The sequence below is a fragment of the Brachycentrus maculatus genome, unplaced genomic scaffold (genome assembly GCF_059751285.1).
Source record: "Brachycentrus maculatus isolate JH-2025_06_01 unplaced genomic scaffold, ASM5975128v1 h1tg000908l, whole genome shotgun sequence".
In the NCBI taxonomy this organism is placed as follows: domain Eukaryota; kingdom Metazoa; phylum Arthropoda; class Insecta; order Trichoptera; family Brachycentridae; genus Brachycentrus; species Brachycentrus maculatus.
Genome location: NW_028281633.1, coordinates 83922 through 156010, shown reverse-complemented (window position 1 = coordinate 156010; position 72089 = coordinate 83922). Strand labels below are relative to the sequence as shown.

The following is a 72089-nucleotide window of genomic DNA, read 5'->3' as shown; positions in this document are numbered from 1 at the left end:
ATATTTGTACATTCCGGTTTCTTTTGACTGAAGGACTTAATTACCTAGAATTATATTGTTTTACCAATCAGTATTTGATTATAACATATAAAGTATTATGCATGAAAATAAAGATAATTTTCGCGATGAATTTGAGCATTTGAATTTTTTACTACATTTATGTATTTATTTATTATAAGAAGTAATGCTGAAAATTGGAAAACCTGTACAATGTACAAGTATTCCAATTTTCAGCACAGTGTTCAGTGGATTTTATGCATCCTTCGGTTCATTATTTTTTTGAGTGGTTGTTGGAACACGATAAGAAAACATCTTCAGATAAAATTCGAAGCAGAATCAATTAAGCGAAATGAGCACAATCGTTAAAACTTATCAATCTTTCAACATTTCCGCTTAATTAATTGCTTAAAGTGAGACTTGTCCGTGTTCCATAATTCTCCTTGAAATATTCCAATCGACAAAGCTCCCGTTGAGAGGCTCTCCGAAGCCTAAATATTGCCTGAAGAAATTTCCTTCCACTGCAAAGATTTTCCTCCGCCGACTTCAATTTAATTAAAACGTCTTGGAGTTTAATAATCTTAACATAAAAACAGCTTTATGTTTATGATTAGTTATTTAACTCTTCTCGCTATGCAATTAGGAAAGTTTTGTTTATTTCTATTGAACAACATTCGTGTTTACCTTGGATTAGCCAAGTACTTCTTCCGAAAACCAGAGGAAAACTGGGAAAGTTGTTATTAAAGAACCCGAGGGAAAACGCCGAGTAAAGGTATTATTAAAAAATACATTAATTTACTCAGTGAAAGTGTTTCATACGTGGTGTTATATTTTTTAAAATGTCTCAACTTGGTATGAAACATGTATGTACATAAAAAGGAAGTCTGAGCATCCCAGGGCTAACGACCTGGTATTTGACTGGCTTAAGCGATATTATTTTTTGACATCTCAACAAAGATGAAGAAGAATATGGAAGTCTGGGCATTTACGGGCTTACGACCGTCATAGGCTGGGTTAGGTGTCACTTTGAACACGAGTAACATTCACCAATTCTGCCCATGATTGACAACCACATTATTCAAACTCTTGGAACCTCTATACGAGTATATATGATCCAATTTCGAAATATTGTGCTTGAATCACGAGAATTTCACCAGAGACATGTATTACTGAAATGAAAATAAGCTTTTTATTGGGCAGAAACTCATTCATTTGTATGTGAAATCCAAATCCTGGATTATTATCACATACATGAGAAACGCCAGAAAATATCATTTTAATTTTATTATTTTAGCTAACAATTTGAATTAATTTATTTACAACAAAGGATGTATGGATGTGAATGAGGCGAGGAGTGTATATCAGGATAGAAGAGTGTGGGGTTCCATCCTTTCTGCCTACTTCTGCGGAGACACGGCGTGATGGTAGTAGTAGCTGTAGTAGTGAGTATGACCAAATACTTGTTCAAAAATCTGAATTATCTCCAATTATTGTCATTAATTTTCATATTCTCCTATAATTGGAGAAAATCCAGATTTGTGATCACGTGAATTGTTTGAACACACTCAAAATTTTGGGTAAAGCGATTACTTTATACACTTGTGTAACGTTCACCATTCTGCCCATTATTGTACATCCATATTGCATTAATTATTCAAACTTGTATTTATGCAATGATCTTAGATCCTACCGCTTACTGGTAAGGTTTTCGATTCATTCATGAATTATGGCCGATTGTTACGTCATCAATGTGTCCAGCTTCCCGAAATTATTAAATTTATCACTACAACACTGTTAGGTACGTATTCAATATGTGGATGATATGTGTATGAAATCACGGCGGAGTGAATAATGGAAACTTACAACAAAACTTTTAATTGACTTCCTTCGTATCGTTAATATGGCTTTTTGTTGCCACCAGGGGAATTGCTGAGGAAGGAAGGTGATAACGAACGAAACACGTCTAGAACAAGAGGACGATAAATGTGTGTACATATATCGCTCACTCCTTTCAACAACGTAATATATAAAAAACCGTCAATTTTCAGTTTTTCATGTTTTCGCAATGCCCAGAAAATGTACTATATCCTAGCAAAAGCGGCATATTTTTAACTTAATATTTACCTGCTACTGGGCAGAAAGTGTTGTTTTTGCATTTTAAAGAAAAGGTATTCTTTTTTTTTTATAAACTAAATATTGTTCAAATGGAGAAAAAAAAATTCAAGATTTTGTATTGACAAACATGTTTCTGTTCGAAATAAATGTATGTTTTTCAAGAAACAAGAGTTCTTGAAAGATAATGTATTGAATTTTTATGAAAATAGATATTTAAAAAAATCTTATTCTAATAAATACTAAAAGAATGTGCGTGGAAGACACGTTTGGCTTACTGGTCGCTTACTGAATTGTATGTTTGCGAGTACCCCCTTAAAACAAGAACACAAAGAGAGCTAGAAAAAAAATCATCTATACCTAAGCGTAGTTGTTGAGTCAAACTTGTTGACATAAAAAACTGTTTTTAAACAACATTTAGACAAAGTTTTATCAACAAAAACTAGGCTTGTCAGGTCTTAAAAAACATGTTTATTATTGTTATTACGAGAGAATCTTTGATATAAACTTTTCAAATTGAATTCATGTTGATAGAATTCTTTCGGGGACTCTTGATGATAATATCTGAGCTCTAAACTTTGAAATTGGCTTTTGTCTTTTGTAGTAAGATAAGACTTTAATACTCAAGAAACGAGTTTTACCGAGAAAAACAGATTGCGTGAATCAAAGGGTCAAAACTATGTGTATATGCGAGTATTCTTGAAAATATAATAAATATAACCAACTAAACAATACAATACAAACAATTCAACGATTTTATATTGTACTTACTAGATCAAACATTATCATTTCCGCAGTGTAATGGTAATTTTTTTTTCAATATTATACAATTTCTGTTAGCCTAAGCGGCTCATTATTAGAAATAGGTATCAAATTACGGTAGAGGGATTCGAACCGAGAAACTCTGACTTAAGAGAAGAGTCCGCGACACTAACCACGGGACCACCCGACGCATTGATTACAATCAAATCTTGATTCCTTATTCAAGGCAGGATTACCGAAAACAAGCGCGTAGATATCAAACACCAACATCACTTCACCGCGAGTGTCTGAAGACAATAAATATAATTTTACTTTTAATCTTAATACTGTGTTCATATTTAAAAAAAAAATAAAAAAAAAATTCAAACCTTTTTTTTATAACGGACTTCACCTCCCCCTAATTAGTCCATTATATCGAGGTTTTACTATAATGTTCATTGAAATTGAAATACAAGTTAAAATCCGCTTGAATTTATTAACAAATTGACTATTCACATTAACAAGGTCCATTCGACTCTTCACTTATATATTAAGGTTTTTTCGATGGAAACTTTATACAATATAAATACATTATCTAAAGGTAGTGATAAGAAAAAAAACGTGCTTTTGTTCAGCGTACGGATTTTTGGAAAATTACTTCTAACATCTATATTTACAATAGCTCGGGGCGATGTGTTTTTAAAAGGGTGCGGGCTAGAGGTATCAAAAACCATATTCATCTGCTTGTGTCGAGATTTACATTTATGTTATAGGTAGGCTTATTTACTGTGATCTATTGCGCAGTCAGCTTTATTTATTTCTAATGCTTGAATATATGTTTATTTTATTTTAAACAAGCAGTACCTACTCGGCCACAAGTTGACGAAGTTCAGTCTGGTTAAATAGAATATAAAGACAAGTGATAAAAAATCATATTTTTCTTAAATGTTTGATTTTTTGGTATGAGTATGTGAGTAAAATGGAACAATCCAGACTCTCCTAAATTACACTGCACGGCCAACCTCAAGGTAGACGACTCCCAGGCAGACCACTAAAGAAATGGATTAACAGCTGGAAATCAACATTGCAAGAGTGTAATCTTTCTTAAAAATAGGACAAAAGGCCTACACTAGGAAGAAGAAGAAGCTTTACAATTACAGACTGAGTACAATATTTTAGAAGCTGTCCAGAAGCTAGCTGCTTGTCATGACCAGTGTTAAGTACTACGTGTGTTACTATAACGTTCAATTGACGGAGCTGCCTTTACGATGAAAAAGCTGTTACTGAAACAATATTTTTTTACCTGTCACAGAAAAAAAATACTTATTAGAACTATTTTCATTATAATAACCGTATGGAGAAAAATTATATGCATAAAGAATCGTTTACATGTCACAGGTTAAAACACCTGACGCAGGTTTATAAAAAAAACATGCTCATATTTGAATGCTACGTTGTGTCGAAATTTCAAAGCATTTAGTGAATAACTATGGAGGATTTAAGATTTTGATAACATTGATAAATAAATTCATATGAATTTTTTAAACGAATAATATATATTATTTTTTTACATCTCATCAAAGATGAAGAAGAATATGGAAGTCTGGGCATTTATGGAGCTGACGACCGTCATAGGTTGGTTTAAGTGATCACTTTACACACGTGTAACATTCACCAATTCTACCCATTATTGACAACCACACTACTCAAATTCTTGGAAGTTCTATATATATGAATCAATTTTGAAACATTGTTCTTGAATCACTAGAGCTTCACTAGAGACATTTATTGGTGATTTAAAAACATGTAAAGCTTCTTTACATCTCACCAATAGATGTCTCTATTGAAGTTCTAGTGATTCAAGAACAAGGTTTCTAAATTGTTTCATATATATAGAACTTCCAAGAATTTGAGTAGTGTGGTTGTCAATAATGGGTAGAATTGCTGAATGTTACACGTGTGTAAGGTGATCCCTTAAACCAGCCTATGACGGGCGTCAGCCCCGTAAATGCCCAGACTTTCATATTCTTCTTCATCTTTGATGAGATGTCAATAAATAATATGAAAATAACTGCTATAATTGGAGATACTCCAGATTTTGTGAACAAGTATTTGGACACACTCAAAATGTTGTGAATAATTTTGCTATATAAGGATTTGGATCTCTAGACTTACGTTCGTATAGTTAATGTTTAAATTAATTGACTCAATTCGATGCAATAATTCGAGGTCTATTAGATATGCCTTTGAGGTGAGGCCTATGAGGTGAGGATAAAAGTCAAAGAACTTCAAATTATGGTATCAAGTAGGTTCGAAAATTGCCCCCATAGCATTTCTAACACGTACACACGTTCACACGTACATACGCACACACGTACATATTATATTAAGTCAAACGATCTTTAGATTAAATAAAAAAAGGCGTATAGGTTCAGAATCTACGTTCAATTTCAGAGGAAATAAATGGTTTAGAGTTTTCGGATTTTTTAATGAGTTTATCGAGTTTTGGCAAGAAATATGTTACCCGACGCACAGGACGCTTAGCCGACTATAAACTCACTTACTTTGCTGACTTACCTAATATAAAATTCAAAAGTTACAGTTATATTAAAAATACTTTATACAGGTTATTCAGATATGTAATGTTGTATAATATATTCTGTATAAAAATAAGGATGATTAATTTTTCATATTTTACATAAAAAGTGTCATTAGAAATAGTTTTTAGAATAAATATTAAAGATTTGTCAGAAAAATGGAAAAAAATAGTATAATTCTTCTTCTAACCCTTATCCGTACCCAATGGTGCATAGGGCACTGCATCATAATGACGCAGTTTTATCTTAATCGTTACTTACATGAAGATGAGGCGATCACTCGTGCGCTTCAGGGACCAGTGCAGGATAATATTAAATAAAAGTTAGAGTGTAATATCACTAATATTTATTGATACCCCCACCCCTCTGGGAATCGAACTCGGGACCTCGAGCACGATAATTTAACAGGTTAACCATTACTATTATGTAAAACAGTAGAAAATGAATATTTTTCTATGCTCGCTAATTCCTTAAAAAAATATTGAAGCTACAAATCAATAATAACGATTTTATTTATGATAGGGCAGGGTTATAATAGTACCTTTACAAAACTAAAGTACTTATGGTTTGTTAAGCTATTGTCAAACGTTATTATAACGATAATTGTTTTTATGGTAGTTTCTAGAGTTTTCATAGCTATTCGCAGATCTAAAGAAGGGTTTGAATGTAATACACGTGCATTAATCTCGGCACGAAACTAATTAAATCGTTATGATTGTGTATAGTGGAGCTGCTAAAGATTCATCTATGCCAGTGGTTCTGAACCTTTTTGAAGTCAAGGAGCACTTTTAATCATAAAGAAAATTTGCGATATACCAAAACTTAAGATTAAAAAAATATACAACGATAACTTGAATACAAAAACACAAGTTAAAAGTAATATTAATAAAACAAATATTCCTAAAATTCATGAAACTTTTTGCGGCGATAATGATTTAATGGCGATAATTATTTGATATGTATTTAATGTGGCTGAGTTTGCCGGCTTTTACAAATTTCAGCGATACAAGGTCCAATATTTGATATGGTTACTTGTCATTTCATCATCCAATTTACTAAGCCTTCCGCGTTTCTTCGTTTTAATATTAGTTAATGTCGAGAAACCTAGCTCACACATAAATGAGGTTGAAAACTGTAATAAAATTTACAGAACCCTTGTACGGCAAGAGCCGCAAGTAAAAAACGGTAGTTTTTTGATAAACGAGTTTATATTTAACTTAAAATGATGCTTTTGGCCAAAACATGTATCAATTAATACAATGATTAAAGAAAACACTTGTTTTTTATACGCAAAATTGTATTTATTGATATTTTATTTATTGTTTCGGCATTAACTTTGTGGTAAGACATGTTACAATGATTAAAGAAAACACTTGTTTTTTACCACTTGAGTTTTATTATAGACTACATGTTTCAGAAGTTAAACTTCCATCATTCAGGTCTGTATAATAACTAAAATATAAAATATAAAATTGTTCTACAAATAAGGAGAGGGGAAAGTAAAGGGAAAGGGTTAGTCAAGGGACGGAGTTTGAAAACAAAGGAAAAATGGAAAGCAACGGTGAAGAATTTTGAAACAATATATTATTTAATAAATTATTATTAGAATTTAGGTTTTTTTGGATTCTATAAATTTTCAAGATAATTCATAATTTGGCCTTTATATGGAACTATGTGTAATAATTTGTAATAATTTGTTTTCAAACTCCGCCCCTTGACTAAACCTTTCCCTTTACTTTCTCCTCTCCTTATTTATAGAACAATTTTATATTTTATATTTTAGTTATTATACAGACCTGAATGATGGAAGTTTAACTTCTGAAACATGTAGTCTATAATAAAACTCAAGTGGTAAAAAACAAGTGTTTTCTTTAATCATTGTAACATGTCTTACCACAAAGTTAATGCCGAAACAATAAATAAAATATCAATAAATACAATTTTGCGGCTATTTGGATGATAAATATCTCGTTATAGGAAAAAGATGCAGCAATATCTGTGATTGCATATGATAGAAGCCAGTCATAAGAATGCTTAGAGCCATGTTAAGCCAAACAGTCATAACTTGAGTTACGGCTAGTTGCCTCTACACATAAGTGAGTCTTGAAAAAAAATTCAAAATTCATCAAATCATTCTTCAAATAATCAAAATTTCGCGGACCACTTGCAACAAGCTACGGAGCACCGGTTAAGAACCACTGATCTATGCTTCAGTGGATCTCCCAAATTTTTAGATGAACGCCGTCGAGCAGTTAATTTTCTGTAGGAATGTGCAAATTACCCGGGTTATTACATGTTCCTGGTTGCCAGGAGCCGCATCATTAGCTATAACGAGGAAAATAAGCATATTTGGGAGGAAGACTACCAGACGCTTCGAATGCTTTCAGTTCGCGCAAACAAAGCCAGATTTACGTAGTGCAAATTAAACTTTTCCCAACTAACCGAACCCCACTTAATCGGACAATGTGTCAGGGACGATATACACTCGGACAAAATTAACCGAATATCTGGTCAAAGCTTTGATAAAACTAACCGGATCTAATGGACCACAGGACACAATAATAAACTGTCCAAAAGTAAATCGCTTTATTATTTCATAACAATAATCTCGACAAACGCGCTGAAGAAGGTTACAAAGGATATAATAAGTTTTGACAGATTTCTTTATGCCTTAAATAATAAACTATGATGTTTTATATTTGAAGGTGAAAGAGGGCAGTGTACAAAGGGGAGACAGCTTTGTCAGGCTATCTCTCTTTTGTAGAGAGAAGGTCTTTGATGTTTATTTGATAAGTTTATTACGGACGTGAAAAAAAAACTGGGTTTTTACCTTGAAAAATAACAATTTTTGCAACGTATTTTAAAAGCCGTAAAGCAGTGTTTTAAAAACAGTCGAGAATATCGTTGTCATACAGGACCAAGTGAATTGTTTTACAAAAACGTGATCATTGACTATTTGATATCTTATTAGCTTAATATTGCCCTAAAAAAATCCCAAAGGATTTAAAACTTGGAAGTATAATATATTGACTTGTTAAAAATGACTAACTGCATTGGTTTATGTATTGATTATAAATCAAACACAGATTTTTTGAGTGTACTAAGTTGTATTTTATTAACAAAAACACATAAGAAATTATATTGTGACAATTGTTTCGCCTTGTTAGGGCATTATCAAACGAATGCATTCGTTTGATAATGCCCTAACAAGGCGAAACAATTGTCACAATATAATTTTTAATGTGTTTTTGTTAATAAAATACAACTTAGTAGACTCAAAAAATCTGTGTTTGATTTAAAATAATACGTAAATTAAAATGGAGTTCTACAAATTAAACGCCAAATCAATAAATAAACTGCATTGGTGTTTATTTTCTTGCCAAGCAATAGTGACTTAAATGGCCCTCCTGAACATTTTACGTTTTGGTAGTTGGTCACTTTCTCCTGTACGACTACGATATGGTTGTTCAAAAGGCTTACAACATTTTGAGTGTGTACAAATACTTGATCTAAATCTGGATTATCTGCAATGACTTGAAAAATAGCAATTTTTGCAACGTATTTTAAAAACCGTAAAGCAGTCGAAAATATGGTTGTTCAAAAGGCTTACATCATTTTGAATATGTACAAATACTTCTTCTTAATCTGAATTATCTGCAATGTCATGAAAAATAATAATTTTTACAACGTATTTAAAAAGCCGTAAAGCAGCGTTTTAAAAACAGTCGAGAATATAGTTGTTCAAAAGGCTTACAACATTTTGAGTGTGTACAAATACTTGTTCTAAATCTGGATTATCTGCAATCAGGAGTTATTACATAATTTTTTTTAACATCTCAACATAGATGAAGAAGAACAAAATATTAAGAGATGTCAAAAAAACAATATAATAACTCCTAATTGAATAATAATAATAATAATCTAGATTTGTGAACAAGTATTTGGAGACTCAAAATGTTGTAAATAAATTAACTGGTCAAATAATAAGGTTAAAAAATTAAAGGATATTTTCTAGCGTTTCTCGAATATGTTAATATAATTAAGGATTTGGCCTCACATACAAATGAAAGAGTTTCTGCATAGTAAAAAAGCTTCACTCATCTCAAAATGGATGTCTGTACTGAAATTCTAGTTTATTCAAGCATTGTGTCTCGGATTTGAACAATATGTATATGTACTTAGAAATTCCTAGAATTTGAGAAGTATGGTTGACAATCATGGGTTGAATTGGTGAATGTTACACATGTGTAAAGTAATCACTCAAACCAGCCTATGACGGTTGTAAGCCCTGTAAATGCCCAGACTACCATATTCATCTTCATCCATGTTCAGAGTTCAAAAGGTTGATAATTATTCTGTCATATCCACGATGAATCATGAATCTAAATAGATTTTTCTTGTGTATTTTACCAAAATCTAAATGTTTTTGCTATTAAGGAATACTGAGATTTTAAGCGCACAACTTTTCTCTAAGGTTTCTCTCAGGATAAAATGTTGAACGTCTCATTAAAACTAATCAGTATGTCAAACCTCACTTTGTATTTAGAAACTTTAGTATCTCGATCAACAAAATTTACGTAACGTATGCTAAATTTGGAGAATTTATTCTATTCAAAATTATCTAACTAACCATTAAGCCGCCTCCCCTCAGGGGTAGGCAGAGAAAATAGAAAACCACACCAATTGTCTTAGCAACCAATCTTTGCCTTTTCCACATTCATGCATACCCGCCGATTATTCCGATTCCTGACCTGGCCCCTTTCAAATATTCAAAATACCTAAATCATGCCAAGTTTTTTTTTCGATATTCCTCTAATTCTCTTACTAACCAAATTCATCTCACATTTTTTTCATTCAATCACGTGTCCAAACCATTTCCACACACCTTTCTTAATTTTGTCGATTATGCTTATCTCAGCTTTGTATTCTTTCTTTATTTCACCATTCAAACATTTTTCATACATCGTTTTGCCGCTCATTCATCTGTGGGATCGCATTTCGACTGCATTCAGTCTACTTTCATCTTTCTTTTGACAACTTCATTCATATACATTAAGGAATAAATGGTTAAACTATTTTTGAAGGTGAATATAGTTGGGAAATGGACCAGAGGATGACTGAGAAAAACTTGGCATGATTAGGTATGTCAAATACTTGAATGCTGCCAGGTTAGGAGTCGAAATAATCTGTGAGTATATATGAGTAGATGCATGAATGTCGATAAGGTAAAAAAATATTTGGTGAGTGGTGTGGCTTTCTATCCTCTTTACTTACCCCCGCAGGGAAACGATAAGATTGTTAGTTCGTTACAATAAGAATCTTCAAAGCTTGTCGGTATTTTATGTTATGGTGCGTAATACGTTTAGAACATTTTTTTACAAGTATTAAAAAAGGGTTATTTTCGTTAGGTATTAGATAAAAGGGAAAAAACGTACTATTAGCAGGATCTACCTGGAGTATTATTAGGTTAAAGTAAATAATTGCTACGCATTCCCAGAAATATTTCTGAGATACGGGAGCTTTCGTGGAATGATTTAAAAGTCGAAATCCATGTAGGTATCTCCATATTTAATATTCGCTAAGCTTTTAAAGCTCTTCATCTTTTATCCAGATTTATTTTCAGGCTATGACGAATATAAGAAATGCGAGAGCTTTTAAACGAATAAAAGGGTTTGTCAAAAAACTTTGTAATGTTTTCACTCTGACGTTTTGATGAAAGATATATCGCGAACGGTGAAAAGGATTTTTTTTTATGATTTGAATTGCGTCATTTGAATTGAACCATTTTAAAGAGAAACTAGGAAATGTAAAACAAAGATGAGAGGGACATATTTATAATTGATTTATATGATCCAGTATTATATCGCCGCGGCAATTAAAAGATATAAAAAATATTAAATTCAATACTACAACACAGCGTTATTTAACCATTTACATAGCTTGATATTAAAATAACAATTTATATTTTCACCAGTTGATGAGAATATATGTTGTTTTTTTAAACAAGAAGTGTATACTCAAACATGTCCTAATTACAGAGGTATTTAATTTAATTATTTGCTTTATCATGTTATTTCACAAGTCAAGCCAAACCAATAAATTATGTTTCCTGGAAAAACATTTATTATATTTTACATGCATATTTATATATATATATATATATATATATATATATATATATATATATATATATATATATATATATATATATATATATATATATATATATATATATATATATATATATATATATATATATATATACATATATACATATATATATATATATATATATATATATATATATATATATATATATATATATATACATATATATATACATATATATATATATATATATATATATATATATATATATATATATATATATATATATATATATATATATATATATATATATATATATATATATATATATATATATATATATATATATATATATATATATATATATATATATATATATATATATATATATATATATATATATATATATATATATATATAAATATATATATATATATATATATATATATATATATATATATATATATATATGTATAAATACTATATATTTAAAAAATAGTTTTTACGAAGTGATCTGAAAGGTTTACTTTGTATGGTTAATTTCTATAATTTGAAATTAAATTAAAAGCTGCATTATTTTTATTTTGAATTTCATTTTGTCTGCTTATCATTTGTCATTCACTTTGTGTGAGATTGTATAATACCACTTCTTAAGTGAACAATTAATGATAAAGATATTGTTAAAAGAAATACATTTTTAAACATCGAAACAAACAAATACAAAATCCACAATAAATTCGACTTTTTAAACGCAGTCCGCTTGACATTTAAATAAATAAATAAAAATTCTAAATATTTGACCTCTATTCTCGAGCGATTTCAGGTATGCTTCCGTCAATAAAGGAAACCAATTTGAAATGTCGAAGGCGAAATATCTTCCTTGAAACCCGAGGGACCTGACACCTTCACAATCCTGACAGAAGGAGAGGGGATCCTTTAAAATAGGATAATAAAAGCACAGCTTGGTTTTCAACACAAACCCAGAGAAAAGATAAGATAATTAAAATATATTCATTCCAACGATCAATGGATTTTTATTTGTCATGTCATTTACAATTTATTTTAGAAAATTAAGAAAAACATAAAAATTGTAATTCTGATAAAACGTTAATTCATCATAAGTTTTTTCAAAATACGCCACCATTATTGTCTGGTAACTTTTACAAAAAGTCCCTTACCTTAACTCTCCCCCTCCCCTTTATTTATTACCCTATTAACTTCTATATATATATATATATATATATATATATATATATATATATATATATATATATATATATATATATATATATATATATATATATATATATATATATATATATATATATATATATATATATATATATATATATATATATATATATATATATATATATATATATATGTATATATATATATATATATATATATAAATATTATTATTTTTCGGCACCTTCTCACTTTACTTGTATTTCATTCATAAACACAGACATGACATGATTATTTTATTATGATTAAACACTTGAATAAACCACTTTATCGAGTTTTATTTTTATTTACGACTAGTTTCGAAAACGACAGTTGTTTTCATCTTCTGGTACAAATTAAAACTAATACCAAATTAATTTTCAATTTTAATTTGTACCAGAAGATGAAAACAACGGTCGTTTTCGAAACTAGTCGTTAATAAAACTAAAACTCAATAAAGTGGTATATTCAAGTATTTAATTTTAATTCAATAAATAATATAAAAATTTGAGTGTGTTTGAGTCAAATTTATTATGATTTGTAATTCAATACTGTGTATTTTACATCCGTTAGGTTACAGCCACCTAACTCATCACCATTCTAAATGTCACTTTTTCAAGTTATTGCTTAGCCTTTGTTATCATTTTGTAAAAGGCGTGAAACTTTTATAAATGGGCGGTTTGATGATAAATATATTTAATCCACAACATGCTTTCCACAAAAGAGGCGATTTTTCTGCCAAACAGGAGTGAGGTAAAGAATGACAACAGATCCGAGATAGCGGGCTTTCCATTCTGCACTCATTGTTCCCCTTCCCCGTCTCAGAGGGTCCTTCCTCTTGGTCCTTCCTTTGGAGATTTCCACACTTGACGTGCTAGGCTTAGAAAATATAAAAGGTTTTCCGCTCTAAACCCTTCTTATTCGTTCCCACGAAGAAAGGGTTCAACCCGGTGGAAATGCGATCGTGACGAGGCTACAATGTTATTTTTTACCTTCTTAGCACTACATTTCTCAACTTTTTAAATAAATTTTACTTACGCATTCTTTCATGGACCATCTTTTGAAGTTTATTATTATCAACTTATAAATATATGCTAAATTTAGTTCAAACTGTAAGTAATCAGTTTTATTATAAAAAACCTTCAAATAAAATTGGTGTCTATATTTATCTTCTAGCCAGCTCCAAAATTATTCATTTTCAACTATTCGTGTTTCTGTGATTATAATTATGCTTGAAAATAACCATAAATAAACACACAGTAGAAAATTATCCAAACGTTGATTCTCTAGAATAGATATATAGAGGAGGGCTTATCACCTTTCCTTCGTGTGTTAACGATCAAGATAAAACTGCGTTTATATGATACAGTGCCTTATGCACCATCGAGTAGGGATAAGGGTTTTAATAGCAAAAAAAAGAAATTTATGGAGTAAAATAAGTCCAAGAAGCATTGATTTGATCGCTAAGGAGGAGAATGAGAATATTGCTACTAAACATTCTTAAGCCATACATTGCTCTTTTTAAGGAGATTTGAAAGCTTATCTATATAAATATAAAAAAAAACAAAATTTCAAAATCTAAGACCTTGTTAAATTTTTCACCAATTGCAATGAAGAGATTGGTAAGTATGAGAATGACAATATTGCTCTCATATATTTCGAAGCTACATACCATTAATAGGAAGGTTAATGAAGGTTAGAAGCTACATACCATTAATAAGGAGATGGTCTGGGTATCGAAATGGATCTTTCTCGAAAATTATCTAGAGGAAGACCAAGAAATTCATGAGTATAGCAGAAAGATAGCATGATCTTAAAGCATGGCCTAGGTGACGTTGTCCAGGACAGAAGGACCTACAACCTGAGGACGAGGAGAGCTGACCCCAGCAGTCTACAAGAACGATAAGCTGGGATGTAGCCAAAAAGAAGATTTTGATGCTATACACTGCTTTTTAAGAGATTTGAAAGTTTATCTTTATACATATATAAAAAAAAATAAAAACATTTTTTATTTGTTTAAAATGTTAGATCTTGTTTTAAGTTTGAGTTTTCCACCGATTGCTTTACAATTTTGACACAACGTTCCATTCGAATAAGTGCGTGTTCATATGTTTATAAATAGTTATAACCTACAAAAGGTGTTTTAACCTATATCGGGTATAATTTTTTTAATAATACAAACGTTAAATTCGGCAATAATCGTAGGAAATAGTATCCTCTGAATTCTGAATTCAAGCCAAGAAATGAAAATTCATGTACTTAAAAAAAATCCTATCACAACAAATAATTCTGAGAATTTGAAAATCATATTTTACCTTAAAAAACTGTAAGATGTATACTACTTGTGGAAATTTCTCTGAAGGCTTTGATTAAAATAGCTTTTGAATTACATTACAAAATATTTGAGATGTAAATAATTTTAAAGAGCAATAAACCCGGATAAAAATTATGGAGGGTGGGTATTAGAGGAAAATCAAATAAGGGAAAAGTATTTCAGAAAAATTAAAATTCTGCTTTAAATACCCCCATTTATTTGTGAAAACGATCACAAGAATAGACGGAGTTTTAAAAAATACTTGAGAACAAACATAAACATGGAATTGTGGCAAGTTAAAAGTGGTTTTTTTTCTTGTAGCCCGTGGCATTTTTATTTATATAATATTATATAAGACTTTCCTTGAATGGATATTTATAATTTTAGAAACAGTTTTACGATATTGTGGAGTTTATTTCAGCAGTCATTTGTGACTTTGAAGACGGTGTGATTCTTCAATCCTCGTCTAAATCATCTTACTTCACATTGTGGAACAGAAACGCAAAGAGCCACTACGCGTATTTACTGTTAAATAGAGTAAATACCTCGGTATACGGCTCAGCTTTTTGAACTCACACCAGAAAGAACGAATATGAATTAAACATTAATCGATTATATTAAATAATTAATATTTTGCATAATTTTGAATTAAATACACAAAAAACAACATTTTGAATGTCTCCAAATACTTGTTCGCAAATCTGGATTATCTTCAATTATAGGAATTATTTTTTTTAATTGATTCAAGTGCTGTTTCTATTATATTATTTAAATAATATACTCGTACATAGATTTTCCAATAATTTAAATAGTGTGGTTGTCAATCATGGATAGGATTGGTGAATATTACACGTGTGTAAAGTGATCACTTAAACCAGGTGACTGTCGTAAGCCCCGTAAATGCCCAGACTTCCATATTTTTCTTCATCTATGTTAAGATGTTAAAAAACAATATTTAAAAAAGTAATTACTAATATAAAAGCAATTTTTTTCATCCTTTTTGTTAGTTGGACCTGATAAAGGTCATTAGGTTTAACACTTGTGTACTATAAGTGTATTCAAATACCAATATTTTTGCTTCTTCTCAAAGCATTTTAAAAATGAAAATTGTGTGGTCGTTTCAGATTGCGAGTCGAATTACTAACAAAAAACGGTGCTGCATATACCAATGTTTCTCGTTTGTAAATAGTACGTGTATCAAATCGGACTTGTCATAAAGCGTATACCGAAACACCATCTAAGTATCATTTCTTGGATTTAAAATATACAATTACTCTCCTATAATGCTTTACAGATGTCACTCATATGGTATTTTTGATGAAATTGTAGATGAAAAATTGTGTTACGTTTTTTTTATTTCGAAAATAATCAAAAACATCTTTTTATCCCATCATCTCAAAATGAGAAGTTGTTGATCCTTACATAGGTATTAAATTCATTAATATCAAAAAGAAAATCATATTCCTGACAACGTTTGGAGCTCACGTTACTCACGTCGTACGTTATTTTTATAGCTTACATCGCAGTATAATGTTGGAACATTTGTGTACTAAGTAGTAAACAGAGCTGATGAACTCATTATTCAAAAGTAATTATACCATTATATCAAAGGTAAGATACGAGATATTAATAAAATCATCACAAAAGAGGAATGTAATGTAATCAAGAAATGAAATGATATTTTATAAGGATTCCTCTCTAAATACTGCTAAAACTAATATAATATAGGTATCTTATTTGAGCCAGATTCATATAAATGATTCATTTAAGTACCAAAGTTTACTTAATTGCTCTTTATAGGATAAGAGATAAGACTTCAAGATTTATTTTATAAAGAAAAAGAGATATTCTGGCATTCGCGATTTTTTTAGCATTTATTTTGATAGCGAAAATACTGACATAGTCTTCGTCTTTTTACTCATTTCTTTAGCTTGTGGTCTTCTAGGATGTCAGGTGTCAGGTGAGAAATTCCTCCTACCAGTCCTAGGCCAAATTGAAGGCACCATTTAGTGATGACCAGATTAATTTTATGACTTTTATGTCATAGGTGTCTCAACTTGATATGAAAGATCCATCATTCCTCTTTATATGAAATAAGATAGAAGTCTGAGCATCCCAGGGCTTACGACCTGGCATTTAGCTGGCTTAAGCGTATACATGCGTAACTTTCATCCATATTGCGTTAATTCTTGAGACCTGTATATATGTACATAATGGTCTCAGAACCTTTCACATGCTGCGGCATACCGGTATAATATTCAGTACGTTTGGAAATATGGCTTATTGTAGTGCTATCAGTTGAGAAATTGGTGAAGTATTTGTTTGGTATGTTCCGTTTAATATCATTGAGATTCTTTCCCAATTAGTTCACATATCGTAGTCGTAAAGGAGAAGCTGACAAAACGTAAAATTTTCTAATTATCTAGGGCTATTTAACCGTTTTTACACTTTTGTCATCAATGCAGTTAGTAATTTTTAACAAGTCAATATATTATACTACCAAGTTTAAAATCGCTTTGTGATTTTTTCCAGGTCAACATTAAACTAGTAAGAAGTCGAAAAGTCAATTTTTTGGTCTTACCATCTTATGAAAAATAGTATGTTTTTGGCACTTGGTACATATTATATCACTGAGCCAATTTTTAAAATACTTTTTATAAGTTGTACTTTATCCTGCTTAAACAGACCTGAAAGATTATTTACTGTTCTTTAGTAGAATCCATATTAAGATATGTAATTAAGTCTTGCGGTCATTCGACGAAAAGAAATTTATAAATGGTTCAAAATTTGCAACATTCCATTATTAAAAAAATTGTACCCAGTCATATATATAATCAAAGGGAAAATCCAATCTTGATATATAAACATTTAAGATTACTGCCGGTACGTGGAATATTGTGGATGAGTATCATCGTTGAACAACAAACTCGACAAAATTATCGAAATCTTTTAGTACACAACCATGATACACGATTTACACACAACGAAGGTTTGATAGTTGTAGGAATTAACAATAAATATGTGAGTCGAACACTGCAATATATGGTTCCAAACATTTTTAATTTGTTGCCGACGGATGTTAGAGGTCAAAATAAAATATGGAACAAAGGCAAAATAAAGAATGGGCGAATGATCAAAAGTTAATTTTATGAAAATTGTAAAATTTTTAAATTCTTAATTTTTTCTCTTTTTTTTGTGTGTATATTAAGTTAAAATAGTAAAAGACAATAAAAATTAATTAAAAAAGAATTCCACCGACAAGACACACAACGTGGCTTGGTGGGTCTTTGCAAAATATTTTGTTTAAAAATGTTTAAAATTGTGATTTAAATAAATGTATACAATTTATGTTAATAATATAAAAAAATCTTAAAAAGATTTTTTTTAATCATCACTGAACACATTGTAGTTATACAAACGTTTTATTAAAAAAATAACAAGATAAATTATGAATTTTTATTCAAGAAATAAAATTAAAGCAAAGTTTTTTTTCTTCTCATAGAGAATGTTAATATTGAAGAATTTAAAATATTAAAAATTCGTTGAAATTTTCTTTGCAAGAGCTTTGGATGATATAAGAATTTTAATATAAGCATATTTAGCAAATTAAATACCAGCAATATTGTCCTCCGACCAGCTCTTACCGGCTTAATTGATGTAATGTTGAAATTACACAACAAGCGGGCTTGTTACAGCGCCTGATTTCAAGCTTATTATTTATTATAAAGGCAGAATTGCAAACGTATATTAATTATTATTGGTTTTATAATATATGAACATGTAAAAAATGATGTAAAGGAAACGTCTTATTAAGATGGATATATGTACAGGAGGACCTTATCTTTTGTACATTCAACTTTCACACAATTCGCTATTTCGCATATTTAAAAATAATATATATTTTTTGGCAACAATGCCAAAATGTTTTAAAAGAATTACGTACGTGCTGAATTAACATGTATGGAATATATTGAACAAATATTAGAGACGCATGGGTTGAAATAAAATAGTTATCGATACCAAAACGCTCACTCCTTTCAAGAACGTCATAAATAAAAATACTTGATTTTTCAGGAGAACGTTTTTTTAAGTTTAAAAATATAATACAATGTATTAATAATAAATATCAAGAAACTTATTGAACTTTTTACTGTGCAACAGATCTTTTTAATTAAAACCTGAAAGTTTTTTCTCCATTTGAAAAATATTTGGTTTATCCAAAAAAATAATTAAACAATACCTTTTCTTAAAAATGCGAAAACAACACTTTCTGCCCTGGGGCAGATAAATATTAAGTTAAAATTATGCCGCTTTTGCTGGGATTTTGTACATTTTCTGGGCATTCCAAAAATATGCACAACTGAAAATCGACGATTTTTTATTTATGACGTTCTTGAAAGGAGTGAGCGAAAAGAGGTTCATGGAAACAACTATGCCCACAAATGATGGGTGATTTCATGAATTCTGATCATACTTTAAATAGTTCACTAAATGAACGAAGTAAACTAGGATGTTTACAGTGAAGATGTTAATGAGATGATTTAATCTCATTCTGAAACCTTGGCTAATGAATTTCTAATGGACCGACAAGATAATGAAAATGATAAACAAATTGAAAGGTAGGAAGAAGAACCCGAACAAATCATAAAAACCTTAACAGTAAAAAGTATGAACGAAGCTTTTGAAAAAAAAAATATTACGAAAGAATGTGATCCCAATGGAGAACGCATATCTCAAGTGCGTAGGGCGATCCATAATAGTACTTAATGTGACAGAACTCTATGAAGAAAATAAAAAAATGCAAAATACTAGTTTATTAAGAAAATATAATTTGGTTCATAATGTACTTACTGTAGTATTTTTGATAAAAACAAATTTTAAAGTACGATTTTTGGGGTTTTTTATTCTTTTTTTTACATCCCTCCACTTTCGAACATTTAACTTTCACTTTCAATTGATTTCACTTCTTAACAAATTTGATATTATTTTATAATAATAATATAATAAATAATAAAATCCTTATCCGCACCCCAACGGTGCATAGGGCACTGCATCATATCAACGCAGTGTTTACATATGAGGGAAAGGTGATCAGCCCTCCGCTTCAGGTACCAGTCCAGGGTAATGTTGAATAAATATTACAGTGAAAAAAATCACTTATATTTATTTAACGCCCCTTGGGAATCGAACCCGGGACCTCTAGAACGGTAGCCGAGAGTGCTGACCATTACACTACGGAGGCGGACAAAATTTGCGGAGGATTTTATTATAAAATAAAAAAAGATATGATAACTAATTAAAATTATGTTAAAGATATGATCATGATGATATTAACTAAATGAGTACAAACTATATTTACCTTTTTTTAACGTCTTGGATACACTCAAAATGTTGTAAAAAAATGATTCGTCAAATTAAAAGCCGAGTAAAAAAATTAAATCATATTTTCAGGCGGGTCTCGAGAATGTGAATTTAATCCAGGATTCTGATTTAGCATACAAATAAAAAGAGTCTTTGCTTAAAAAAAGTTTTCCCTATTCTAATAAAGATAGCTGTTGTGACCTCATATGTACTGTGTCACGAGTTTGGTCAATATATATAGGAGTTCCAAAAATTTAAGTAGTGTGGTTGTCAATCATGGGTAGAATTGGTAAATGTTACGCGTGTGTAAAGTGATCACCAAACCAAGCTTCTGACGGTCGTAAGCCCTGTAAATGCCCAGACTTATTATTCCCCATTTTCCCCTTTTTCGTATATTTTGTAATATTAAAACACTTGGTTCAACGCGTTAAATATTCACATAAAATGTATCTTTAAAAGAGACGATATATTGCCAAACAATGCTGATGAGCACCTCCATTCTATGTACTCTTCACATATGAAAAACTACGCTATTTAAAAGTAAGGTACTCTATAAAAAAAAACAATACACTAGAATTTAATGTTATTCAAATACAAAATGGAATTGGAAAATAAAACAAAAGGTCACAAAACTGTTCAAAATATATCCCCTAATGCTATAAAAAGCGTGGAACATGAAAAGGTTATTTTTCAATGAATATAAAACACGCGATGACGACGAATTTACGATAACGCAGTAAAGAGGCGAAATCGTTATTGGTTTTTTGAATAACAGTGTGAATTATGCTGACTATTCCAGATCTTGTTCCGAGGGATAACCACAAAAGAGTGAACACTCCTTTACTGTATCAAAAAACACCCATAAAGAAAAAATTACTAATGCGGGGATGGTCGTAAAATAAACTCTCCATTTTCTTTTAATGTTTCCATCCCTCCTTGGCATTGAAGTGTACATTTTTTATTGGGTGTGAATTCGACAGATCGAGTTTATATTTTATCTTTAAAAATACAATTATCCTATCAATTTTACTTGAGTAAATAATAAAAAAAACGTAAAATACATTTCAGAAAACTGCTAATCAAACAAATGGTGGAGAAAAATATGTTTATTCAATAACATGATTCATAACATAAACAACATAGATCTGAAGATAATTTTTATAAGGGAGAAATTGCCCATAAAAAATCACTGTGGTTTTCTGAGATTCGTATTTGAAGTTCATATTTGAAAAGATTAAGTAAAGTTCTTCACGGTGGTATGGAAATGTGGAGTGAATGGGAAAACAGAACGAGGATGGCCTAAAAAGATTTGGCATGACCCGATCAATAAACTGAATAATTAACCATCACGCCGCTTCCCCACAGGGGTAGGCAGAAAGAATAGAACTCCATAACACCCCATCTTTACAAAACATTTTTCGCCTCTTTCACATTCATGCATCTTCTCATACATACCCGCCGATTATTTCCGCTTTCAAGTATTTGAAATACCTGATTGTGCCAAGTTTTCCTCGATCTTCATCTGTTTATTTTTTCTAACTACATTTGCGTAATAAATTTGTTTAATCGTTCTTTCCTCACTCATTTGTTCCACATATCCAAAATACTGCAACACACTTTTCTTAATTTTATCGATAATGCTTATCTCATTACTGTCTTTGCAAACATTCTTCGCCTCTTGCACGTTCATGCGTCTCCTCATACAAACCCGCCGATTATTATAACTCCTAACTTGACCACTTTCAAGTATTTGGCATTCCGGATCGTGCCATGTTTTTCATTCGCCTCATAAATTTATTTTACCGTTCTTTCCTCACTCATTTGTTCCACATGTCCAAAATACTTCAACACACTTTTTTTTAATTTTATCGATAATGCTTATCTCAACCTTGCATTCTTTTCTTATTTCATCATTCGAACGTCTATCAAGCATCGTTTTGCCGCATATTCGTCTGAGGGATCGCATTGCGAGTGTTTTCATCCTTCTTTTGCCAACTCAAGGACCAGACTAATATGAAACTAAAATCTATTAGAGTCAAAAGTCTACGTATTTAAATAATTAAGTGATAAAAAAAATAAAATATAAATTTAAAATGGTTAAATAATATTTAAGTTTACAATTTGACATCCGTTTGAATGATTCTTAACCAACAAGTAAATACATTTAGTGCTGTAGTTTAATCAGCTCCCTAGAACTTGGTTTGAAGAGCAGAACTAATCACTTTTCCTCTGTGTAATTAATGTTCAAGGTGGTTTAAATACACAGTATGTGATAAAGACCACAAGTTTTACAAAGATGACTATTCGGATGTTACATAAAATATTCATTATCAATTGTATAAGATGGTTGTTAAAAAATCTTTAAAGTAATATCTTCATAAAATTTTTAAAAGTTTACTGTATTTTTTTACGGTTTGATTTTCTTGTTCAAAAGTTTTCAAAATATAAGCATTACATCTCACCAATAGATGTCTCTAGTGAAGTTCTAGTGATTCAAGAACACGGTTTCTAAATTGGTTCATATATACAGAACTTCCAAGAATTTGAGTAGTGTGGTTGTCAATAATGGGTAGAATTGGTGAATGTTACACGTGTGTAAAGTGTTCACTTAAACCAGACTATGACGGTCGTCAGCCCCTTAAATGCCCAGACTTCCATATTCTTCTTCATCTTTGATGAGATGTCAAAAATAATATGCACAAAAAGTTGAACTGTTTAATTTTTCATACAATAGTCTGCCTCCGTAGTGTAATGGTCAGCATTACTCGGCTACCGTTCTGGAGGTCCCGGGTTTGAATTCCAGGGAAGGGAACAAATAAATATGAGTGATTTTTTCACTCCAATATTTATTCCATATCACCTTGGACTGGTACCTGAAGCGAGGGGCTGATCACTTTTCCTTCATGTGTTAACGACCAAGATAACACTACATTTAAATGATGCAGTGCCTTATGCACCATAGGGGTGCGAAAAGGGTTTGAATGAATGAATAGTTCATATAAGACAAAGTTGATATTATTTCTGTAGTCATTTTTACAGTAACTTACATTAAATTTGGTGTGGTATTCAAATTCAATCTTGTTTTTTCTGGTGAAACAGCTCATTCTGTTATTAAGGTGTAAAAAAGTAAAGAGAGAAGATAAGACAATTGCGTTTTGGGTATTTTAAGAATTGTTTTTTCTTTAAAATCCCCTTTTGCATAAGTATGCTATTTACACTTTGGAATGAAACTTATTGTAATAATTTTAGACCAGAAAATAGATGAGAAAACAAGATAAAGAATGAAAGAAATACGAAATGTTTGAGAAAGATGAAAAATATGAAACAGTTAAAACCGAAATGAATGTTTTAACATTCATTGCGCAATCTTTTCATGTAATCTAAATAAGGTAAGATAATAGCGAGAATTTATTTACACTTCAATTATCTTAAATAAACAAACGTATTTTATTTTCATAAAAGTAGTCCACTACGTTTCACTTAAACTGCTTTCAATGTTAAACTATAGAATTTCATTTAACAATAAAAAAATAAAATACCATCCTATTTATGTTTACATACGAGTTTAAAAAAACTTAAAATAAAACAACTTTTTTTTTCACCGCTTTTTATTTATACATTTTTCTCCAACCGGTTTCGACAAGAACCTTGTCATCATCAGGGTTCAGTTACGCGTTTAACCCTGATGATAGAAAGGTTTTGTCGAAACCGGTTGGAGACAGAAAGTACCAATTAAAAAGTGTTTAAAAACAAAGCTGTTTCATTTTATAAAGTTTATAAATGTGCCTCAAAGTATCTGCGAAAAACATTCAAGAAATTAAAAAATATATGCTGAGGTGAGTAACGTCTACAAAATGTTGAGAGAATTTTGACTTTATCTACCTATTCATAAGGGAACACAAAGCAATTTTTTTATTATTATTTTGTTAAACAAGAAGGATTATGAATTATTTGTACAAACACAAATAAATACAATATATTATAATAAACAAAAGAAGTAAATATAATATTTCTCAATTTCTTATAATTATTATTTATTTTTATAAAATAAATTCTCTTGTTTAACGAATTTTGTGAGGTTTTGAGATTGTCTGGGTATTAAGAATAGATCCAATGTCACAATTAAATAAATATAAAAATGAAACGAGAAAATATGACAAAAATAAATATATTGAATGAAAATTTACACACACATTTTTTGGTTATTGATATTGATCGAGATCATTTAACCTTTTTTTTTTATTGAAGCATTAGGTACTTAGAAAATGGAATATTTTATAATGAAGGTCTATACATTATCTGGCAAATGCTGAAAAGCCTATAAGTTTCATCTTTTGTGGTAAATTGGTTAAGAAAATTCTATATAGGGGTCAATTAAGCCCATTTTGTGATAGTATAACCGTTCAATATAGTTTTTGTGAATTAAAATTTTAACCTTGGAATATGAAACACTTCAAATATTAAAGGCAAGATTTGAAAAAAAATTTAAACTACAGTTTTTTTTAAAGAATTCAAGTATGACAAAAATATGATGTCTAAATAAATAACGGATTTCTGACTTTTTCCTGAAATTCACCAAATCATGTAAAACCGATTATTATGATTTTCTTTGTTCTTTACGACTTACTTATTACGACTTATAAATAAAAAAATTATCTTTAAGTGAGTACTTTACAAAACAAGAAAATGTATTATTTTCCAAGTAAAAAATAATTCTTTTAAAATCAGAAGTTTGATATCTTTCTAAAGTATCCATTGATGTCTTATTCATTATTCAATAGATCTCAATTTTGTGAACCATGAAAACGAAGATATTTCAATGAAGAGAAATCCGTAAGTACGTGTGATGCTAAAAGGTTTTTTTTTAAAGTAAAAAGATAATATTATAAAATTTTATACTTGATATAAACAAAAATAATATGTTTTATTATGATACACGAATAAGAATATTAAATTTTCCGTCTTTTTAAAACGTGAAAAAATTTCTCATAGAGTGATAAAAAGGGTGAAATTACTTTTTCAGTAAACGATAATTTTTTTGTAAAATTACCATCGATAAATCACTTTAAGAGCTTCTCGAGACATTTAATAAAAACATACAAAAAGTATTGAAATTCACGGTACGTAATTCAAAAAGTTTTTAATTTAATTTGAACATAGGAATTACATTTTTTTACATAATTTATTCACTATAATTTATCATTTTTACTAAATGTACGCTTTTTTTGTGAAAAATTGAAAAGAGGCTTGAGATTTAAATACAATTTTTATTGTTAAAATTTCAAATACATGTTTGGTTCGTATCCAGTCTAAATACTAATTGATAACGGTACAAAAAATCTCACTCAGACTTACTCATAAAGTCTTAATCTACTTTTTATATATTTATTAAAGTAATTTATTTCTTTAATTTAAGAAATATTCCGTAGATAAAACAGAAAGCGACAGAGCAAAACCAACATGGTGTAGTAACGTCAGTTTTTCAGAGAGAGTTAATAATTTAAAATGTCTAATATAATATAACTTTTTTTTTAATTATCTTGTTATTCACAATACATTATTATTACAAGTATAAAAAAATATAAAATATTAATACAAAAAACGATCCTACAAAGGAATGGCCTGTGTGTTATATGTTTTATTTTAGGTTATAATAAAGGGCACTGGCAAGAAAACAATAGATATCAGAAATAAAAATAGATTAAAAATGCATATATAAACTACAAATATTTGATTTTAACAGAAAATCAAAAATCTAAAAAGTTTAAAAATTTAGCATATACTCGTACATACTCTATGAGTTAATGAGTTATACATTTAAAAGAATAAAGTACTTATATCTGTTTTTTTAATAAATAAAAGTATTTTGATTATTTTGAGCTTGTTACAGTAACCTGATAATAAAAGTATTATAATTGTTTGACTTTATGTTTCGATTATAAAATTTACGAGGATATATTTATACTTCTTATGTAAAACTGTCAACGTTAGTATATTTCATTTAAACAGTGATAAATAAAACTTAAAAAAAAATGAAATGAAAAAATATGCTTTTTGGTCGGTCGGAGGATATTAATTACAAAGAAATAAACCCACCAATGCCCAATACCCACAAATTTTCAAAATATTGTTCATATACATGTGCATATATATATATATATATATATATATATATATATATATATATATATATATATATATATATATATATATATATATATATATATATATATATATATATATATATATATATATATATATATATATATATATATATATATATATATATATATATACATATATATAAGTAAATTAATTACAAAAGTATCATCATACTTTATTGTGGTTGTAAAAAATATATGGTTATTCGTAGATACTCATTGATCTTTGAAAAGATAATCGTCTCATTATGCCTTTGAGTGAGAAAATAAGCTATTGTAACACGTGTTGAAAACTCGTTCTAAATACGACATAAAGCCAAAAGGGGAAATGGATTACGGTTCGAGAATTTGTCATGTGGAAAACTCCTATACCGAGCTATCGACAAATAACACGTGAAAGGAAAGGCCTTCAGATAAAACTGCGGCCATATTTCAAAACTTTTCTAATCCTTCTCACCCTTGAATAATGCTATCCAAATGCGGGTACATTTTAGTCCGCAATCTGCCAGATCCCAGAATTATATCACACGGAAAAAGTCTTGATTCTTTCAGAAGTTTTCGTTCAACTTTTAAATGCGGTTATTTATTCTGTGTCTACAAACGTTAAATAGGAGGTTACTCCCGGCAAGCGGTTTTTCATGCTGACAGATATTTAAAGAACTCACTTGCCAAACGGAAAATGGATTTATACTTAAAGACCACGCGTCTCGAAACTTTAATGAATTCCTTCGAAAAAAATGATATTTTATTTTTGAAATATTGAATTACAAGCTTAATATGCTTGAATTTTTAACCGTCTTCAAATATCCGTTGAAAAATACCAGATATTCAATAAAAATTAACATCCCCTTTACAGAGATTTATAAATACATTTTCGTTACTATAAACTTTTATTGCTAGCGGTGATTAGATAGAATGAAAACAACATATTCTTTAAATTGAAAATATAATTATAAAGAAAACAAATGTATTATATTTTTTTTGCACAAATTTTATTATATTTTCTAATTGTCACTTTTAAATATTACGTAAATTCCAGTGGAACTTAACTAAGTAGTAAAAAAAATAACTTCCGTTCATTATTAAATACTAGCTAAAACCAGAGTGTTGCTGTGAATCAATCTAAAAATAAAAAAAGAACATAAAGTAATACGGTCGTATTCAAATGCGTCGTTAAAAAAATTCAAAGCAATCAGTAATTTATTTTATTAGAAATAAGATTTTGAGCATTTATGTAGTATTCCTTCCTCTCTGCCTACCCCTTCGGGGAGATGATTAGTTAGTTATAAACATAATTATTTATTTAATATATGGAAATATTCAATATTAAAATGTAAATGAATTTTTGTAAAAAAAAAGAAGTTTGTTAAAAAAGTTGAGTGGGTCAAACCATTGTCCTACTGTGTTGTTAGTTAAACTTATTGAATAAAGATTCAATACAAACACATAAACATATAAAACAGTGATAAATTAAGGGGTGAGCAAAATTTGAAAGGTTGCCATTTTAAAAGTTCTCTACGGATTAATAATGATATTTTGACATTATCATGACTGCTTGGAATGAATCCCCATTGGAGTTTACTTTAAAAACGCAAAATAAAATGCTAGGACCATCCGAATGCTGGAACGGTTCAAATTCTTGTACTGCCAGGTTGATGCTTCCCTACGGACCGCCACTGACTCCCCCTAATTTTCCCCGAGTTTAATTGGCTGAAATTGGAATGTCTACCGAATTGAAATAACCAACTAAACCTCTGATGATTGTATGCGTTCAAACAGTGGCGGGTAGTGTGTTTGATTTTAAAGCAAAAGGTCTAGTACTTGATCTCTGACTTGGAAGACTTTTTTTATTGATATCTCAACATTGATTATAACATGGCTTATAACAGACGTCATAAGCTTATAAATTTCTTGCAAAAGGTAGATAAAGATTTCTAAATAATTCGTTAAAATGAAAGATCTCAAGGATTTTAGGTGCCTTGTGATAGTAATTGACACGATAGCAAAACTTTCGTTCAATTGTTGTCATAGTAGGTATATTTAGTCCCCACAGATCGTAAATTTTCATATTAAATTTATACAATTTGTAGGCATTCTTAAACTGTGACTGTAAATTTAGAATTTGAGCACCTAGATCACAAAATATTTCATAAAATTTTTTCATCGATACAAATTTTGTCGATGTTCAAAGACTGATGTAGTGAGCGAACTCTTAAGGTCGAAGAATTTTAATGAATTTCCGACTGAGAGAAAAAGCCGACAGACAAAAATGTACATTGTCTTTGTAAAAGCAAAGGGATCCAAGAATTGTGATTATAAAATGTGTTTCCTTTCACTGAGGAAATACTTCTGAAAATTAATCAGCAATTTCCTTCTTAACTCATCATTAACGATACTTGGTTACGAATAAAACGGATGGAGCCAATGAAACGAAATTCTTTGGACAATATTTCAGAGTCTAGAGTCCTTTTATACACCCTTTAAGATGAAATTTTTGTGTAAAAAAAGAAAACGTCATAAATTTACCAAGCGTGATTAAAAAATGGTAAAGAGATTGTTTTCTTGTTATGACAGGCACCGCGTAGTTAGGTAGATGCTTGACTGGCGTCGCGGGTTTGATTCCCGCCAAGTGCAAAATAAATTCAAGAAAGATTTTCTGTGTTTTTGTGATGTATTTTTCAGATTAAACTTCCCTATCCTTACTTTTCTGAACCTGCAGACCAACCTCTAAATGTAGATAGAAGCTTTGCGAATTATTCCTTAAAAAAATACGAGTATGAGTAATGAAATATAGATTAATGTCCGTACAAAAGGTTAGTTCGATAACAAGTATTCTTATGATTATTTTTTACTATTTACCGATAATTTTACACAATATTTCCACGGTCCTCATAAGATGTCATAAATATCAAGTTTTTAAATAAAGTTGAAGAATTAATAGCAACAAAAAATCCCTTTACCTTGCAAGCATCGAAATAGATTAAGCATATCTTCTATATATATTTTTTAATTATGTATTAAACCATATACACCTATGTGGAATGTATGGAATCCACAAACTGCTTTTAGGCTTTTCTGTAGGCTGCTCGCTCCCTTGCATCCTCACAAGTCAGACCGCGTATATATATATATATATATATATATATATATATATATATATATATATATATATATATATATATATATATATATATATATATATATTTATATATGTATATATGTATATATGTATATATATATATATAAATAAATATATATATATATATATATATATATATATATATATATATATATATATATATATATATATATATATATATATATATATATATATATATATACATTTTCTCGCCAAAGTTGAAAACTGTGACATTGAATATGTGGGTAGACATTTTCAAATTGTATTCGTATAGTCGAAATACTCGAGACCTTTACGTTCGGTACTAAACGGATTCTTAACCGAGGGTTAAATTTTGTGTCCTGTTCAAGGTTGACACTGCTTAAAAGTTCAAAGCAGAACTTAAGTGGGTTAAAAGTAAAGTACTTTAAGTCACATCAAACTTTGTGTTTTCCACGAAGGCAGCAGTGCCTTCTGACGTTTATTCCAAGCATATTGTTTGCAAATAAAATCATTTTTTCAACAAGATAAATTACGAATGAAATTATACTAACGGAAAATACTTACATTAAATTAAATTTCAATTGTCATGCGGATAATATGGTCATGCGGATTGCGATCAATACGGATGTGCAATATTTCAAGTGTTTCCAAATCTTTGTTCACAATATCTGCATTTCTATTCACTTAGGAGTTATTTAAATCAAGGTTTTTATTGACGACTCGAGGAGAATATAGAAGTCTAGGCATTTATAGGGCTTACGACTTTTCGAAGGCCGGTAAAAATGATTACTTTTAACAGGTGCAATATTCACCATTCTATCCATATTTGGAAACCAAATTTGTCAAATTTCGGAAGTTACAAGTATTTCTTTTTCAATTGAACCTTCTTCTACATGCAAATAGTGAATGTTAAAAGTGTGTAAAGTGATCACATAAACCAGCTTAAACAGATCGTGAGACCCTAAATGTCTTCACTGACATATTTTCCTTTGGCTCTCTTTCTGCTCCTCACTACGTTACGTCTTTCTTCTCTCTCATGTAACGAAATGTGCCTTACAAACGTGACATGTCCTTGAAATTTCTCTCTCAATTCTCGTCCGCTTGATTATCGAATCTCCACCTTTGAAGTTTCACTAAAAAAATCACAAAACAATCAATATGGCGCCTGCCGTGGGTAGTTGGGTTGACGCTCATACAAAGAAATGAAATAAAAAAGGCGTTTTTCATATTATTTTTTGACATCTCAACATAGATGATAAAGAATATGGAAGTCATTTACGGGGCTTGCGGCCATCATAGGCTGGTTAGTATTCAAAAAATTATACTAAAAATGACTGATAATAATTAGAGATAATCCAGATTTGTGAACAAGTATTTGGACGCACTATAAAAGTTGGCGTTTTTCGATATGATTTAAAATGCATGCAAAAGTTTAATCGGCATTTTTTATAAAGTGATTTCAAAGTAGCACTTATGCATTTCCTAGTATGGTGCATTGCTCTTTGCACTCACCTAGCAATAGAAATGTGCATTAATGATAAAATGAGCAAATTATTTCAATTTTCTCAGCCCCCACGGTTGACAGAGAATCGAGCGTGCAAATTCCCAATGCTGCAGTGTCGGCGGGCAGACGACTGCTCGACGAATAATTTATTCGAACCATTAGGCTAAACGATCGAGCACTTTAACATTGGAAATTACTCCGTCTCAAGAGAAATATTCCGCGGGAGCGGATACAAGAGTTAAAATATTGCAGAAAATGGCTTTAATGAGATTTCCCGAAAGAAAAATCAATTTTAAAAGAACGCCACATTGAAACGTGCCGATTGCCAATCGAGCTAGCGATGATTGATATATCTGCTGAATAGTTGTAATTTTTTTAAGTGAATCAATTTCATCAGCTTTTTCGAAGTGTTGACATCTGGAGTGAAACTTTTCAATATGAACTAATTTATTTTCTGCGCTTTAAAATTAAGTTCATTAAGAACCAACACGCTTCATTCCTAATTTATTTAAAAATAAAAAAATTACATCGTAAATTATAAAAGTAATGAGCTTTTTCTGAATAAAATAGATTTATTGATCGTACCGGTACAAATGCTTTAAATTATTCAAAATACTTTTCTCCAGCATCAATACATTTGCACAGACATGTCTGTCATGCCTGAAAGGCATCCTGAAACTCGTCGATGGGAATATCTCTTATAGGAACGCTATAACATACTTTTGGATGTTTACCACGGACTCCCATTGATCAGAAATAAATTCAAAAAATACGATAAAAGGACATTTCCTGTGGATGATGACCTTTTTATAAAATTAAAGGAATAATAGAAGGAAACAGTGAAAAATAATTGATAAGTAGGTGCTATCTGGAGCAATTTAAAGAAAAAGCAGGTATCGTGTCGTAAAAAACTGGTTTTGCATAGAAGCAGGTGAAAACTGTTGCATTAACATAATTTTAATACAAAAAAAATGGTTCCTTTAGCCATTTGTTTTGTACGTCTTATAAGTCCTCGATTTCCTTTCTCATAAAACAGTAATTTCCTTAACTCTAAGTTCAAAATACTCTGAAGTTCTTTATTTCTTTAATATATCCTTCATCTTTCTCAGACTTAGTGCACAGGACGATCGCTTTGTATATATATAATTCAATAAATGACGTTTGATGGGATACGGTACCCAATATTTTATTGGGCTAATTGTAGATATGAGTCAAAGGATACAATAATTACCAAAAATAATTGTATTTTATATTTGTTCCAGATGTCACCAATCAGACGATGGCAACAGATACCACAACTACACACAATCCATCTAGAGATGTCACCACAGAGAGTGATTACTTCACCGAGTCGACAATATACTACCAAACAACAAGGATCCCCCACTTCCTTCGGCTCGGAAACCAGACAGTCGACATCAACAAATCTTTCAAAGTCCCTCAGCTGGAAACCCCTACACCCGACCCCTCCACGAACACGACAATTAGTGAATTAAAAGTTACTAAAAATAATTTATTAACTATCTTAGGAAGCAATAGTCAGAGCAGTGATGTAGATAGTGGAATAAACAATCGGTCGAACGCTAGTTTTGTGATGGTCGTCAATGCCGATGTGGCGGCCACGCGGCCTAGTGTGGTGATCAGTAACAGGGGTCCCAAGTCGTGGCAGGGGACGAAACACGAGCACGAAGGACGGTATGGACCAAGGTTCGAAGATGCTCAAGTTGGCTACAACTCGACCCTCGTGGTCCAAGCTGGCGACACAGCCATCATGGACTGCAGAGTCAGTTTGCTCAGAGATAAAACGGTGAGTGTTCTTGATTATTTCCTAGTTCATTTACCCTTACTTGGATTCGATGGGGTATTTTCTGACCCCTGTGCCCACACAAATGATGCATAGATCATTCAGTATTATTTATTAAAGTAATTTTTCTGTCCTGATTTTTTTTAGATAGGAGTTGCATTTACTATTTACCTTGCTTATTATGCACGAAGTCTAAAGATAATTAAGTGGGTTTTTGTTTCGTCTAGCTAAGAACATGTATTATTTTAATCAGTGTTGGGAACAGGAAGGATAAACTAGTGTGAGCCAATAGGAACTTCTCAGCATTTGGACTGTTGACTGTCGTCAACAGCCCTTTCGTTCCTCGAGAAGAAGATTCGGCATTTTTTGACCTAGCTTGGTACCAGTGTTCTTTACTATTTTTAATGTATATGAAACCACTTCTTGCGAGAGTTCCTTATGAACAAGCATGGATTCGATGTCGGATAGGTCCTCACCCAGGCTTCTGCAACACGCCTCCAGTTAATGTCTTTGGAAGCTGAAATGGGGGCCTCGTTCTTCCTTACCTGCACCTCATGGAGTGCATCTTATAATTCATTAAATGAAAGCAAATTTTCTGTCCTGCGCTTTTAATTATGGGATGCGGAAGTGAAATATGTAAGTTAGGATACACACAACGTTCAATGAAGTAGTTCAGAATCAATTAAATTTTTGCTAAACGAAACGAAGGTAGAATAGTAGATAAGGAAGTCAACATAACAATGATGACCAGGAGGGAGCTAGGAATTACATACCCATGCTCGTAAAAGCTAGTGTAAGACAAGTTACTGCGAAAGTATACTAATCCCTTTAAAAAAATATACTTGCAACAAGCAGCATAAATCTACTACATGAGATGTATTGATATTTAGGATATCAGGAACTTTAACTTCAGTATAATCGAAAAAAAATATTTGCTAGAAAATCCAGTATTTCTAAATAATTGCTTAAAATAAATACTATTTTCGTTACTCTATATTCGTAAATATGTATATTTTAATTCAACAAGAGCAATTTTCTCAATATTTCTACAACCTCCTTTTAAATAATAAAAGGTTAACCTCCCTTATGAGTCGCGTGTTTTTTGAAATTTTATTTATTCAATTTCATCGTTTTGTCGAATGAAATCCAATTTCATCTGAAATTACAAGAAATTGTTCTGCGGTCAGAGAGTGAAATGCAAACATTACGTTACATTACGCATTGACAGAGGATAGAACTGAAAATAATTTAGTTAAAGGTAAAAAAGTATTCCCTAGAGGTGAAGAACACGGCTTTGCGCGTGGGCTACAGTAGTGTTTTTCATCAAGAGCTCACACATTAAATGTTATTTTATCTCATTCAAAGGCTTTGCTAACAAATTATGCTTCTTTTTCGGAGTGATAACTACGATACTTTTTTAACCTTTGATACTCCTAATTAAAAATTAATTTCTCCTCAATAACTGGAAAATTTGACAAAAATTTAGGAGACCTATTAAAACTTAGTATGATTAAGAACTTTAAGCTTAAAAGTGGTTAAACAACTTTGTTTTAACCACTTTTTTATTGGTACACTTTATCCAACCGGTTTTGAAAAGAACCTTGTCATCATCAGGGTATATGTACTAAATTCTAAAACATTGAAATACTCATTATTAGTTACCCTTCCCTTACCAATGTGCCACAAAGTATCTGCGAAAACATTCAAGAAAAGAACTTTAAGTACTTTAAAAAGGGATAGGCAGGTATAATCAACGGTGTGGCGTTCGATAGAGACGATAGTCTCTGCTTACCCTTGAAGAGAAGCGTCGTGATGGTGATTAAGTAAAAGATGAACTTTAAAGATAATTGAAGCAGATTGTACAACTTTATTGCAAACTTATAAATGTATTTTTGACAAAAAGATGTACCCATGTGTAAGGTTTAAGTAGGTGTGTTTTGAGTCTTGTACATAGTTTTAGCATAAAAATGTTTGAAATATGTTTAAAAGTTGTTATTTTTTGAATGTTTCCTCTATATATATATATATATATATATATATATATATATATATATATATATATATATATATATATATATATGTATATATATATATATATATATATATATATATTTATATATATATATATATATATACATATATACATATATACATATTTACATATATACATATATATATATATATATATACATATATACATATATACATATATACATATATATATATATATATATATATATATATATATATATATATATATATATATATATATATATATATATATATATATATATATATATATATATATATATATATATATAAATATATATATATATATATATATATATATATATATATATATAAATATATATATATATATATATATATATATATATATATATATATATATATATATATATATATATATACAATATATATATATATATATATATATATATATATATATATATATATATATATATATATATATATATATATATATATATATATATATATATATATACTGATAATAATTATCAATTCGGCATTTACTTTGTGGAATGACTTGTAGAACTTGTTAAATTAAATACTGGTTTTTTTCCATAAAAATGTCAGTGGTAAAAAGTGATATTCACCAAGCAAATTTTAAATAAAAAATGTCAACTATATCGTTTACAAATGACAAGAAAACGTTTGATCATACGTAAAATCGTTAATTAATAATAACTTATCGTTGAATATAAAAATACATTTACAAAAATGTAGGTAGTAAAAGAGGCTGAGGACTCAAGGATGTAAAATGTGTGTTTAGATATTATTACGGAGTAAAAAAGCCATGCTCCCTCTCCTAACCCGTTAACTCTACGTTAATTATTTTATTAATAAATTCGTTTTGCGTGAATTGCGTAAGACAGCTCATTAATTAAAATTTAATTTTGTCGGTTCAATGTAAACAGCAGCTCGTACGAGTACCTACCTAGATCGATGTTTTGTGCCCATGATAATTTTTGTGTGAAAGTATTCAACTTTTGGAGCTGGAGAGTTTGTTTTCATTTGAAAATTTTAAAACAAATAATTGGTTTTCGATATAAAAGTGACGCTTTTTAAATGAAATAGTCATGAAAAAGTAATAATTTAAATGGCAATCTAATCAAGTATTTTTTAAAACTCTGAAAATATCCACGAAAGGAGACATATAAGGGAACGTCATAAGATGAATCATATAAGTACAATTACTACTACTACAGGTAGGCAGAGAGGATGGAATGTTACTCTTTTCTGTATGACATAAACACCTCGCTTCCCTCACATCCATACATCTAGTCATGCATGCCCTCCAATTACGCAGTATCACCAAAAATTTGAGTAGAATGGTGTATGTTACACATGTGCAAAGTAATCACTTAACCAGGCTATGACAGGTCGTAAGCACTGTAAATACCCAGACTTCCAAATTCTTCTTCATCTTTGTTGACATGGCAACAATCTAAAATTACTCTTAAGTAGAGAAACCCACATTTGTGAGCAAATATTTGACCATACTCAAAATGTTCTGCACTGAAAGAGATATTTAAAATAGGCGAGTGGAATCCAACTCCCCACCCAAGTATCCACCCTTCTTTCTGAACCTATAACTAGAATTGCGGTAAAAATTTCTAAAATGATAAGGCTAAACGCATTTAAACTATGAAAATTTGTATTTATTTTTATTATTATTTTCTATTATTATTTTCCACAATTTGAGTGTGTCCAAAAACTTGTTCACAAAATCTGGATTATCTCCAATTTCAGGAGTTATTTTCATGTTATTTTTTTGTCATCTCATCAAAGATGAAGAAGAACATGGAAGTCTGGGCATTAATGGGGCTGACGACCGTCATAGGCTGGTTTAAGTGATCACTTTACACACATGTATCATTCGCCAATTCTACCGATTATTGACAACCACACTACTCAAATTCTTGAAAGTTCTATATATATGAACCAATTTCGAAACATTGTTCTTGAATCACTAGAACTTTACTAGAGACATCTTTTGGTGAGATGAAAAGAAGCTGTATTACTTAGCAGAAACTTTAATATTTGTGAACAAGTATTTGGACACACTCAAAATAATTACGAAAATGTAGGTATAAACAAAATAAAATAAACTAAGATCGTTTGTTTCTTCTGTCTCAAGTTCTCTCTTTGTAGGTCAAATCGATAGTATTTTCTTGTGGTTTTGTTTTTCGTTACATTGAGTTTGGGTTTTTCAATCACTGAAAAGCTATTATCAATGATTGAAATATCCGCATGCTTTGAACTTTACGTAACGTACATACACCAAAAGTAAGGAAAATGACAAAGAGTTGTCTCCGTAGAAACAATATATGTATTATGAATTTGTTTTCTTAACCGTCAGTTATAAAATGTTGGCCAGTATAATATTTTTTTTCTGGTATAAGAAAACTCTATTTTTTTCATATGCTTTAAAATATGAAAATTGGAGCTTTGAAATGTGTGAAAATAATTCAACAAAATGCGAAATAAATCAAATTAAATAAATACAATTATTTTGTGCAAGAGAGTGAAATAAGTTTTCATTTGAAGATCAACAATTTTTTTTCTTAAAACATGGCTTTTTTTATTGAAAAAATAAGTTTTTCTTTCAAATAAACGTAAAGTTTTGACAAAAAAATGGTTATTAAAAGTTTAAGAGTTTTATAATTTGAAATGATATTTTTCAATAAATATTTAAAAACAAAAAAACACGTTTTCTAAAAAAAAATCGGGAGTGTAGTGACGACCGGCTCTCAGCGCAGCCAGATGCAAATGAATGATTTATGATTTTAAATATATATTTTTATAAAATATATATTTTGTCCGCCTCCGTGGTGTAATGGTCAGCGTGTTTAGCTACCGCACTGGATGTCCCGGGTTCGATTCCCAGGGGGGGTGAAAATAAATATGAGTGATTTTACACTATAATATTTATTTAATATTACCCTAGACTGGTTCCTGAAGCATAAGAGTGATCACCTTGCCTTCATGTAAGTAATGATCAAGACAACACTGCGTCAATTCGATGCTGTGCCCTATGCACCATTGGGTGCTGATAAGGGTTATAATAATAATAATAAATATATAATTGTGTGTAAGTCCTTAAGTGTAACAAGATAAATGAAACATAGAAAATAACAAGATATCGACGGTATCTTATTTATATGGCACACATTATTTCTGAGACCTTATTGGAGACTATGTCCGGGTAATTGGGGTGATCTCATTGCAGTTGCCCGCAGATCGCTTTTCCTTGATTAATTAAGAAAGTTTTCCAAGTAATTTTCATTACCTGCGTGCTTAGAAAGCTAAAACTTCTTTGTTTTAATACAATGGATTCTGCCAGTTTCTCGTACTGTTGAGCTTTTTTCTTAATTATAAGCTCAAAACTTTACTGAGCTTTTATTTCTTATCAAACAAACGAGTACAATAAATTTTATAGATAGTGTATACACACTTTGATTAATTAGCGTAATGGATAGCTTACGATGAAAGAACGAGATATACTAATGACCGATTATTCAGTTAATAAATGACTAAATTTTAAAAACTTTTTATCACCAAAACGGTTAAATAAACAAATCGTGATGTAGGTTTTAAATATGTGTTTTGACTTTATTTCTGTAAACGGTTGCTATCCACTACAAATTACGATTATTAAGATATTAACACTTGTTTAGTATCAAAAATTACAGATTTGGTTGTCAATAATGGGTAGAATTGGTGAATGTTACACGTGTGTAAAGTGATCACTTAAGCCACCCGATGACAGTCGTCAGCCCCGTAAATGCCCAGACTTCCATATTCTTCTTCATCTTTGATGAGATGTCAAAAAATAATATGAAAATAACTCCTGTAATTGGAGATAATCCAGATTTTGTGAACAAGTATTTGGACACACTCAAAATGTTGTGAAAAAACTACAGATGTTTTCACCTGTAGATGAAAACATTTGTAGTTTTCGGAACTTGTCGTGTGTAATGAAATAAACTCAAGTTAATAATAATAAGTTATAAGTTGTATTATACGAGTGTTTTAAAAAAAATCTACTTGTCATTTCACAAAGTAAATGCCAAATCCATAAATACTACGAATTTTAATATTTGGTAAATTATTTTATTGAAAAGTTAGCGGTTCGATTTTTTTTGTTAAATTTGTATGCACATGTTAATTTTTCTTGTTTCTTCTGAACAACAGATTTTATCCTATAGCGGCAATGTAACTAAATTCTCATTATTTTATAAATAAATAAATAAATAAATATGTATAAATATATATATATATATATATATATATATATATATATATATATATATATATATATATATATATATATATATATATATATATATATATATATATATATATTTATATATATATATATATATATATATATATATATATATATATATATATATATATATATATATATATATATATATATATATATATATATATATATATATATATATATATATATATATATATATATATATATATATATATATATATACATGTATATATAAATATATATATATATATATATATATATATATATATATATATATATATATATATATATATATATATATATATATATATATATATATATATATATATATATATATATATATATATATATATATATATATATATATATATATATATATGTATATATATATACACACACACACACACACACACAAAAATACATATATAATAGTGAGCGTTACACTTGTGTATAATGTGAACACTTAAGCCAGCCATTTGCGAGGTCTTACGTAACCCTTTGTTGGTCAGACGTACAGTGGAATCTTGGAATCTTTATCCCATAACGAGTAATTCGCATAGCGAGCAAAAAAAAGGAAAAAATTGCTCCTTTGACGAGCGAAATTTCGCATAGCGAGTTACAGAAAAAGGTATGTCCCCTTTTCACGACATTAACTTGTGAGCCGGGATTTCTGCGCCAGTTAAACAAATAATGTTTCACGTAACGAGTGTTTTGCTTAACGAGTAAGATTCCAGAACGAATAATGCTCATTATGAGGGGTTCCACTGTATGTGTATTTGTTGGTACACATCATATTTCTCATACTGAAAGAGTGTGTTGTACTACTATTTTTATAAGGTTATATTTAAATATGTAGATAACAACTTTTTAAATATCTTTGAGATAAAGTCGTTATAATTAGACAATCTGATAAAACTGAAGTATAAGCTCAAGATAAAACTTACTATTTGTTAAATGTTTAATTAATATTTAAATTAAAACCCAAAGCGTTAATGACGGTGTAATTTACTTATTCAAATTTCTATCCACGCCATCTTATAATATAATCCCCCCATTTTTGATTGATATAAATAATATTCAGCCTAAAAGTTCTGATGGAAAAACTTTTATAGAGATATTAAGATTTATCCGTCAAATCAATTACTCTCTTAACCCTAATTATAATATTAATGAAATTTAATGGTGAGGTGATATGATTGGATATTAGGATATTTTTGGGAAAACGATTTGTGTCAATCGATCACTGTATTGTTATATTTACCAACGTACATTATTTGTATACAAGACCGCGTAGTGTTTTTTTTTTTAACTTTAATATTTATTAATATTATCCTGAAAAGGTACGTGAGAAATTGAGGTCCAGAAAAATTACGAAATGATATCATTGAAATTATTTTTAAATTTTTATATATTTAAATTTTAAATTTTATGTAATATTTTATTTTTATTTTTAAATGTATATTAATTGCTAGCGCACAGGTTAAGGGTTGACAAAATCAAAAAAAAATCATGTGTGAGAAGATGCATGAACGTGGAAGAGGCAAAGAATGTTTGCAAAGACAAAGTGGTGTGGCGTTCTATTCTCTCTAACTACCCCTGCGGTGAAGCGGCGTGACAGCTAGTTAGTTAGTTAGCTAATGGCGAAAGTAAATGTTAACGTTTTTTAACATTAAATATTTCAAACCTAGAAATTTATTACTTGAAATTAAAAAAAATATATTCTGCTTTTATTCACCCCTTTTTAACTATTTTTAATTAATGTGAATTTATGTTTTGCATGTTTTCCTCTCAATCACGGGTTAAACATATTTTTAAACTCGCAAAAAATACACGAGAATTTTAAACATACATTTATTATATACGTTAAAATTCTAAATATTCCGGAATCAAATCATTACGGGTTGAGCCGTAGGCACTTACATATATGAAGGTACTCCCGCGTTTATAATATTGACCGGAACTGCTCGTGATTGCCCTATCGTGTGTATTAATGGTCCACTCAGAAACAGCCTGCGTCTGATGAAGTGGATAAACTCTTTCAGAAGTGAGTGTAATACGAAACTCTATAATGTTAAACCAACATCCGTATACTAATGCTCAAAGTTTAGTGGTATAAACATATGTTAATATGGTGTAATATAATACGCATGAAAACTACATTTAGGGGGTAGTTAAGAAAATGAAGATGGAATGTTATAGGTGTCTCGAATTGAGATGAATAATCTTTTGTTGTACTTAAAAGAAGATGGATGTCTGAGCATTCCAGAGCTGACAACTTGGCATTTGGCTGGCTTAAGAGAATATATACACTTGTGTAATATTCACCATTTTACCATTGGACATCCATATCACATTAATTTTTGGATCTCGTATGTATGCAATGGTCTTGGAATTATTAAACATGCGAGTATAATGTATATATTTGTGTATTTACATATATAAATATATATATATATATATATATATGTATATGTATATATATATATATATATATATATATATATATATATATATATATATATATATATATATATATATATATATATATATATATATATATATATATATATATATATATATATATATATATATATATATATATATATATATATATAGATTTATATTATCCACTGACACTTCGTGATGGAATTGCATTTTTAATTTATTTTTAGATTAAAACCAATATTTTTAGCTTTTCCACTTTTTTTATATATATATATATATATATATATATATATATATATATATATATATATATATATATATATATATATATATATATATATATATATATATATATATATATATATATATATATATATATATATATATATATATATATATATATATATATATATATATATATATAGTCTTCTAGAATACACAAAAAAAATATTACATTCTTCATATTATTAATATTCAAAGCATTTAATTTGCGGTTAATAATTTTTACTAACATTTTTGTAAAAAAGTAAATATTAAATAAGGAATAAATACGTAACACTATTTCATAAAGGCGGACAAAATGTTGATATTTTATTATTATTTTTTATATTATACAGTGTTTATTCTCAATAAAAAGTCAATATTTATTTGTATTTATTAAATACAAAATACAGAATACTCGTACAAAAGAGAAACTAAGAAAAAGCTAGCCTAAATAATGCCAGGAAAAAATGCAACCTCCAGACTTATTTCAAAGTCATTAAATTTGATAAAAATTATAAATTACGCTGTCATATCGTAGTCATACAAGAGAAAGTGACCAAGTGCATTGTTTTACAAAAACGTGATCATTGACTATTTGATATATTACTAGCTTAATATTGCCCAGAAAAAATCCCAAAGGATTTTAAACATGAAGTATAATATATTGGAAGCATAAAAAATGACTAACTGCATTGATATTTATTTTCTTGCCAAGTAAAAGTGACTTAAATGGCCCTCCTGAACATTTTACGTTTTGTCAGTTGGTCACTTTCTCCTGTACGACTACGATATACGTGTAAAGGGTGTTTTATCAACAATGAAAACATGGTGACAGAAGACCTCGGGGCTATCGAAACAACACTCATGTATATGGTATTTAGCGATATTTCCAGGGTAGGGCAATCGATGCTCTGGCATGTCCAGGCAATCAAATTTTCCTAATAATTTCATTATTTTCGCTGAACAAATTACATTCGGCTCGTGATCTTTTTTAATAAATGTAGGTACCTGACATATCCCCAAAAAACACATCCAAATGTTTTAAAAGAATAATTCAAAATTGTCCTACCACCTTACTATACCTCCAAACTAACCCCCTTTTATCTCAAATCATCTCACATCTGTAACATTATAATTTAGATTATTTAGTAATCACATATATGTGTATGTGTGTATACGTATATATATATATATGTGTAGTTACGTGTGAAAGGGATCCGAAATAGTGTCAATGAATAATGGTTGAGTGGGAATGCGATGATTGACCATTTTCTGTAAATGTCTTTGCACTGTTTCGTGTCTGTCTGCCGTGCTGGTCGGGGTTGTGGGCGTCTGTGTACCGGCCAACGTCGAGTCGTAATCGGATCTAGCTGACTAATTGAACTAAACACTAATCAATTTCACTGCCTACACTGAGGAACTTCTAGAAAATTTGGTGATAGACTTACAATCTTGTATTTATTTAGATTGGCAGTGACAGGTATATTGAAAGCTTTTAAATGTAAATTCACAGTAAAATCGGGAGACAATTTTATATTGTTTCACATTTTCAATAAATTTCGCAACTTAGTTTAAAAAAAATGCTTAGCAAGAGCAGATCTGTCAGGAAGCCTAGATGATCAGATCTGGGCATGCGGTGGGACAACTTTCAATATAATCACATGAGGAGTAAGAAAATTCTGCGGTACGAATTGAAACACGTGTCGTATAAATTAATTGTTGGGATGTAAATTGGAAAGAAATTCTTGAATATAAAATGGAATGCCAGTTCGTCTGATGTCTAAAATAGCACATACTTTTTCTGATGAAAAATAAATATTTTATCTTCAGACCATGAGCAAATCATGAATAATATTCAAACTTTAATGATTATTTCAAGGTATTTCCCGAAATTTCTGTACAGGTTTTCGTACTAATTTTGAAGGTGGAAAATTAATATATTAATAACTTATAAAACTTCCAAGAATTTGAGAAGTGTGGTTGTCAATCATGAGTAGAATTGTTGAATGTTATAAGTGTGTAAAGTGATCACTTAAATCAGCCTTTGATGGTCGTAAGCCTTGTAAATGCCCAGAATTCCATATTCTTCTTCATCTGTATTCAGATTTCAAATTTTTTATACGTTAGACTCATTTATTCCTTTGCAAAATTCGAACTCGGATTATTTTACATACTAGAAAACGCCTAAAAAACTGAATTTTTATGCAGCTTATGCTTTGACATTTATTTTACTAACAACATTTTCAGTGTATAAAATACTAATTCGTGAATCTTAATTTCTCCACTTAATTATATTATACAATTAATGACATTGTATTAAACGAGAGGTTATTTTCCATATTAGACATTTATGTTGAGATATCAAAAATGTACTCATTAGCTTTGGTAACTCACTAGTATTTGGACACACTTCAATGTTAATAATAAATAATAATACAACCCTTATCCGCACCCCAATGGTGCATAGGGCACTGCGTCATATAAACGCAGTGTTATCTTGATCGTTTACACATGAAAGAAAGGTGATCAGCCCTCCGCTTCAGGTACCAGTCCAGGGTAATATTGAATAAATATTACAGTGAAAAATCACTCAATATTTATTTTACCCGCCCTGGGAATCGAACCTGGATCCTCCAGAACGGTAGCCGAGCGTGCTGACCATTACACTACGGAGGTGGATAAAATTTGTCCTTAAATGTTATATAAATATAATTCATATTTGAAGCAATAACTTTGTGATTTTCCATTTCATAACTTAAAAAACTTTGTTTTTAAATCACTAAAAATATTTTCTTATGACTTAATTATAATGTCTACCGGTTTCAAAGCTAACCGGTAGACATTATTTTTAAGTTATATTAAATGTTTATGGTGATTTAAAAACAAAGTTATATTTAAATTGTACAATACCTACTTAATGGAGAAACCTACATTTGTCAACTAATTTTGGACATTTTATTAAAAATAAACATTTGAATATACTACTTTAATGAGTTTTATTTATATTTACGACTAATTTCGAAAACGACAGATGTTTTTATCTTCTGGTACAAATTAAAAATAAAAAAAATAAAAATTTTTGTACCAGAAGATGAAAACATCTGTAGTTTTCGAAACTAGTCGTAAATATAAATAAAACTCATTAAAGTGGTAGATTCAAGTGTTTAATTTTAATAAAATAATCATGTCATTCCACAAAGTTAATGGCGATTTAATAAATAATATAATTTTGGACACACTAAAATGTTTTATAAATGTTTATTTGGAATCAATGATTAAAGAAAACACTTGTTTTTTACCACTTGAGTTTTATTATAGACCACATGTTTCAGAAGTTAAACTTCCATCATTCAGGTCTGTATAGTAACTAAAATATTATTTAATTTGGAATCGTTATGCTCATTGAATTGAGGATTTATTTGATTTTCTTCTGTAGGTATCTTGGGTGAGGCGTAAAGTGGGCGAGACGCCGCTCTTGCTGACAGTCGGCGCCCAAACGTACACGGGAGACTCTCGGTACACGGTGCAGTTCCGCTACCCGGGCAACTGGAGGCTGCAGCTGAGGGACGCCAACCGCTCCGACGAGGGGCTGTACGAGTGCCAGCTCAGCACACACCCTCCCAGAGTCATCAGCGTCTACCTTCACGTCAATAGTAAGTCAACTGTGAAATAACATGTCTTTCTTTACAACGTTTTGAGTGTATCCAAATACTTGTTCACAAAATCTGGATGATCTCCAATTACAGGAGTTATTTTTTTATTCATATTCAGGATTCGGACCTCACATACTAATAAAAAAGCTTCTTTACATCTCACCAATAGATGTCTCTAGTGAAGTTCTAGTGATTCAAGAACAAGGTTTCTAAATTGGTTCATTTATATAGAACTTCCAAGAATTTTAATAGTGTGGATGTCAACAATGAGTAGAATTGGTGAATGTAACACGTGTGTAAAGTGATCACTTAAACCAGCCTATGACGGTCGTCAGCCTCATAAATACCCAGACTTCCATATTCTTCTTCATCTTTGATGAGATGTCAAAAAATAGTATGTCATTCTTAAAACCTTCAGGAAAAATATGTACAATTCTTCATGAAATACCTTAAATTCTAGGACACTGAAAAGATATTTTTAGCCTGAAAATATGATTTTCAAATTTTATTGTACATGTTTGTTAGACTAATTTTTATTTGCAGTGTTACGAGTGTGGCTTTTATTTCAACCACAGTTGTAGCCGACGAAGTAAAGTGTAGTTGAACATTCGAAATCTAAATAATGTGTTTTTTAAACATGTGTGCAATGGTGAATATTACACAATGTATAAAGTGATCACCAAAAATAGTTCAATGACAATTCGTAAGCCTTGTAAATGCCTAGACCCCGATAGTCCCACCTCAAATAGACTTCATCCTTTTTGAGATATCAATACAATACTTGAAATATATCTTAAAAAATCATTGCATATCTTGATTCTTAAAGATAATATCAATTGTGAAAATTTTGTCAATTATTATTTATAAATTCAGTCGAGATTGGAGATAATAACGGAAAAATTCGAGAAGCAATAAGCGTAAATGAAATTCTTGAAAATGTGAAATTAATTAATAAAATTACCCCCCTCAATAGGCAGTTTAATAGACCGGAGTAAAAAGTTTTATTTGAAAATTAATAAAACGAAGAAATTCGAGAAGATTATTTGCCTTTGAAATTTGTACTAAAAATTCTTACGAAAATGAGAATTGTAATATCAACAGGGAAGTTCAAGAGTTCGAGTTTCCTGTACAAAAGAAGATGATAAGAATGATAAGAATGGCATCTCATAAAGGTGAGAAGTTTTTTTTCTCAGCAATATGTAGGAAAATAATGTTTGAGTATAAAGGAAAGAGACAAGTAAGAAATCATTGGAAATGTACAAGGACGAATGGGAATGTCAAGAGGCCGATGTCCAATCAAACGAACCGCCATAGTCGAGGCATGACTGGAGCCTTATTGGATGTCGACCATAACAATATCAAGGATTACGAGAAATGGAGACAGTTCGCGATGTAGAAATGTAATAGAGAGAGAGAGAGAGAGAAGGAAAGAGTATGAGAGAGATCTTTAAAGACCCAAATTAACCGATCAATTTTTACAAATCATACACCTAAGTAACTTCACTGCTAACTTAGAATCTTTGAAATGTATAAACTCATGCCTCTAGCGAGATAGCGAGTGTTTTTGCCTAGAATTTTCACTCATGAATTACATGAAATTATAGTAACTTTAAACATAAAGAGTAAATCCACTCACAAGTAGGCATAGGCTATGAAACTTTTAAAGTTGAAGCCTGAGTAGGGACATGATAAACGGTGTTGCATAAGCCGTAGCTAGATTTCAGAGTCACTTGGACGTTAGGTAATTCAAAAAAATCAATTTTTACAACAAGAATAATTTATGTAGGTGAAAAATGTTTAAATTTGGTACTTGAATATTTTGCTTTTCTGTTCTGAAATGTGCGTATGAGGGGTGTACTAATGGTTAGATTTTACTCAGTCACCCAAAGGGGATATGATTCGTAAAAAGTTTTTGGTTCATATTTCTTTCCAACTAATTTTTTAAAATATTTTATATTTGAAGCACTAACTTTGTTATTTTCCATTTTATAATTATTATAAATAAATTTAAAATTATTATTTTTAAATATTTTCACTATAATAGTGATTTTGAAACAAAGTTACATTTTAATTTTAAAATGTTTTTTTATTATTTCAAACAAATCATAAGCTTTAGTAACGACTTGTTTGAAGAATGTCATATAGATTTTATACGTCTGATAATGTTGGTAACGACAAAACCTAGTGACTGATCAAATAAATTAAATTCGCAAAATGCTATGGAGTCTTAAAAGTTTATATAATCGTGATTAAGTTCAGTTGTTTAATTCAATCGCTCGTGTCTTGCGCCCATTACCTAATTTTATTATTTATAAAATGAATCATTTTTAAACTCTTAAGATAAGTCACTTTTGTAGAAGTTATCAGATTATCCTATTAAAAAGATAACGTTTTAATTAAAAAGCCTCCCCATCCTAATAGAAATAAATATATTCTCGTTTTGCCTTAATTATTTCTCAAATAATACCTAAAAGTGTCCCTTATTTTATTAAAAAAAAACCACGTTATGAATGTGATCAAAGTTGATTAAATGCATCAAAAATACGATCTCTCAGACGAATGTGCAGCAAAGCGATGTTTGATAGATTATTAAATGGTGAAATAAGGAAAGAATGCAAAACTGAGATAAGCATTGTCTATAAAATTAGAAAAGTTGTGTTGAGTTGGTTTAGGCATGTCGAAAAAATGAATAAGGGAAGAACGGTAAAACAAACTTATGAGACAAATGTAATTGGAAAAAAGAACTGAGGAAGACCGAGAAAAACTTGCCATGAACATGTATGTCAAATGCTTGAAAGCGATCAGGTTAGAAGTCGAAATAATCGGCATGTATGTGTGTACGAATGAGAAACGCATGAATGTGGAAGAGGCGAAGAATGTTTACAAATACAGAGTGTTTTGGCATTCTATTTTCTTTGCCTATCCCTGCGAGGAAGCGGCGTGATGGAAGTTATCTACATTACGATGTATTTTGATATTTTAAGACTTGTGAAGAAATGCTGATAAAATATATATTTTTTTTATAATGATAACTGATTTATGTATGCAATCTACGTAAATTCGGTTATAAAGTCAGTCTACCTAATACGCAACATTGAAAATAAAATATTTTTTTCGTGATACTATTTTAAAAAAGAGTATCACAATTTTTTTTATTTAAGAAGAATTCCGAAATTTTGACTGGAAGATTGCACCACGGTATAAAATGAGCCAAAAAACGAACCGATCTACATTGTAACCGAGTTATACAAAAAAAAACAAATCATTCACCCTTTATTATAAAGGAGAAAAAAAATCTACGTTCAAGAATACTTTTTTTACTTCCTTTTGTGTCGTGTTCGCCTAAATCGTATAGGTACATACTTGGCTAGAATTATATTCAATTTCGGATTTGAGAAAATTGTAATAAAAGTTTTAGGTACCTACCCCAATATAAATAACCTGAAGTAATTTTCATAATTCGAACGAACAAATATAATAACCAGGTAGGTACTTCGAAACGATAAAAATAACTTTATCTATGGCAGAGAGAATCTTAAAGTAACGGATTAATTCAGGAGATCGTTTTTACGAGTAATAAGCTTCTCACTGTTTCAAGGGCCAATCCATCATTACGGAATAAAAACACGACTTGAAAAGGCTAACTCTCCATGAACTATTGTTTGACGCCAATCGCCATTAATTCGTTATTCGAGTGTAGTAAAAATATACGATCGAACGGTAAAGAAATTATATTGCGTAGGTACCTGGTTCAAGTAATGAAAAAGAAAGAAGTATTTTATACGACTTAAAATTTTATAATTTTAGCAAATAAAAAACCGAATCAGTGATTCATACTGAAGTTTTTTATAAGATGGTACCATTGGTAAAAAGAAAATGTGAATCGAAAATTGATTGTTATCATTTTTAAAAATTGTCATTCTCTGCCAAGTTAAAAAATTATCGTTTTTTATACCAGCATTAGCTATACCTATCCAGCTAAGCATTGTTGTGGCTTCGTCGTGATAAATGGAAAGGAAATAAAATAGAAAACACACACCTCTCATAAAATGAAAAATAATTCAGTTTTTTATTTTATTTTTATTTTATTTGACCAGTGACCGAGCTTCGCCGTTACCGCCATCGTCAGAGTGGTAAAATAAAATAAATGTGCGAAAATCTATATTGTTGTTGTTTTATTATATAAAATAAAATTCTACAAAGAAATGTCAGTACAAACTATAAAATCTAACGTTACAACGTTTGCTTTAAATTCAGTTTTGTTCCAAATACAATGTGGAAAAAATGCGTTCTGTTTAATGAACGTAAATCATACCTCCTTTCTATCAAACAGGATACGATTTTAAAAATTTGAAATTGGATAAAAACCCGATATATAAACGAAGTGATATTTTACATGAAAACTTTCATTATGTGAATTATTCATAGTTTTACAGAAACCACCACGAACATGTACACTTTAACTCTTGAAAGTTTCATCGCAATCGGTTGAATAGTATAGAAGTCTACTGAGAACATACATATTTACAAATATACAAACATTCATTTTTATCGATAATGCATATCTCAGCTTTGGATTCTTTCCTTATATCACCGTTCAAACATCTTTCATACATCGTTTTATTGCACATTCGTGTAAAAGATTGCATTTTAACGGCAGGCACCGTGGCGTAGTTGGGTAGACGCTCGACTACAAAATTGGCGTCGCGAGTTCAATTTTGTGAAATACATTCAATAAATATTTATATTTAATTGGTCTTAGTGTTTGAGATGCATTTTCACATTTAACATTCCCTATTCTTACTATCCTACCCGCAGACAAGCCTCTAAAATTAGAGGTTTTGCGGGTTATCCTTTTTTTTTTAAATAATGGTCGGGAAACTTATTAGCCAAACACATTACAAAAATCAAAATTTTCTTAGAAGTTAAATCATTATGCAATTCTAGTAAACCTTTTTTTATAATTTTTGACCTTTAGTAAATTACGGGCAGAGGCGTGCATTCAATAAAGGCATAGAAACAGTGCCTACCTTGGATTACTTGCGTTCTATATAAAAACGCGACTTGTGCCTTCTATGCCTTATCCTTACCAAACTCTACTGCTTAACCTGATTAAAAAGTCTGCATTTAGTTTACCTCCATCTTTCTTTTGCCAATTCCATGGTTTCTCTCTAAACATTATACATTATTTTTGTACGAGTATTTCATATAATTTTGACGTTTCCTGAATGATGACGATGCCAGTTACCTCCAAGGTTCTAGTAAGTACAGAATGGGCTCATACCACAAATAAAATTATTGCAATAATTAATTTTCAAGGAGCAAGGCTGAAATTGTGGTAGGCACTTAAACACATGTAATAGATTTTGCGTGGCATAATTTCTAAGCAAACCACTATTGTACAATAATAATATTATTATTCCTAATAAACGTTTGTCATCAAGCGAGGAATGGGTAATGGAGGAACGTTTACTTACCCTTAGTTTGTAGTTTGTCGAGAATAGTGCCTGAACAAATAGATTTTGAGATAATACATCTGTTTTGTCAAATTTCAGTACGACTAAAATTTCATTAACAATGTATATATATATATATATATATATATATATATATATATATATATATATATATATATATATATATATATATATATATATATATATATATATATATATATATATATATATATATATATATATATATATATATATATATATATATATATATATATATATATATATATATATATATATCTATATATGTATATATATATATATATATATATATATATATATATATATATATATATATATATATATATATATATATATATATATGTATATATATATATAAATCTATATTTATATATATATTTTTATAAATACAAAAACATATATATTCTCCTTTTTCAAATCCTTATCTACACCTGATGGTGCATAGGGCACTCCGTCATATTGACGCAGTGTTACCTTGATTGTTACTTACATGAAGGCAAGGTGATAAGCCCTCCGCTTCAGGTACCCGCCTAGTGTAGTATTGAATTAATACTAGAGTGAAAAGATCACTAATATTTCTTACCTTATAGATTCTTTTTCTCTTATTTGAAACCAAGGGATTGGTTTCAAACCCTCTTCGGAAACCCTCTTTTCTCCTGTATAGGAGGTACAGCCCATTTCGTGGCAAATTTGATCAAGATAATCCCTGCGAAGACGCCCTCAGCCAATCAATCCCTCAATCATTCCCTAATGAATGTATGGTAATTTACAAATTATCAGATAAGGGATTATTTAATCTACGGATGTACGGACATATCAATATTACTGGTGTCCCAACTTGAGATCAAAAATGAATTGTTTTTAAGAAAAAATATGGACCAAGTCTGGGGCCTGTGACCTGGCACTTTAAACTCTTTTGAAACGTTCACCTTTTTGCCCATTATTGAATATCCGTAGTGCATTAATATCTGAAACTGGGATATATGCAATGCTGGTGGATTCTTATCACATATTATTTCTTATTTCATATAATTGGAAGTACGGCTGGTTGTGGCGCCATCAGTGGAGAAATAAAAAAAAACACATATTTGTATGTCTATACAGTGAAACCTCTATCTATCGTTCCTCGAATAATCGTTTTCCTGGATGTGTCGTTTATTTCTTCTATCCCGAATTAATTTTATACTGAACTAAACCGCATAGATCGTTTCTCTATCACCATTTACCGCATTTATCGTTCGAATTAAGCTGCATATTTGACACATGTTGTCTGTTTTTTTTGCATTCTTTTCAATTTTCTTACATTCAACGGAAACGTATGGGATATAATCCATCAATAGTTTGTGTAACCGATAGCAGGAGAGGTCGATATTGATAAAAAGGAGCCGCTGCCTGTACCTGCATTTCCAGAAGCATGCACACTCTTTGAAAGAAAATTTTCCACAACGCACATTCAATAACTGATGCTGTAAAAAATACTGTTTTTAAAGCCGAAAATATACTATTGACTTACGAAAATAAAACAGTTAAAAAACAAATTTTGATCAATAAACTTTTTAAATTCTTTTCAGGTTTGTATTTTAAAAAAAAAAATTCATTCGCATCTGAAATCTGTATTCATCTTAGAATTTTAGCCTACGAATGGTTATGCAGATTGGGAGGACGGTGTCTTTACTCGGTCGTATCTACTTGCGTATTGACTTCTTAATCCCGCATTCATTGTTTATTTTAATAGTTCCCTTTAAAAACACATTTATTAATATATATATATATATATATATATATATATATATATATATATATATATATATATATATATATATATATATATATATATATATATATATATATATATATATATATATATATATATATATATATATATATATATATATATATATAAATATATATATATATAAATATATATATATATATATATATATATATATATATATATATATATATATATATATATATATATATATATATATATATATATATATATATATATATTTATATAAACATAGATTTAAACCTTTAGTTATTACATAACTTATGTTGAGACACCTATAATATGAATAAAGGTCATTCAAAATTGTCAGTCGACATTGATATCGTAGTGTGTCCTCGTTTCATACAATTTGTCACTGACTTGAGCTTTGATCTTTCCCCTTTCTCCCTTTTCTCCCTCCCGTCCCTCTTCCAGGTATTTTAACAAATGGGGAATTCGGTAACCGGAACAGTACATTAATTTGTTTTGTTATATACCAGATATGTTAGATGTAACTGATATGTTAAATTCCTTAGTAAATATATTTAAATGTATATACTAAAGACAAATTATATGTTTAAAGTAAAATGAGGGTTTCTGTAAGGTATGATATACCTTACAGAACCGATAGGTTATGTATTACTCGTATTGGGTATGCGTATAGATGCTTACTAAGATATTTCATTCCTTTTTTGTCATTCATCAGGCTTTGCAAGGCTGAGATAATAAGCATTATCGATTAAATTAAGAAAGTTGTGTTGAGATGGTTTGGACATGAGGAACGAATGAGTGAGAAAAAAACTAAGGTAAATGTTGTTGGAAATAAAGCAGAAGAAGACCGAGGAAAACTTGATACGGTCAGGTTTATCAAATACTTAAAAAAAAGCGGCCGGGTCAGGAGTCGAAATAATCGGCGGATATGTATGAAGATTTGCGAGATGTGGAAGAGGCGAAGAATGTTTGCATAGACAGTGGTATGGTGTTTTATTCTCTTTGCCTACCCCAGCAAGAAAGCGGCGTGATGGTAAGTTCGTCTACTCTTGAGTAGAGGACTATTACAAAATTAGATCATTAAAACCCCTTCATTGAGAACACAAGAATAGTTCGGTAAAATATTAAAACTTTAATAAACTCCACGCTTGGAGTTAATGTTTCTTAAAAGAGGCTATTTACATTAATACGTATTTAATTATAAGCAGTGGAACCTCTCTAAACGAACACCCGTCATAACAAGAAATTCGCAAAAGAAGCAATTTTTTTGTAAGTTCTACAAATATGAACCATTGTTGAAACATTGTTCTTGAATCACTATAACTTCAATAGAGACATCTATTGGTGAGATGAAAATAAGCTTCTTATTTGGCAGAAACTCTTATATTAGTATGTGAGGTCCGAATCCTGGATTATAATCATACACATGAGAAGCGCGAGAAAATATCATTTAAATTTTTATTAAATAAGCGTATAATTTTACCACATAATTCATTTACAACATTTTGAGTGTGTCCAAATACTTGTTCACCAAATCTGGGTTATCTCTACGTATACGTATGTATATATCTTCCTCTTATGTGTACGTATGGATATACTTTCCTCTTTTTCGTCATGAGCCCTCTGTCTTCTCAATGCTGGTTATAGGCCTCTTCCCCTTCTTTCCATTTCATTTGGTCGGTTGTTTGCACCCAGTTTCTACCCCCACAACAACTATGTCGTCGGACCATCTCTTTTGGGATATTCCGACACCTCTTTCTCCCAAAGTCTCCGTCGTAAAATTTTTGGTATAAATATACAGACACCTATAGAACGAGTATACCTTGTTGCAGCGCTGAACGTGGCGATCGTGGACGAGGCGGGCGCGCCGCTGCGCGAGCAGTACTACGAGGCGGGCTCCACGCTGGCGCTGCGCTGCGAGGTGCGCGGCGCGGCCAGCCGGCCCGTGGCCAGCGTGTGGTGGCTGCACGGCGCGCGCGCGCTGCACCGCGACTGCTCGCGCGGCGGCGTGGGCGTGCGCACCGAGGCGGGCCCGGCCGGCGCCGACAGCTCGCTGCGCGTGTCGCGCCTGGCGCCCGCCGACGCGGGCAACTACACGTGCGCGCTGCCCGACGCGCCGCACCGCTCCTACACCGTGCTCGTGCATGTCCTAAACGGTAACTTAACTTAACTCAAACCAACCTTTTCTTCATCTTGGCTCCATTACAACTCCTTCTCAGTCTTTGCAGACTGCTTTGTAGACTGCTGGGGTCAGCTTTCTTCATCCTCAGGCTGTAGGTCTTTCTGTGTTGGACAATGTCACCTAGGTCATGCCTCCGTACCATATATTATTTCTGCACCATCCATGAATCGTTTAGTCTTAAGTTTAACCGATTTTTCTTCTTCCCGGCTCCATTACTCCAACTCAGACTTATTACTCGTATTTCAATTTCTTACTTCTTCTGTGAGCCTAAGTGGCTTATTATTAGAAATAAGTATCAAATATTGTGTTATTATATATTAAGTTCTAGGACAAATTTTAGGAAAAAATTTAATAAGTTTAATAACACATAACACTAATTATTTATTGAGGAAATCACGAAATCACAATTTCTAGAAGAGTTTCTAGAATAGTTATTATGATACACCTCGTAAAGTATATAATAAATTCATAAAAATGTATCCAGGATATAAATCATCAATCAATATATATTCAAATAAATTACTGGAAAAATAAAAGAAGAATATTAAAAATGTTATAATGTTTTAAGTATTTATAGTATAACCGCTGTACTATATTGTCATACTAACATAATTAGTATGCCGTTTTGAAAACTATTAGAGTGCAGGATTATTGACCAAGATTCAACATAATTTTCAGCTGGCGAAGATGCAAAGTTTCGGAATGATATTTGTTTCTTGCAACTGAAATTCCAACCATTTGCTGGTAATTTCTAGTCTAATCTAGTCAGTAGTTGATAAGAAAAATAATTTTAAAATATATTGTAAAGGAGAAGTGGGCTAATATATGTATATTAATGGTTTTTCATAAAAGGTTTTTAAAACTTAAAGCTGATCAAGTATTTCAAACACTTGATAGTGGACAGTTCAGACGTCGGAATAATCGACGGGTATGTGTGAGGAGATGCAAGAATGTGGAAGAAGCGAAGGTTGTTTTGTAGAAACAGATTAGTATGGCATTCTATTATCTCTGTTTACCCCTGCGGAGAAGAAGCGTGATGGTTAGTTAATTTAAACCAAAAGCTTAAAAATGAAACGAAACATAATGTTTGCCATCTTTTTCTTAATAATATGATAATAACATTAATTAAAACTTATTTTAGCTTGGCTAGACAACACTTATTAAGCTTTGATTTGTTGACATACCACAGAATTGTAAGAACTTTAATACTTTTATAAAATTATTAACGATTTTTTTTAATGAGAACAATAATGGGAAGAAAATGACGCGAAAAAAAGATACACAAATAAAAAAACAGTATTATTTAGTACTGGAGAGATGATGTAAGAAAGATTAGCTCGCCAATGCTTGCTATCCCAAAATTACTCTCCAATGCTACCACTTTTATAAATTAACATTTTTAATCCTTTAAATAATAAATTACAAACAGAAAAAAATATGTACATGTTAAATGATAATTTTGAGTTAAACTGCCGAATGGACATATAACAGAAAACCTTATGAAGTTTTCCCGGAATGCCTAAATATACAACATTTGAAAATTTGAATGTTTTATTGTTAACCCTATGTTTCATACATGATGAATGATTTAAAGGAGCTTTCATAATTATCAATTCAATTTACTCAGCTAAGTCAATCCAGAATCCTAAAGCGAATCTGCAAAACTTGGTTAAAATGCTCAAAGCATAACCTGTAAAATATATGTATGTAGAACTGTATAGAAATCAGACAACAGATATATTTAACACAATAATATCATACATTTTAAATCAAGAAATGTCATGATGGCTCAAAAACAAAAGATACGTTTTCAAAAGAAGAGTCAAAAATATATTTGATGAATTTAATGATTAGGAAGATACCATGTGTTACAAACCAGATTTTCTCTCGTATTTAGTAGATTGAACCTTTAGCCCTGTTTGATTTTCTTATTTAAACTTATTTCATGAAACTAGAATTTTCGCAGTTACAACCATTATACCGACGTACGAATAGATTACAGTGAGGCCAATTAACACTATTTATGACCGTAATTAAGCGTCCAAGATAATGTTTTGTTATTTGTGTATGTAAAATGATTTACTGGGAAAACTTTACAACGTTATTACAGATCTGACTCTACATTAGTAAATACGTGTTTAATGTTTTTTATTTAAAAGGGAAAAAAAACGTTTCAGTTTCCAATTAAACATTGTCAACATTGAATATAAAGCAATATATCTATACTTTAAATATAATTGTAGCTTGAATTGTTAACCCCTCTGGGCTAGAAATATGAAAAACATGGTCCTTTCAGAAAAAATAAATTTTTTTCACTGTAAACATTAAATGGGGTATACTCTGTGCTACTATCAACGTGTTCTTTCTCTACAGGGGTAGGCAGAGAGAATGGAACGCCACACTCGTCTGTCCTGACATACACTTCCTTCATAAGCTAATTCCACCATAAAGTCTAATCTTCATATGAGCTTAGATAATAAATTATTTTTACTATTATTTTTTTTCAGAAAGCCTGGCTGAACTGCAGCAAGGGTCATGCAACGAGGGACCGAAATCACTCTTTATTCTTTTGGCAGCTGCTCTGGCGCTCGCATTCTCTTTTGTACTGGATGCTCCCAGTTGAGTTCATCTGCTATAGTAATCTGGTAAAAATCTAAAACTATTAGTTACCTACTATTCGTACGACGAATATAACTGAGGGTGTGAAATTATTTGTGGTTTTTATCGCCGCAGAAAATAAGTTTAATATAATGTTTGAAAATGAATAAAAACATATGTTTGTATTTGAACTAATTCCTTGTATTAATGATGTAAATAAATTATAACAAAGATATATCTACGAAGTTGTTTGTAATGAAGCGATTTTGATTACTATAAGTTTTACTTGTTGATTTTTGTACATCTTTATGAAAAAGCTTCTGATTTTATAAATATTAAAAAAATTTAAACAACACAAGTATAAATGAACAATTCCAATATTTACATACCTTTGCAATGAATCTGTCACAAATTACGTTGACTTATGTTTATAACCAGTTTATTTCAGTCGCTGTGTCAGATTTTCACGACACTAACCCTGCTGCGTTAGACGCCATCATATACGCATTTTCAACCTTGGGTTGTATAATGTAATAAAAACTTTTTATGAAAAAAAAATTAATCTAAAAAAAAGTTATTTTCTAAAATCAGTATTTTTCGACTGAGAACTAAAAAAAAATTACGCGATGAAAAAAATATGTTATAACTTCCTGTTTTGGACCTGAATCTTAATTAAAACTACCAATGACCCCATCTAATAATTACAACACAAAAAATAATACATTGTATTTTGTCCGCCTCCGTAGTGTAATGGTCAGCACGCTCGGCTACCGTCCTGGAGGTCCCGGGTTCGATTCCCAAGGGGGGTAAAAATAAATATAAGTGATTTTTTCACTGTAATATTTATTCAATATTACCATGGACTGGTACCTGAAGCGGAGGGCTGATCACCTTTCCTTCATGTGTAAAACAATCATGATAACACTGCGTTTATAAGACACAGTGCCCTATGCACCATTAGGGTGCGGATAAGGGTTTTATTATTATTCATGATATAAACGGTTCAAAGCGATTGGGATATAATGTTTATTTACGTCGAATTTTATTTGACATTAAAAAAAATGCATATAAATTTATTTTTACTTTTGATTAAGGATTCTGCTTATTCGAACACAGTATGACGATTGAAAAAAATATATTTTAATGAAAAAGTATCAACAGTTTAATGTTATGGCTCACCGAATTATATATAATAACGCTTCATTTGCCATACTGTTAATTTTCTAATCCAATAAACATATCGTAAATTCGATTCATTCAATAAACAGTAGATTTTGAATTCCAATAACTGCAAAATGTAGGACCTTTCAATTTAGATAAAAAAACAGATAAATCAGTTCACATGTTTTAATTTAAATTAAAATAAATAAATGAATTTGATAAAGATGAAGAAAACGGTTTGATTTTTTTTATTGGCACTATGTATAAATAATCATGCTAAAAGGAAAAGATAAATTGGTGTGTTATGTACATAAAAAGATGGTTTGATGTGTATTATATATGTGATGTTTATTTTAAACTATATGTACAGTACCTAATGTATCACTCATAACAATAATGTTAATTTGTGAATATCTATTTGCTATTAAACGAAATAAATTTTATAAAAAAATAGACGTTTTTTTGTTGTTGCAAGTAGTAAAAATTAATAACGATAAACCCAGAAAAAGAAGTGGAACAAATTAAAGGAGAATTTTCTTGTATAATAAACAATGATCATTGGTGAGTATGAAAGAATATTATCAATCACTTATATATTTGATACATGTACTATGGTAAAATGGTCTGGTATTATATTTTTAAATAAAATACAAATGAAATGATAGGGTTCCTTGTAAGGGTAGCCAAAACGTTGGTATGAGGTAATGTTACAAGCTTTAACTGAAAGGTACTAACACTGTTTTAAAAAAAAACAGAAAAAAATATCAAGACAATGCAAATTTTTCATTTTACCAAAAAAAAATTGAGATGCTGCTGAAAAATTAAAACCTTAGTGATCGGGGTCATAGACAAATTGTCAGATAATGTGACAGTTACTTGAGCCTACATTTACACAAAAGAACACAACTTCCGTAAAGTTGTTTGTGTATTTTCCGCCCTAAAAGCTGAAAAAAATATTCCAAGCGACCGAAATTTTCTTGAACACATTAAAGGAACTTCAAAAGCTTTTTGTATCGACGAATTTGTCCATTTTCAGGAGGTACCTACTCGACAAATAATTTACGTTTTAAAAATTCCGTTCACGGAACTCTTAAGAGAAATTGAATAAACATAGCATTATATGCTTTGCTTCATTGGATGTAATAAACTTACTAACATTTTATTTTGTAGAATAAACGTATTTCCAGAGATCGTACGGGCGAAATCAGGAAAGTATCACTTGTACAAACATATGATGCTGTGTGCTCGATATATGATACTTGGTTGACACACTTATTAGCGTATTACTATATTGTATTATAATATACATATATATATATATATATAAATATATATATATATATATATATATATATATATATATATATATATATATATATATATATATATATATATATATATATATATATATATATATATATATATATATATATATATATATATATATATATATATATATATATATATATATATGTAAATATATATATATATATATATATATATATATATATATATATATATATATATATATATATATATATATATATAAATATATATATATATATATATATATATATATATATAAATATATATATATATATATATATATATATATATATATATATATATATATATATATATATATATATATATATATATATATATATATATATATACAGTTTGTTTTATAAAAGTCTAATTCAGGACACCTTTTCAATTTATCATTTATCACTAATTTTTTCACCGATCGTGTCAAAATAATGTTGAAATTACTGGTCTTAATAATAAATCAAAGATGATTGTATCTTTTTCTTATGTATAAAAAAAATGCTTCGTGTCAGATTACAAACCTATAACATATCCATATCGCTCACTCCTTTCAACAACGTCATATGTCAAAAATCGTAAATTTTTAGTTGTGCATGTTTTCGGAACGCCCAGAAAATGTGCTATATCCCAGCAAAAGCGGCATATTTTTAACTTAATATTTACCCGCTACAGGGCAGAAAGTGTTGGTTTTTGCATTTTGAAGAAAATATATTGTTTAATTTTTTTTATTTTAATATTCTAAATATTTTTCAAATGGAGAAAAATCCTTCAGGTTTTACCTAAAAAGATCTGTTGCACAGAAAATTGTTCAATAAGTGGCTTGATAATTATTTTTAATACATTTCATTATATTTTTAAACATTAAAAACGATCTCCTGTAAAAATCAAGTTTTTTGATGTATGATGTTTTTGAAAGGAGTGAGCGAATTGTGTTTGATGTTCGATGCAAATTTTTAAAGTTATTTTAATGAAGAGGGTATTTCAATAATAAAGAGAATATGAAAAAATGCCACTGACGAAGTTTTATTACAAAAATCTGTTAATCTTTCAAATGAAAAAACATTTTTAAAATTCAATTAATAAATTAGTCTTTCATATGTAGAACGGAAATGTAACACAGTGTATATAGTAATCACTTAAATTAGTCCTGTAAATATCAAAAATTATTTTCTTTCTTCTAGTTATCTTTGTTGAGATATCTATATTTTTTGACATCGTTGGAGTTCTTAGAGTTCTTAGATATACCATGCATACATACAAAATAATTGTATGAGACAACTTTTGAGTTTATTAATGTAAGCATGTCTAGTTTCGAGAACAATTTTGTTCTCCAAACAAGTTATGTTTACAAGAACAAACTCGAAAGTGGCCTTGAAAAAAAGTTTTATTTTTAATTGAAATGATCGTGTTAATTATCAACAATAATGCCAAATCAGTCAATCAAATGATTGTTTAAAATAAAATAACACCCATGTATTTTTTTCCACATTAATTCAATTTGACCAACAACCGGGTTTCGTCGCAACTGACATCGTCAAGCTGGTGTAATAGACCAGTTATTTTATTCTATAAAATGCAGTTACAACAAGAAATGTCAGTACAAAACAAAGATTCCTTAAAAAGTTATGTGTTAGATCAATTTTATGTTACATTTTATGGTATCATAATACAAGCATCGAGTCCTGTGGAAACCTCCTCCATTTTACTTTTCTACTCCTTTGCATCAAAGATACAGGAAGCTTAGATTCTTTTATAGAATTTATTTATGCTCATAATTAAATTCCGTGTTTGATGTAAGGCTTGAAAATCGTAGATGCCTTATTATAATTTTCTATGACGGCATTTATTACCAATTAAGTAAGCAAAGCTTATAAAATTGATATCTTTCGATCAAATTAATAGCAACATGAAATCGCCATGGATCTTTGATGATTACTTTAACAACACTAATAAATTTGATGGATAGATTTAATATTTCATTTGGAGAATAAGATCTAAAGGGAGTGTTGTTTTCAATTAATATATTGAATAATGGCAAGAGAAAGGAAGTCTTATAATGGGAATATTTAAATTGCAGAGATTTAGTAGGGTTTCAATATACGAAGATGAATGAATAAATATATTGAAAAGGAAAGAGCAGAAAATTTCTGGGTTTTAATTTATTATTTTTCAAATACAGTTTGAAATATAGTATTATTATGGATTTCATTTTCATCTCCTGAATAATCAATATTATTAAAAAAACAATGTTTTATGTTATTTTATTTTGGTACTTTTTAAAACCAGTTTTGACAGGTACCTTATATCTTAAGGAATGAATACGTGCCATTTCTGAATATGAAAAGTTGCTTGTCAAAACTGGTTGGAAAAAAATACCAATATAAAAGTGGTTCAAAATACAGTTACAGTTTTATTTTATATTATAAGTTGATAAAATGTGCCTCAAAGTATCAGCAAAAAGATTCAAGAAATTACAAAAATATACTACAATATCAATACTGTTCTTACCCGGATTCGTAGAAAAAATGAGGAATAAATTTTATATTTTTATTGGCAAGATAAAACTCAAATCGTGACGTCATCAGATGTGATGTCATATTCAATAAATATAAATATACCTGCGGCGCAAATGATTGGTCAGCACGAACCGTGAGAACAAAAGAGAATGCGTTTAATATCATCGTAAATACAAGCATAAACATGAAGTTATATGAGCATGTGATGAGGCACGAATCTTCAACTAAATTGAGATGTTTTGATAAGGGAGTTTCGCTATTGAAAATGAAAATGATTCCATCGACGTTTTTTGTATTTAGTTTTTTTTTTTAATTAATAATATGTTGCATCAGAGATTCCACTATCATGAGTTTGACTAGAAGAACGACTTTGAAGGAGAAGTAAAATGCATGGTTTGGCCGGTACTTATCGGTAGTACGTTTTGAATTTCGAACGACGCCCGACTGCCCAAATAAAAGATAAAAAACAAAAGTACAAATAGTTGCAATTTGACTCTTCACGCGGGCGCTCTATATATTGAATTGTTGTGAATACCTCGCTGTATTTTATTGAATTGTTGTGAATACCTCGCTGTATTTTGTGACCCCATCACCACCATCAAGAGAGAATCGCCCTGATCCCAGCGCTGGATCAAGACCATCTATAAGAATAAAAGGTTAGTTCTTTATTCATACGTGCTATTTGATATTTATCGAACTCGCCTTCCCTTAGTACTTGAAAGTTCGAGCATAAATCATCGAACTAACTCGGGAGAGTATCACGACTCCAAATCGATCTAAATATTTCTATCTTGTAGAATCGTCGTCTTATTGTTAATAATATAAGACTGGTCCTTCGAATAATTATTTTTTTTGAGTTTCATTTCGCACTGTGGCGAAACCATTTTTGGTCCTATCGAACCGGATTTACATATTTACGATTACTAGCGTACCTATTTACGATTGCGAGCGTTTCGGATTTGGTGTCAATACTAAATTCGATATTTAAATTCCTTGTGAATTTGTTTCCCTTTGATAATATTGCTACTGCAATAAGCATTACGTAAACATGAATGATAAAATACAACTTAAATTGGCGAAAGCAAAAAAAGATTATATTTTGGCGAAAATCGAAGAGCTACATAAACAAGCTCAAAATGTTTATCAAAGTCAAAAAGAAACGCAAATTACACAAGAATTTAGATTTAGAGTACAGGCATCGGAAATTGACAATCTTTTTTCCGAATTTAAAAACTTATGTGATAATGAAAACGTGTTGCAAATGAAGTTAAATCCAGATTTTCAACCGAATTTTGAGAGCTTGACAGTTTTCAAAAGGAAGTTTTATTTTGTTAAAGACACACTTATACGGATGACAAAAATTTCTGAACTCGAGTCGTCAAATACTTCGCAACCAATTCACGGTGTAACAAATTTAGTTTTAAAATCGCAGGATGATCCTAGTTATAATTTAAGTATTCAACCACTAGTATTAAATAAGATAACTGATAACCTTCCAGTTTCCGAGATTAATACCTCATCTCTCAACTATTTAAAAGACTTGTCCTTAGCCGACAGAGACTTCCACATTTCAAGACCAGTAGACATATTACCGGGTGCTGAAGTCTTTACTGAAATTCTGCGAGATAAAAGAATAAGTGGACCGCCAGGAAACCCAGACGCTATAGAGACCGCATTTGGGTTTAAAATTGTAGGTTCGGCCAATTCTTTGATAAGTTACGATAAGGACGATACTCGTCCTCCTATTCATAATTTTTTGACTACTTCTAAGGAATCAATTGAGACACTAGTATCCAGATTTTGGACATTAGAAGAAGCACCTTCGAGTGAAAAACCAAGTTTTTCATCTGAGGAAAAACAGTGTGAAGAATTTTATAAATCAAACATACATCGGGATAGCACTGGGCGCTACGTCACAGCACTACCCTTTAATAGAGATCCATCTTGTTTAGGAGATTCACTTACAACTGCGACACTTCGTTATCAGAAGTTAGAACGCAAAATTAATCAAAATGACACTCTGCGTCGTGACTATGATAAGGTCATGGAAGAATATCTCGAAAATAAATTTATTTCTCCCATACCACTTAGTAATTCTAACGAGCCATTTTATGTCATACCTCATCACGGAGTTCAACGAGCGGACAAACTCACTACAAAACTTAGAGTTGTCCTAAAAGCCAGTCAGGTGACTACGTCGGGTCTTTCTCTGAATGATTGTTTACATCCAGGTCCTAATTTACAAGCAGAATTACCCGACGTTATTCTAAAATTCAGATTATTTCCAATTGCACTCAGCGCGGATATCAAGCAAATGTTTCTAAATTTAATTGTACGTCCTGAAGATCGTCGTTTTCTCAATATCCTGTATGAATTTAAAACTGATGACGTAATAAAGATGTACCAGTTTAATCGCGTGTGCTTCGGTTTGAGATGTAGTCCTTACTTAGCTATGCGTACCGTAAAGCAGCTAGCTAAAGATGAACATGATAAATATCCATACGCTACCAAAATCGCGTCCGAAGATTTTTATATGGACGATTTAGGCACGTCCACTCGCACAACGGAAGAAGGTGTTAAGTTGGCGCTAAGTCTAATTGAACTTTTCAAATTAGGAGGTTTTGAATTAGTTAAATTTGTAAGCAACTCGGCGGAAGTAATGAATGCTATTCCGGAAAGTAATCGTTTAACTAGTAAAGTTAAATTTGACAATGAAGAGGATAACCTTAAGATTCTCGGATTAGATTGGTGTCCTAAGGAAGATGTTTTAACAGTTTCTGTAAAATGTAGCCCAATACCTAAATGTACCAAACGCACAATGTTGTCAACGGTGGCAAAGTTGTGGGATATCAATGGCTATTGTTCTCCAGTAATCTTATATGCGAAATTATTAATCAAAGCTTTATGGATTCGTAAGTTAGGGTGGTATGAATTGCCACCTGAGGAAATAAAAACTACCTGGCAAAAGTTCTTAAAAGAATTGCCTCTGCTAAAAGAATTTAAATTGCCTCGATTTTTAGGCTTTGAATCGGAATTATGTACTTTTAACATATTAGGGTTTGCAGACGCCAGCGAACGCGCGAACGGCGCCTGTGTTTATAAGTGCATAGAAGTTCCAAATAATCCCAATGAAATAAGTCTTATTCTAGCCAAGAGTCGTGTAGCTCAACTCAAAATTGTGTCTTTAGCTCGATTAGAACTTTGCGCAGTCTTATTATTAGCAAAGCTTATTAAATTTGTCATCGATACAATTTCCTCAAGGTGTACAGTAAAAAATATATATGCCTTTAGTGACTCGACAGTCGCTCTACACTGGACTCACTCATCACCACATCGTTTTGACACATTCGTCGCAAATAGGATCACCAAGATTCAAGAACTTCTTGATCCCAAATATTTTTACCATATCAATGGTAAGCAAAATCCAAGCGACTGTATATCTCGCGGGTTGACACCCGCGCAATTAATTGACCACCCTCTGTGGTTAAACGGTCCACCGTGGGCTAGGGAAGATTGCTCTACGTGGCCTATAACTAAATTTTCCTTTGAAGAATCCGAAGATAAAAAATTGGAATACAAACGTTCTAAAGTTTTTCTAACAACGAATACATTCGTTAATAATTGTTTGGAGTTTTACGAATTGTCTAAAAGAGTCTCGTGTTGGGACAGGCTTCTTCGTATAATTGTATATTGTTTACGTTTTTTAAAACGGTTACCTTGTTCGGTGACAGTTACAGTCTCAGATTCGATAGAAGCTGAGAAGGTGGTTATTAGAGCGGTCCAAAGCATGCATTTTTCAGACGAAATAAGCCAATTAAAGGAGTCTCAGGTCATATCAAAACAGTTGAAACGTCTGAGTCCCTTTATAGACGAAGAAGGTATTTTACGCATTGAAGGAAGATTATCCAAAGCAGATCTTCCTTTTGAAACCAAACACCCAGCGCTTCTTCCAAAACGAGACCATGTGGTCGATTTAATAATAGATCGGTACCACAAATTTCACTTACATACGGGATCGGGACTCCTTATGTCTATCCTGCGCCAAAGATTTTGGATTCTTTCTGCCAGAAGCGTCATTAGAGGGCGAGTAAATAAATGCAATGCCTGCTTCCGCATGTCTCCGTCACATCCAACTCCGAAAATGGCTGATCTTCCATCATATCGGATACAGGAGGCAAAAGTTTTTGTTCACACAGGTGTTGATTACGCGGGTCCTCTAAACATTACTCTCACTAGAAAGCGCGGACAACGTTCTCAAAAGGCTTATCTGTGTCCTTTTATTTGCTTAACAACTAAGGTTGTACATATTGAACTTGCTTCGGACTTATCCTCCGATACTTTCTTAGCCGCGTTCAAACGTTTTTTGTCGCGAAGAGGACCTGTATCATGTTTGTACTCAGATAATGGTACAAATTTTATTGGAGCTAAGGCACAGTTAGAAGATATTTATAAGTTAACCGTATCGCAGGAATACCACAATATTATAAGCAAAGAAATGCTTAAGCGTCGTATAGAATGGAAATTAATTCCACCTCATAGTCCACATTTTGGTGGAATCTGGGAGTCAAATATTAAGAGTTTCAAATCACACTTATATAGAGTAATAGGAAGTCAATTACTGACTTATGAAGAACTCCTTACGGTATTAGTACAGATAGAGGCTCTCCTCAATTCTAGACCCCTTTGTGTGTTATCGGGCGAACCTCATCCGGAAGTCCTTACTCCCGCCCACTTTCTCATGTCTACACCTTTGCAATCTCTTCCGGCCTTAGAAACAAACAGTTATAGTCTAGGTTATCGTAAACGGTTATTAGACAGTTTAGTCCAAGAATATTGGAAAAAGTGGAGGTTGGAATACTTGCATACATTGCAAGTGCGCCAAAAGTGGTGTACACCCGATCACCCGGTAACTGTGGGTACTTTAGTTCTAATTATACAAGACGACATCCCTCCTTTACGTTGGCCTCTAGGAAGAATAGAAGAATTATACCCTGGCACCGATGGTATTGCCAGAGTGGCTTTGGTCAGAACCCAAACCACCAGCTTCAAAAGGCCAGTTGTTAAACTGTGTCCAATTCCAAATCAATAGTAGTTTGTTTATCTATTGTTTTTGCATTTTTTTTATCTCAGTTTTTCTTTTGTTTGTTTGTTTTTTGCATTAAGTTTCCAATTGTATTGAATTGGACGTTTCCGAACAAGTGAAAGTGTTGAGAGAATTACCTCAAACCTCTTATGGTTCAAATTGAAATGAATTATTTAATTATCCCTTTATTTAAGTATTTTTCCATATTATTTCTCTCTCTTCAACATTCGTGTTTGATCGTTTTGGAGTTCGTGGTTCTTTCGGTTTGCGTCGACGGTTTCGGAAGCTCTAGGAACTTCCAAGGCGGGGGGCATGGTTTGGCCGGTACTTATCGGTAGTACGTTTTGAATTTCGAACGACGCCCGACTGCCCAAATAAAAGATAAAAAACAAAAGTACAAATAGTTGCAATTTGACTCTTCACGCGGGCGCTCTATATATTGAATTGTTGTGAATACCTCGCTGTATTTTATTGAATTGTTGTGAATACCTCGCTGTATTTTGTGACCCCATCACCACCATCAAGAGAGAATCGCCCTGATCCCAGCGCTGGATCAAGACCATCTATAAGAATAAAAGGTTAGTTCTTTATTCATACGTGCTATTTGATATTTATCGAACTCGCCTTCCCTTAGTACTTGAAAGTTCGAGCATAAATCATCGAACTAACTCGGGAGAGTATCACGACTCCAAATCGATCTAAATATTTCTATCTTGTAGAATCGTCGTCTTATTGTTAATAATATAAGACTGGTCCTTCGAATAATTATTTTTTTTGAGTTTCATTTCGCACTGTGGCGAAACCAATATAGGTATTTAAAAAATTTTTTTTAGAAAAAATTGTTTTTTTTTTTCATCTGTTGAAGGTAAGTAAAGACGATTTTTTTATAAAATATATGATGATGAAGGTGTTTTGATGCACTCTACATCATTTTCAAATACTTTCGAACGATAATGATACTGAATGCATCGGAACACGTGTAACACTATATTTAAAAAAAGGTATTTACCAAGTAAAAAAAAGATACATATTAATTAACACAAAGTGATTGCCGTATCAAAGAATATATTAATTTTCTCAGAAAAATAATATAAAATCATGGTTTCCAACCCCTGTCTTGTTGTGTTTATAATATAGTATTTTGTAAAACCAGTCTGAAGAGACACGATCAATAGTGAAGAAAAGTGTGGTATTTAACAAGTAAAATTTTAATAAAAAATACATATAAACATATTACAAAAAATGACTGCCGAATCAATTAACAAGGTTATTATAATTTATCGAAAATACGACTCGATAATTAGATTCAAATTTCATCATGTCATTTAAAGCAAAGTCCAGAAATTATGTAATATTTTTCGGAGCGCTTATGATAGACATTCCCATGATAGACATATATATATATATATATATATATATATATATATATATATATATATATATATATATATATATATATATGTATATATATATTTGTATGTATATATATGTATATATATATATATATATATATAATATATATATATATATATATATATATATATATATATATATATGTATATATATATATATATATATATATATATATATATATATATATATATATATATATATATATATATATATATATATATATATATATATATATATATATATATATATATATATATATATATATATATATTTATATATATATATATATGTATATATATTTGTCATATTTTATCAATTGTTATTTGGAAAAATGAATACAAAAAAATTATAAAGAAACATGCAAGGATTTAATTTTTTTGGTTCAAAATGGAATTCAATACATTAAAAAATTGCTACATACAGGTAGGTAAAATAAGTAAACTAATATTTTTTGGCTGTTTATTTTCATACGAATGCTAAAAGTCGTATTTGGCATTTACTTCAGCAGTATTTAACCCTTGAGACGATGAGGAAGTTTTAAAAAAAGTCAAAAGCACGAAGGCGAAATAGAGGTAGAGTGCCAGGCGAAAAGAAGAAGCGAAGAGGTTATAAGTACACGGTGGAGCAGCTTCCTTAAAAGATACATGAGTGGATGCTAAGTATTATCCAAAACAAAGGAAGGAAATCTTCAAGTTAACTGTGGGTACTATACTATATCCGCGTGTCAAATATAAATTACCAATACATAACTGAATGTAAAAATAATAAAATTCAAACAACGATTTAAAAAAAAAACAAGACGAAACATTAGTTTTTAATACGGATCATCAGAACAAGGGTTTTGATAGCAAGTTAAGTAAAATTTGTATGAGTAAAGTATGATAAATGTAATTTAATAAATTTATCCAACTCCGATTTTTTGTTACCAAATTGTATTTTTTAAGAGTGTTATGATAAAATATTTAAAAACCGAATTATATGGGTACGAGTAATTAAAAATAATATATTATTATGATAAAATTTAATTTTGTGTCATATATAATATGTCCAATAAAAATAAGTTATAATATCTAATATGTCAAAAAGTAAAAACGTAGTTATTTCGTAAATGTAAAAATTGTAAATAGGCAATTTTTGAAACTCAGAAACATTTTTGTTCATCTTCAAAAAATATTGATATTCCTGATAATCTCTATTTTAGAGGCTTGTCTATAGGTAGGATAGTAAGGAGAGCGAATTTAGACAAAAAAATACATAACAGTAAATTTTTTTAAATGGGTTTTAAATTGTGGTCAAGTGGGCTCAAATTAGAGTCAGTATAACCAACCTCACGAAAATAATGACTTTAAATATCAAAATATATATTTATTTTTCGTTAATCCGAAATTCGAAGATTCAGTTAACGTGGCAAATTTTATTTGAATTTTCAAGGAAATAAACTACACTTTAAATTATTTACAATAAAGGTTTAATATAATGATATGCAGATATATGAGAAGCACTTCATTGAAAACCAACGACCTGATTTTCATTCTATTGTATGTTTGCCCGTAGAATTTCCACTTTTTGGATACAAAATCATTTCATATTTCCTCAGATGCCAATGAACAATTTTATCAATACGTTCGAGAACATGTGCATGACAAAGTATGAGTATTGAATCTTTCAAACCAACAGAATTTATTCCCTAGATTTAAGTAAGAGAGAAAGTATAAAGTGAGTATAATATAAGGGTGTCTTTAATTACTTTTTTTATTAAAAAAATTAAACTGCGTACAAAACATTTTTTATACTTATAAATATACTTGACCTACTCATTTAATACGTAGACTGACGTCATAAAATAAAATGTCTTTATTTAGAAGTTACATGTCTCCTTTAAAATATTTACTTTCCCGACGCATACACTTATCCCAACGGTGTTTCCACTTTTGGAAACAGTCCTGGAACGCTTCTTTAGCTTGTTCTTCAGCTCTTTCATCTCAAGTCTTCTTCCTTTCAAAGGTCTTTTGAGTTTTAGGTACAAAAATAAACCAGAAGAAGCGATATCAGGTGATTAGGATGGGTTTGGAAGAACAGTGATTAAGAGATTGGCAAAAAACTCGCGAGTTTTGAAAGCTGAATAGGCTGAAGAAACCGCAGCGCTCACGACAATGCAAAATATATACGCATACTCGTATGTACATGTTTTGTACATAAATGTTTGAAAAATATCTTTCAATGGCATATATCATAGCAGATAACACTATACAAGTAACAAGGCATAATTCAGTAAACCTATAATCTGAAGAAAAAAATATGACGTATGACATTAAAAAAAGAGTAGATTTTTTTTAAAAGACCGCAAATGTTTTTAAAACAATATGTTTAATCTGTCATATAGTTTGAGAAAATTTAAAATATCTTAAAAATAAATTTTAGGGAATTTAAAAAAAAAAAAAATAATAAAGGTGAATTTAATGATAAATTAAAAATTACATTAATAATTTTTCATATTCTTTTAAGTCATGAGATACTTAGGGCTATGTTTGAGCTTTGAAATTGGAGTGTATAATTATGCTCTGGTTATGAAAAGGTTATTTTAAGCTCAATTAGTAAACCCGCAATATCATATTACTGTCCTTTTTGAAAAAGCTATTAACTATGAATATGGCCGTTTCAGTTTACTATCACAAAATGCATAGAGTTGATAGGTGTATGTATGGCTTGCTGAGAGTTAGTTAAATACGTGTGTATTTTTTGAGTGGCATTCTATGAAAATTTTTTTTGAAATAAAAGATGAAAACGGTTGAATAAGATACGGCAAACTT

General features: G+C 30.2%; 2 protein-coding genes across 2 annotated transcripts; both read left to right on the top strand.

The window, feature by feature from the left end:
* Positions 1-32505: 32505 nt before the first annotated feature.
* LOC148299884 (uncharacterized) lies at positions 32506-33659 on the top strand (the record flags this gene model as incomplete). Its single annotated transcript, XM_088275538.1, has 2 exons — positions 32506-33050; positions 33516-33659. Coding segments are annotated over 2 exons (689 nt in total), but the record flags the coding sequence as incomplete, so codon positions are not given.
* A 9253-nt stretch (positions 33660-42912) lies between these two features.
* Positions 42913-57802, top strand: LOC148299883 (zwei Ig domain protein zig-8-like). The gene is made up of 4 exons (XM_088275537.1): positions 42913-42960; positions 45524-45740; positions 54830-55153; positions 57687-57802. The coding sequence occupies exons 1-4, from the start codon at positions 42913-42915 to the stop codon at positions 57800-57802; spliced, it is 705 nt and encodes a 234-aa protein (XP_088131663.1).
* Positions 57803-72089: the final 14287 nt, after the last annotated feature.

Coding starts and splice junctions, on each gene's coding strand:
- LOC148299883 (XM_088275537.1), top strand. CDS start 42,913: ATGGTGACAGAAGACCTCGGGGCTATCGAAACAACACTCATGTATATG. Junction 42,961..45,523: donor AAACAACACTCATGTATATG/GTATTTAGCGAT, acceptor TTTCTTCTGTAG/GTATCTTGGGTGAGGCGTAA. Junction 45,741..54,829: donor CGTCTACCTTCACGTCAATA/GTAAGTCAACTG, acceptor ACCTTGTTGCAG/CGCTGAACGTGGCGATCGTG.